Here is a 72,089-nt window from a genome sequence, read left to right on the forward strand (position 1 = left end):
CCACAAAGGCTTAATACTTCATTAAACATAAAAATAGAAGAAAAGAAGGTGAAGATGTTGAAGGGAGTGTAGTTTGTGAAATGGGATCCTCAAATAATGTTTTGTTTAAGTTAGATCACCTTAGCATGTTTGTGGTTTTGGTTTCTACCTATGATGATCATGTGACTCTGTTATGCGAAACAAATATTAACTTCTCTTCTTTCTTTGGGATTTCTTTTCTCCTTAAGCAACATATCATTTTTCTTTTTCTCTCTCCTCTCAATATATTCTCTCTTTTTCTCCTCTCTCCCCTTCCTTTCTCTTCTTTTTTTTTCTTCGTTATCTATTTTTTTTCATCTTTCTCCCTTTCTTCTTTTTTCCTTTTTCTCTTTCTGTCTTTTTTTCTTGATATTCTCTTGTATCCTTTAATCTGGGTCTTCTCAATCTTCTTAGTCTTCTCAAAAGATATATTACAAAATAATCTCATGTTTAAGTCAATTTAAGTCTTAGTTAATGCTAGCATAAATGCTTGTAAAAAAGGTTTCAACTACCTTAATTAGGATATTATTACCCATAATGAAATCAAAACCCAATTATCCAATCATCATTATATAAGTTAATCAGGATTAGTAATCTAATTAGGATATTTGCTAGCTGGTCTACCATGATTATCTATTCTCGTTACACGTAACTACTGAAGGTGCGGTGAAATGTGTTCGGTTCCGAGCTGAGACCCAATATTTGATTGTACCTTACTGGCCCAATCCCAAATATCTAATGCATACATGGACGAGGGATTAACAAAACGTTTTTAAACCATAGTTTATGAATTTATTGAAATTAATTATTTGATAGTTCAGTAAGTAGTATTATTGGTAACCATGTACCCGAAGAAGTATCATTCATGTTATTGCTATAAATTAATGCATCGTACAAGACATCCATAGCAATTTTTTTTTTTGGATTTTCAAGAAATATAAATAAACAATTATTTTTAAACAAATTAAATTATTCATAACTTCAAATTAATTTCCATTCACATAATTTAAAAAAAAATTATTTTTAACTTTCGCATATATTAATTTTAAATTTTTTATTTCTTAGAAGTCTTGTTCCAAACCTAGTCTAATTATGTAAAGATGCTAGCTTAGACAATATATACTCAATAGGAGTTTTGAGTCTTGTTGTGCCCCACGCCAAAATGCATAAGAAATTAACATAATTACTACCGTCTTCATTCCAACACATTAATCTCATCATGTTGTTTTGCTCATGGAGTGTGTGTGTGTTTTGATGAATTTCTTTTCGTTTTTTTCTATAAGAAAGTAGATTAAGAAATTTAATAAGAAGAAGTCATGGGAAACATATAAGAGAATATGACATTAATTTAAGACTTAATGTTTGTGAATTTTTAAGTCAAACTATTTATCATTATGGCTGATGTAAAAATTTCAATTTATTTTGTACTTATGACATTTTGGCAATAATTGATGGCTATTTTCTGTTTGTGAAAATGACGTGTCACTTATTCAGATGTTGAGTGAGCTATTCATATAATAAAATTGATTTGGTTTATTGTGATTTGGGACCTAAAATACTATTGAATCTCAAATTCATGCACTGATCCAGTTTTGAATTTATTGAAAATGTATTTGAAACGACGAAGAAAGCCCTTCCTATATGCCGACATGCTTCAGATTCAAACAATTTGCATTTATATAAGGAAAGAAGATCTAAGATTTGTCTGATCATAAACAAATACAATTCCTAGTTTTTAAAGTAATAGTACGATTAATCATATTTAATTACCAAAAATATTCAAACTTATAGTTCAAATAGACCAATTTTATTATTAGATAAATGAAAAACTAAGTAGTTATTATCACCATAAGATATTCTCGTTAGATATAAGACCACTATTATCAATCTATATAGCTTAGTTTGATCAAAGTCCCACGTTTATTAAAAATAAAACTAATCTAAAATAAAACTAATCTAAAATATATATAAATCTCGCTTTTATGTAAAATTTATGAGATTAAATTAAGTTTAAAATCCACTTCTTACAATTCACTAAATAAACTTTTAATTATAATTTGATAAGTTATCTTATTAACTTAAAAGTGTTTAATACAAATAAAAGATTTCGTTAAATATAGAGTGATATAATTACATTAGTTTTATTATATAAATTAAACTTTTACTTTTAGATAAAACTAAATTATTACATAATTATAATTTTATATTTTTAACAAATAATTAATAATTTTTTTCGTCAAAAAGTTTAGTGCTGCTCTTTATTTTTGGAAAGCTGTATATGTTAATTTATTTTACTTAAACTAGTTAGTCTAATGAACATTAATTAAATTTAACTTCTTCTTTTTTAAAAAATAATTCCTTTATCTTCCAAATAGTTTAAATACTTGTTCATATCAAAATACTTATGCATTTTTTAGACAACAAATAAAAACACTAAAAAGTCAATAAAACTTTGATTATTTTTTAACAAATTTAAAATTATAATTGCATAGTTATATATATTTTTATATGAATACTAATTTTACTTATATAATAATACTTATATATATTTATCAATTTACATCATTTTATATTTATCAACTATTTTATTAAATAATTCTATTAAATATTTCTACTTTAATATTATCAATAAGAAGCTAACTTTCTTATCAAATGCACCAAAAATCTCTAGAAAATAATTTGTTAAACTCCCATCCCACAAATTAAATTATAGTTTTTTTCTTCTGAAATTTAAAAGAAGGAGTTAATTAATATCTCAAAATAATATCTACATTCAAATAAAAATTAAAAACGATATTATCTAGTATATGTCACAAAGACCCAACAAAACATATAATATCTTATTTTAAAATCTTTCTAATAAATTTGTTCTAATTTCAACATTTAAAATATATATACGTACAAATGTATATATATATATATATATATATAATTAAAACTAATAACCAATGTAAACAATGACAAGAGTTAAACTAACTTGAATCAAATTAAAGAACATGACTCACATGGGAAGATTCATTATTTGCTGTTCAATTATTTTGTTACAGCTTAGAGTGCAAGGAACCGGGCCGGTTTTAAGGACCTTGGATTTAATTCATATACTTGTAGATGTACAGTAATGTAAAGTTATGAGTAGCAATTCCTCCAAAATTTTATATGGATTCAAATATAAGTTCAAATAATTATTCTTACACGTAATTAATAGCCAGTAGGAATTATTTAAATATTAGTAATCTTAATTTAAAATATTTTTCATTGAATAAATGAAGAATGTTTTAGAAATGATATATCGTTAATTAAGACGAAATTAGTTTATTATAGCTATATTTATGTCTATAATACAAAATTTTTATTTTCTTATCTTTTAGTTTAGAAAATGTACAAGCTGCTTAGTGGATCTAGCTCTTAGCGAGGCAGTTTGTATTAAAGAAAAATAAAATAAAACTATTATTATAGATATAAAGATGGTAAGATATATTTCTTTTATACACAAATAATTGAATTAAATGAAACATCTGGATGCTCTAACCCATATACAAGAAAAAGGATAAAATAAAATAGAGACGTTTTGAATCTAAACATCCCTAAAACTTCCATTTTTAAGTTTGAACACCCTCTACCACAATAAATAAATAAATAAATATATATATATATATATATATATATATATATATATATATATATATATATATATATATTTCACCCATATCATAAAAATATTCTAGTGCGGACGAAACAAAAATCTCTATAAAGAGGATTATAGTTGTTTTGATTTTTAGCTCAAAGAGTCTACATATCATTTTTTTTTTCATTCTTATACAAATTTGGATCCCTTGTAGATTTTACCGTTAACTCAGGATAGCATGCTACCATTGAGGAAAACATAGATCCATGTCTAGTTCTTAATTTAATATAAGCTTTTTTTTTAGTGTTGTTATCGGCTACATTTCAACCTTTGTCTAATATATTTGCAAAGTTTATAGTAAAAATATGAACAACATTTCTTTTTTTGAGGTTGTTATTCATCAAATTATATCTTCATAAAAAGGATATATCTAGACTAAAGTGTCTGAGGTTAGAGAGTATCATTTGAATAAAAAAAAAATTGAATATGTTTTTAGTCCCTGAACTATTATGTGATTTTAGATTTAGTTTCTCTTTCAAATTTTGGTACACTTTGATTCTTGTCCTTAAAGAAACTGTAATTTCTCGTCCTCCAAAACCAACACCATTCAAATTAGGCTGAGCTGCCTAACGTTTGGCCACGTCTGATGACATGTTTCATGGCTAACGTTTGACATGTTTGATGACATGTGGTCAGTGAGTAATTTACTTCAAACAACATTAGGGTTCCTTAGTTAGGTAAATTGGGTTTTTTTTAAGCGAAAGAAAATTAGGGTTTGTAACTTACTTTTATCTTGAAGGTAAATCCAAAATCGCGATTACGGTTGATGAGTTAGTTTTCTCTTCGATCAATTTGGTTTAGCGCTTGGTGTGGTTGCATTGGTTGTTGCAATTGGTGTGAAAGAAATGTGATTCCAAAGGAAGGTAATTTTTTACTTTTGATTCTTGTTTACAGTTGGTTTTATTTTGATGTAAATTGTTCATGTTACAATGTAGGTTTAGAAATGATTTTTGACATTTCTTTGCATCACACAGGGAAGTTCGTTAACAATAACAAACTACAATTTGTTGGAGGAGAAATACACGTTATAAAAGGAGTTGATCTCGATCAGTGGTATTATTTTGAAGTATTGAGATTTGTTAAAGAATTTAAATATGATGCAGAGTTCAAGCTACTGTGGAAGGGGTCGAAATAAAGACTCATGAACAATCTGATAATACTGAGTAATGACAGGGAAACAATGTTCTTGACTAACTACGCAAAGGGAAATAAGGACGAGGTTGAAATCTATGTGCAACATATTCGTAGTGAGGCAGTTGAAGTCAAGTTTATTGGTTTTGATGAAGAGACAGATAAAGTAGAAATATAGGACATGGAGGATAGGTGACAAAGAATAGGTTAATATGAGATGAAGAGACTTATGTTGGTGAAGAAGAAGGTTATGTTGGTGACGAAAATATATATAAGAATAATTTAAAAAAATTATACGAGATATCTAATATATACTTAGCTAATTTAAGTGAGGTAATTACAAAATCATATTTGAAAAGAGTAATTATGCTCTATTTTTATAAAATAAAAAACATGTTTAAATATTAAAAATAAAATTGTTCAGTTTAAATTTTAAAGCTGGTTAGAAAAATATATACCTTTTTTGTTACATGACAAACATGCAGTTTTGGATAAATGTATTCACATTTTTAATGCATAATATAATTTCAAAAACATTTAAATTTATAACTTTTATTATTTTTATAAGTTTATTATTTTTGAGTAATTAATTGAAACATGTGAAAAATATCATAACTTAAAAAATATGAATTTTGTATTGTTAAAAAATTGTTCGGCATTTACTATTAAAAAAAGAAGAAACTATTCGATTATTTTAGCATAAAAGAAATTAATCAATTACTTATATATATATATATATATATATATATATATATATATATATATTATTTATTAAAAGATAAAATTATTCAATTAAAAGATGACACCAAAATGAAAGTTATCAAATATAAATATAAATTATTATTATTATTTGTATTTCTATAATGTTTATAATATTAGTCATAAATTTAAATTATTTTCAAATATTAAATTAATTTATAATGCTTTTAAACTATATAATTTTTTTAAAATCGTGAAAATATACTAAATACAATCTTAATAAGAGTCGTATATTATTACATTATATTATACTAGATTATATTATATTACATTTATTAATTATAAAAAATATTAACAAAACCTTCACAGAAATAATTACGTGCACCGTCTTTCTGGTAAGGAAAAAATATAATAAATAGAACTTTTTTATCAACGTCCATGAACTATAAATCAAATAACATATTAAAGCTAATAAAAACAATTAAAGTGCAATTATATATCTTTGTATAAAATTTGCAATCATATATCTTTCTATAAAATTAAAGTGCATGAAGATATGCAGCCCCCGTGACACAGCTACCACAGGATAAAACACTGCACTCAGGTTCCTTTTAATTATTAATTTGACTTATTATAGGTTTTTGAGTCACATTCAATTAAAAAAATTATTTTTTTAAATGTAGATTAAATTAAATAGGGTTTATTTAATCCACATCGAATTAAGTTAAAGATAAATTCACCCATAACTATCAAGAACCTTTATTATGTTTTTACAAAAACTTTTTCAATATAATTATATTTTATTTATTATTTTTAATTATGTGATTAGCAATTTTATATTTTTAAAAATTAAAATATTTTTCAATAATATTTGAATAATTTGATTATTTAATTTATTTGTTTATCTAATTATATAAATTGATAATTTAATTTTTAACTATTATCTTCACAATAAAATTTCTTAAAATAAGTAAACACTTTAATTGTATGTTTACAAATAAATGAATTAAGTCAGTAAACTTTGATTGTATAACAATAAAATATATAAAAAAAATTAAGACTCCTTAAATAAATTAATCTACCTAACTTACCAACCAGTGAATTGAATTACAATATATTTTACTCACTAAAATATGAGTCAAATTGAACGGCCACATTTTTAAATCACTTTGACACCCTTAATCCTAGGTAAGAGACACAATATTATTCATAAGGAATTTAAGGGCTTCATTTCAGTAAATGAGGGTGATATTTTTGAGGTCTGTTAATTCATCAGTTCATTTCAGTAAATGAGGGGTGAAATTTGAGTTTTCTTTTAATTCTAGTTTACTTTGGAAAAAAAATAGAGGTAATTCTCTAACATTTATTCACGAAATTATAATTGCAAATGAAATAAATGAGAATCACAGATATAGGTAATCAATCCTAACCTTTATCAAATTGAATTCTAATTTAAATTTAAAAAAATCATTTTTTCAAAATGTGCAAGAGATTATTTTTAACTAAGTTATTTTAAGTGCAAAATAAACTAATCAACCTAGCACAGTAATCATGCCTCTTTGGCCTCCAAGCATAAAAGATAAGCTATTAAGCCAATCAAGGGAACATACCTAAGATACTTTACTACAGCAACCTTGTTTTCTTGGACATTCTGGAGGTTGTCACCAATCAACCAAGGCTGGAAAATCATGTAAAGAGATATGTCCCATATGAAGGCATAAGCCAGCCGTTCTGATCCAAGATAACCCACCAAGTAGTCCCATCTATCTGCTATGCCCCCAAAATTTGCATCCATTCGCCCATAAAGAGCCCACAATAGTGATACAAGACATGCACACCCACCAATGACTCCAACAAGTGGAGCACCATTCGTCATCACCGACTCAAATTGAGAAAGTTTTCTTGGAGCAGTCTCATCAACAGGATCATTCAAGCGGATAGCCATGTATGGGATCAGAAATGCTGGCATCATAGAAAGGAGTTATGATAGGTAATGTAATTACATAAAATCTAAAGGAAGAATAAGTCGAAATAAAATCATTCATCTGTTTCGGATAAAGGAGCATTGCTGTTCTAGTGGAGGTATCAAAAAGACTTGTCAAGCAAGAGAGGTTTGTCAGACATACTGTTTGTCAGGAACATTTGCAGGCCATAGAGGACATCTAGCGACCCTTTATATCTATCTTTCTTTTGATCTGTGAACAGCAATGGGCCAAACAAAAACGTCCAACCAATCACAAAATTGAAGAGTCCTTCGGACATCTGAAATAAGAAAATTATCCAAAATTAGGGAGATTGCTACATCAAATGGTTGTATTTGGTGCCGGTTAATTTGTGCAATGACACTTACAGGATGAAGAACTGGCGCATCAATCAGACGAATTCCAACTACTCTGCCAAAATGGTCAATGTGGAAATCATTGAAATGCAAAGATAACCCTAATAGTTTTCTTAAAAAAAAAACACAAAAAGCAGTATATAGTCCATGTTATTCTTAAAAGAAGCAGATCAAGCTTCAGATCTGTTTGACTTTGAATAAAATAACTTGTTTCAATGCAGTAATGGATTCAAAATCTTTGAGAAGCAGGGGATTTAAGACAATGTTAAAATAACTTGTTTCATTGTTTCCAGAATAATGAATATGTCCGAAAACAAGTTATTTTATTCACACTCTCACAATGGGGAAAAACTGTATTATTATTCTGGAAACAATGAATATGTCCGAAAACATCCAAGGGACCAACCTCCCTTCACACAGGATGAAACAAGTCCTGTCTACTATTAAAGATCGAAACAACGTCTGTCTCAAGACACCTTCCCCCTTATAAAGCTAACCCCCCAAGAGACACTACACAGCCTAACAACCCCCAACACCTCCTAACAGACTATGTTTTGTTTTTATTCCCTTTTCTCCTAACGTAGACCCTCATGGTCCTATCAAAAACAATATATGAAAAAGAATGGGTAAAATGTGGCTATGACGTGGTGTGACACGTTGTGGAAACAGTCACTTAAAAATTGAAACAAAAATAACACAAAGGTTAAGTCTACAACTTTATAATAAAAAAAAAACAGGCTATTTTTCCAGCATTAATTTCATTTCCTGCTACTTTTCCATTTTATTTGGCACATACGACATATGTTACGTACCTGAGTACGAGAACTTGCCGCTCACACCCTTTCAAACTTCCCAAGGCAATAAACAATGGTATTTGAATGAATAAAACTCTTTATTAACTGGAAATATTGGTATCACAATAAACAACCAATAACTGAGAGCAGGGTCTCCGTCAGTTACCTGAGAGCCTAACCTCTCCTACAAAACTCCTTAATCAAAAACTGCCTAAACCCTAGGTTCCTCCTTTATTAATACTAATTACTCCTTCCCAAAAAGGTAAAGAATAATAGTAATTATGCCTATTTATTATAATTATCTGGTAAGAATATTTCTATCCTTATTTACTATATTTACTTCTATAATATCCTGAGGTACGTCCTTTGAGATTCCCGCCTATCCTACTGTTGTCAGTTAGAGCGCTCGTTGTTGCTTCCACTCGCTTAGGACGCTCGTCATCGCTCCACTCGCTCAGCCCTCTTTTTCTCTTCCCCCTATCGTTCGGTCATCGTGCTCCCCCCTTTCCACCGTTCGGTCATCGTGCTCCCCACTTTCAACCGTTCGGCCCTCGTGCTCCCCCCTTTCAACCGTTCGGCCACTGTCCTCTACCGTACGAACCCCTTCTCTCTCTCTCCTATATCTTCTTCTCTCGTAAACTCGCCAGCCCCTAACAACATACATCTATCTCGAAGCTCATGTGTGTGTGAATCTTTTTTCTTCAAAACACACACATGCCATGCTCATGTCCCACGATCTTTATGCTTCACAGTTTATTAGACATCTTTTGCTTTCTTCTCTTTTCTTGTAAGAAAAACTAGAAACACGATAGAAGTAATTAGCAATCACTTCCGCAAGAACCTAAATACAGGATAAGATTGTATACAATAGTTTTCTGCTGGGTATCTGGAGGCACATAATATACAAGGCAAGTCACAGCCTTGGGAATTATCCATACTACATGGCAATATAAAGGTTCCAAACATAAATTTTCATAGATGAAAGGATGAAACAAGTTTCTTCTCTTTTATATATGAAAAGTGACCAAAATATAGTTTTATTGACCAATATAATTGAAAAATGTAAACATGAGAACGTCATCAGTTAATCTCATTTGTCATTGCAATGCTTGTAAATTAATTCAAATTAAAGAATCTCCATTATAAAAAGTTGAAAATAAAAGGAATCAACTCAAACATTATTTGTTACCTAGGTACAATGAGCAACAGGGTACGTACCAAAGTTCATGAAAGGCAATATGAAAAAGAAATTTAGAGAAAGCCCCACAATAGAGTTCCATGTGTCAGAACTTATGGCCCATACAGGATCTCCCTGTCACAATACGAGGAGTCTTTGAGATTTCAAACTTTAAATAATTTATACAATATTAGCAAATAGAAAAAAAATATATACAACATAACTATTCAAAATGTTCCAAATTGCCAAAGCAAAGGAAGAAGCAAAGGAGAAAGTTTTGTTGCCAAAGCTATGGAAACAACTTTCTTTACAATCACTTTAAATTATTAGTTGTACGAAATTAAAGAGGTATAAGGGTACTCAAATCAGAGTTATAAAATTATACTGATACTGCTGTGAAAGATGTGATACATAAATCAAAAACACTAATTCCCTTAATCCTAATAAAGGGAGAAAACAAATAACGAAATAAAAAAAATGATGGAAGCCGAAACTCAGGTATGATTCTCTCCCTGATACAAACAAAAACTCCCTACACTGCTGAGTTTGTTTCAACTTGTGTTCCTCCATTTCCTATTTTATAGCATCGCTTACATAGTTCTAGTAGCCTGGTTACAGAAAAAAAAAAATATAAGACTTGAGGGTCATGTACCTTAAAGCATTCATTCAAGATAGCACACCCAACAAGCACTAAAGATAACAATAATACGCGGCACCACAGAAGGAGCAAATGTTTTGCAGTACCGGCTCCCTTTAGAGTAATCCCTTTTACTTTAACAGTTTCTTATTATTATCTTATATCTAGAAACAAACTTAAAAAGTTAATTTTTCATGCATTCTCACTGTAACAAACTTACCATCCAATGGTCAGTCAATCATAAATCAGTAACAAACAAACATCCATGGGAATCTTTACTACAGTGTAAAAAACAATGTTTAAATTCAAATAGCAATACATGGCAGATGTTCTAATATACTAGCTTTGTTCACATTTAAAAAGAAAATCACACTTTTCGATTTAAAAACTATAAGTAAACGTTAAGTACTTTTACCTTTAATGATACTTTTCTTAAAAGATCATAATTTTAATAAATATCTAACTTTTGGTTTTACCATCATAATATGTAGCAAAAAGGGTATTTTAAGAACAAAATTAAGAGATTAGCAAAATTTGCTTTCTTTAATCAAAACACAGTTAACTCTTTTTTTCTTATAAATAAGAACCGAAACAGAGGTAGTACTAGAAAATTTTCAAATTATTTAATGCCTGTTTCAATATTCAATAATTTCATATTTGATTCCAATTTCATGTTGAAAGTTAAAGTACCAAGTTACTTCCACCTTTTCAATTTTTTGATCCATTTTAGAGCTGAGGATCAATTTGAGTGGTTATCTTAAGACGCACTTGGGAATCAATGAAGACCAAAATCAATTTAAGTTTATAAACATCCTCCTCATATGGCAAATTGAAAATTTGAACAAGGTAAAAAGGGTACGTACAGGGGCATAAGGAAGCAGGAAGAGCCATAGAATGTAGACACCTTCTGCAACCCAAAGCGTAATTTGAAGCACTCTTCTGAGATTGTCTTCACCCTCTTCCGAAGAGAGTATAGATTTCCGGCGAGAAGAAAAGCACAATTGCGTTACCGAAACGCCGCGTTTGGCTTTGATAACGACCGGGGAAAAGCAACGGGTGGAATTGTCGGCTTGGTGAAGCGGTCTTCTGTTGGGCAATTTGGGAAGATGGAGTGGAGATTTTCGGGGCAACGGTTTGAGCGAAAGGAATGGGGGCAGGAACGATGGAGACGACGTCGCTGTGATCGTCACCATAGCTTCAGAGGCTTGGGCATTGAGTGGTTCGCTTCACTGTTCACAATTTATAGAGTAGACGCCAACCTGTAAAGATATCAATTTCTATTATCTAAAGTTAAAATAAAGTTAGGTTAATTACATTAAATAACTACGAACACACTACAAATTTTATAAATCAATTTTTCACATACTCTATCATTATATTTCATCATTCCGTTATTTGTTAATTGTTCCACGGAATATTTTGCATTTTTAATTAGGTTAATTAATTTTTAAATTAATAATAAATTTAAATCTTTTTAATTGAATTTTTATTAATATTTTTTGTTTTATTAGATTTTCATAAATAATATGATGATCAATAAAAAGAAGAATTAGATTAAATAAAAATTGTAAATACTTGATGCTTTTGTTAGGTCGAAAACTATCATTGTTCCATGAGCTTTCAAAGTTCTTTTTTATTTTTTATTTGATAGTCTATATTTAATTGTTCAGTTTTTTCATGGTTATCGGTCTATTGAGATACTTATAAAAAATATCCTGATGCTTAAATAAGTATTCAGTTTTACTTATTCTAACAAATGTAGGTGATGAAAAAGTATTAATTACCTTACCTAAATCCTATATTTATAGTATCCTTGATGGACTTTTACCTTTTAGGACGCCTAATCACATCATAACTTGTTTATGAAGGTAATTCCTGGATTATGCTCTTAACCTTGATGTCCCTGGGCTTCTTGACTATAACATTTGGTACCGCCAATAACATCTCTTCAATCAGGTGAACACTTGTCTTCGTGTGCTTACACCGATATATTGAGGGTCAATAATTGAAAGTTCTTTGTTTAAGGTTTGATAGTTCAGTTGTGATCATGCTTGAGGGCTGTAACAAACATTGGTTCTCCAAGCCTGATTATAAGGCATACGTTCGTACAAGGGTTTGCAAAAAAAAGACTACTAGCCCCTTAGGTTCGAGAAGGCCCAACCACCAAGGGGTTCATTCAAAGGGTCATGCACTCAAGTCAACCTTGTTATGTCAAAGTGATGTGAAGCGTCACGACACATCCATTGTTGGATGATGTTTGATCCTACGGTTAGGGTTTGATGATTGTTGACCTGCCTTGACCTTGGTCCCTCTATAAATAATGGTGTGCTCCCTTGTGTTTGCTTTCTTTATTCCTTCTTTAGAGTTGTGTTCTATCATTTGAATAATAAGGTAATAATGTTAGGATTTATTATCATTTAATCATTTAAGAAGTTTTTAGGAAATGAAGGTTAAGGGTATGTGGATATTGCATTGACTATGTCTGTCTCAAAGTCATGTTCCAATAGGAGAAATACCATATGAAGTGCACCATCAAGTGGTGGAACTAAGGCTTCACTCAATGGTAGGATTGGCAATGAAGACGTCGTACTACAATTGGTCAATATTTTTCTCCACTAAAATCATGGAAAATCAATATATAATGTAAGAATACACCACAAAAATTTCTAGAATTTTAGAAATAGTATAAGTATCCAAAAAAATGTAAAGTATAGAAAAATTGGTGAAAAATAAAAATAAAATGAAAAACATACCTTAAACTATATATTTTGAAAATTCCAAAAGAAAAAAACACCTTCAACGATGGACAACGTGTCGTCACCCTGTTTCCAACAACTTTCATTTATGGAGTGTCTCTATTTGAGGTCTATGCCAAAAGTTACGACAATTTGAAGTTTACAAAACTCAAGATTAAACTAAAAGTGCAAAAGCACAATCTTTAGGACACACAACAATGACTAGTGAATGAAAACACCAACCTTAATGAAAAATGTAATCGGGAAGAATGAAAGCTTCAACCCAAACAAGCACCATAATGACAAAATAAAGTGAAATGAGTTGAAAAATTTTCTCCTACGAGTTTAGCATTGTTGTTGCACTTTGGTGGGAAGTTTCGCACAAATATAAAAGACAAAGATGGGGATACTAACTTTAAAAGGAAAATTGACCTTAGACCTACTTACAACATATGTCAATTAGTCATTTAATATTGGCCTTAGGACTAAAAAGCGTGACTAATTGATGTCTGTTACAAGTAAGTTAGATGTCAATTTGGATAAAATATTTATAAAAATGTTACCATGCATTTTAATTTGAAATTTACTACTTATGACGTGGATATTGTGATATTATAAACTTTTTTTGCACTAATGATACCTTTGACTTGATTTTATAAGTTTTTTCATAAGTCTTTCGTTAAGAACAGTTTAATCTTGACCCATTTATATTAAATGTAATAATTAACATGTTTAACGTATTTAGATGATCAGTTGAATATGATAAAAATGATGAACCTATTTCTCCTAAAGACTATCAATTATTCCGTTATACTCGTACAGTACACTTTTCAAATATTTTTAGCGAGTCATTAAAATGAAACAAAACCATTTTACAAAAATTAGAAAATAAAAAATAAAACTAAAATCAAAACGACTAAGTACCTTTTATTTTTTTTTCAATCCCGTGCGAGAGCGGTAATTTTTTCCTCGATTTCCAAAACGACGTCGTAGTTCGTGGACCAGGGCCATTTCAATTCTTCCTTTCGTCTGCACCCCCTTGTTTGCTTTTGGCGGAGAAGGGAAAAGGAAAATCCTGAATTTTCCCGCCAATTTTTCTTCGATCCGAACAATGGCACCGAAATCCGATAGCGCCGAAGGTACCATCTCCGCCGCACACCTTTCATTTCACAGTTCTTACCTCAAATCCTAACATCTCTCACTTTTTCATTTCACAGCTATCGTGTTGAACTTCGTCAACGAGGTAAGCAACAACACCTTTCCTAATCTGGTGCTTCGCAACTCATCTCACGCGATACGCCTTCATTATAGCAAGAAAAATTAAAACTAAACTAAAATCACCTCATTTGTAATGGTGGTTTCAATTTTGATTTTTACTTTTTTGAAATTTGATCAGCAAAACAAGCCGGTGAATACGCAGAACGTGGCGGATGCATTGCAGAAGTTCAACCTGAAGAAAGCGGCGATTCAGAAAGCGTTGGACAACCTCGCTGATGGGGGACGCATTTCGTTCAAGGAGTACGGTAAGCAGAAGATATATCTCGCGCGGCAAGATCAGTTCCAAATTCCCAACAATGAAGAACTTAACCAGATGAAGGAACAGAATGCTGACATGCAAAAACAGCTAGAAGATCAGAAAAAGGTTATCAGTGAGGTTGAAGCAGGTATAGTATATGTACTCTACTATAGTCATGGACCCTATTTGTTAGGAAGCAACATTTTATGTAGTTTGGACATGTTTAGATAAACTTAAAAATTAGAAAACAAAAAATTAAGTAAGCACCTTCACAAACTAAATTAGTTTATCTATAAACTTAAAAAAAAAAGCTTTTTTAGGCAACTTAACATGTGAGAGTTTTTGCAAATTAACTTAAACTTACTATTGTTTAAGGTTTATTGAGGAACCGATTTTATATTTTTCTTCTTAGTTGTAAGTGTTTACCAGAATTTATCTAGACAGGTTCTTAGTGTATTCACTTAGTTAACAGATTGGAAACATTGAAAGACGATCAGATGACTGGTATACTTTAATAAATTGGACTTGAAACATGTATCTGAGATTTGGTTTTGATTGGTGTCGAGTTGCCTGATTTCCATCTAAAGGATTCGATTGGGCGACTGTAACAATTATGTGAATTATTGAGTATACTAAATCTGGGTGATTTGGTTTTGTCAATTAATTCACGCAATCATGCAGTTAGTGAAGCGGAGTTGTTAAACGAAGATTAGACAACTCATTTTGTCTTTGGTAAATTAGACTTAAAATAGAAATTCAATATTGAGTAGTTCTTCTTGAAGTAATTCTAATTCACTGATTGTGTGTATGCGTCAAATTTTTTACTGTGGCAAATTCGGACACAATGTGGATGCCTAGGATGTAATGTTATTATGTAGAATGATAAGGGTTTTGTGTCGTTAAGAAAGCACTTTCAGTTTTTTATTTTTTGGCTACAAACTTAAATGAAGTAATTACAGAATATTTTTCACATTGATTTCGTTGTGTTTCTTAGTTTAAATTACAAAAATAAATAAATAAAGATAATTTGACATTTTGTAATTATATGTGAAATAGAAAATAAATAGAAAACTCTTTTTTTGTGACTAAACAAACAAGTCCTTAGAGTACCGCTGTGGAATGATCTTAATATGACTGCTGCATTGCTTAATAATTATGTTATAGAAACATTTCATTCTGGATTCTAGTTTTCTTAGATTTGGAACAATTGAGAATTTGAAATTGTGGACATAACTCTTGATCTTGCAATCTATGAATGTAACTTCGTGGTGCAGAAATTAAGTCGTTGCAATCAAATTTGACACTGGAACAGATCTTTGAAAGAGAAGTGAACCTTAGATTGGAGGTAGCTGTTGTGGACGCTTGTGTTTTTTTTTTAATTTCTTGAAAGGGAATTGTTGGTGATTGTTCTAGCTGTTTCAACTAAGATGTTTTGAATTTTATGTTCTGTTTCAGGTTCAAGAAATGGAGGAGAAATTGACTAAGTTACGTGGAGGTGTTACTCTGGTGAAGCCAGAGGAGCGCAAGGCAGTTGAGGGTATGTTGTCAGAGATGATAGGTCACTGGAGAAAGCGTAAAAGAATGTTCAAGGATTTATGGGATACCCTTACTGAGAACTCACCTAAGGATCCCAAAGAATTTAAGGTTTCTTTCTTGGCCTGTCACATCCTTAGATCTTATTCGTTATTGTTAATGTTTCTGTCATCATGTTGATACTTGTATGTACTTCGCAGGAGGAGCTTGGAATAGAATATGATGAAGATGTTGGGGTGAGTTTGCAGTCGTATAATGACCTGATTCAAAATGGTAAGAAGCGGCCCAGGGGGCAGTGATGTATTTATTGAAATCAACAAATAAGAAATACAGATTATTTGGTGTTCTGACCACAGTATATATTACTGCAAAATACAGACAGCTTATGCATTGAGTTTTTACAATTCTGATCTAGTTTGGTTTTATTCACTTTACAAGCCTAGCTCATCACTAGAGCATCGTCTCAATGCAATATATTATTATTACTATCTCTTTTGGCCCGGCATTGGTCCTCTTTACTTTGACTACTATTCTGGTACTCATGATTCAAGGGCATAAAACATTATCTTTATTGTTGAACTTCATATCTACTGAATAATGAAATTGGCTGGGAAACAAAACTAACTCTAAGCAGAAAGCACTCGTAATCCATTTTTGAGAAGAAACTGCGTGCTCCCTTCTTAAAAATCTTACCCAGGGTTTTCCTGGTATACTCGAGTATGATAGTTATTAGAAAAATCCTACTATCATGAGTTGAACATCCCTTCGATAAATTTTAGTATTATGTTTCAAATTGTCAATCTGAGCTAGGAAATACCATTAGATGGTTAATAAATGGTTTATTCTAAAGTTAATGACATTCCAGGTTTTTTCTGCAGTCATATTTCTGTGTGATCACATATCAACCTGCTTCCTATGTCCTCCTACTTTTATGTTGTAATTGCAATAAAGAAGAGAGGGAATGCCCAACAGTAATTTTACATCGAATTAATTAAATTAAAAATTTAAACAATGAAAAACATATTGACATTCTGATTACAAATCCATGAAACAAAATTTAAAGAACCAATCCATAGCACACTTAGCTAAGCTACCAGAAAAACTTCAACCTGAGGCCCTACATGCAATCATAGACAGTAATTTTGCATTCATCTAGACCTCACTGAAATTGGCCTCTTATGCAAATCCAACTGAGGCACACCCTGCATCTTGGATTCTGACACTGTATTTAATACTAGTTTCCTGGAACCTGAATTGACATCTATACCAGCACCATAACTTGAAGATGCCTTCTTGGAAGATTCATTTTTATTCTGATTGTTATCAGTCTCATCATCACTATCATCAAAAACTACTTCCTCTTCAAAAGGATCACCCTCAATTTCAGCATCCACTGAGTCATTAGCCCCCATCAAAACCTTATCTGTTGAATTTCTACTTATAACGTCTTTTGACCCTTTTAACTCATCTGTATCCTTGTTAAAATCTTCTCCTTGTGTTTCACCGAAGATTTCCTTTCCCATTTGACGTTTCGCATTATCATGTCCATCCTCCACTTTTCTTGTTCGAGGGCCTGGACTATCATAATCATCAGGATCATGTGACTCAGATCGGGAGAGTTCCACTGCTGCTCTTGCAGCAGCAGCAGCATATGCTGCTGACTCGAATGCTGCCTGTGCTGCATCAGCTACGTCCTTGTACTTTTTTTTGCCCTTAAAGGAATCAGTTAACTCCTCATTTTTTCCTCTACTAGGCAAAATGCTTTCATTCTCTTCCTCTTTCTCAGGTCCACGCTGGTTTTCCAATTCTACAGCGGATTGTTCCTGAAATGTTATCACCAGATGCCATAAGTAGCTGTTTTTCAAATGTATATACAACTAGAAACTGTAAATATTGCTGGCTTAGATTTTATACCTCAACTGAAACAGCAGTTACTTCAAGCTGCAGAACAATACCATTCTCAGAAGCAATGTCTTTGAGTACCTTCATTCTGCTTTCCAGGATTGGCATCCTTGTTGACAGCTTTTGTATCATCTATGAAAAACGAGATAAAGAGATTGTAAAATAGTGTCCAGAGAAAAACTAATTAAAATCAGAACATTCTATCTTCTACATAAATCCTGGTTCCTAAGAGGCAAAACAAAATAGCGGGAAGGCAACAGTATCAGACATAAAATAACAAAGATTGCTGATTTTCATGTCATATACATACCTGAGGATGGACGCCACAGTTGTTCCTCAACTCAATAGAACGAGCAGCAAAGTCCTTGCCAAACCGCGAGGTCAAAACGGCACGAATCTCTTGAATCTCCGGAAAATCTCCACACCTTGATGCTGCATAGAGCAACCCCGACGCTGCCTCTTTCAGTTCCTCGGGACATTCCCTACAACAAGAAGACCAAACCCATTATTTCAAGAGAAAATTAAAACCAATCCCTTCACCGAACAAATTACCCTTAAACCAACCTTTCTTGTTCAATGAGGTGGACCCTTTCGATCAAGAGGTTGCAGTATCCTTCAATCCTGTCATACACATCCAGCATGTTCTGATCCTTGATCACATGCTCAACCTAAAAGAAAAACAACCCAGTTTTAAGTTAGCTAGATGATATCATATATGTCAGTGGATTGATGTTGTAAACAACTTTACACTGATAATGCAAAGAGATTAAATTGAAAAAAGTTGTCTTTGATAGAGAAGATATATAAGATGTGTAACATCTTACTCTAAGTGAAGCACGTTCAAGGTGACCCAGTTGGAGGAGTTCAAGGACATCAGAACGTGCATGTCTAAGGCGAGCCTGGCGCTGGTTCTTGAGAACAGCGAGACGTGAGATGGCAAGGTTAGCAATAGCCTTGAACTTTGCAGCCTTGAAGGTTCTACCAAGGAGAGCATCTAGCTTCTTACCCATAGATAAGAACAAAACAACACACCCAATTAAGTGTGTTGATGATACCAATGACAGTGTCAACAGCAATGGCAGGTAACAAAGAAGCTTGCTCAAAATGAGAACCTCTCCGTGATGTCAAAGAAAGAGAGAGAGAAATGGAGGCTTTATATGGTGATTTTGAGAACAAGTGTGCCAGTTGGCATTTCACTGATATTTTCCTTGCAAAAAGATTTTACTTTTGTTATTAAGAAATGATAGCATACACATTTTTATATTTGTGAAATGATACTATGATATATCTTTTTTATATTCGTTTAACACTAGATTACCTATTCATTAATGTTTAGTTTTATTTTTTAAGATATATATAAGAAATAATATCAATTTAAAATATATAAATAAATATAAATCTTATTTCATAAGTAGGTTTTGTTAGATTAAATTTAAAGTTTATTTTTTAATATGATACATAATAAAATAGTTATAAAAGTGTAAATTTTTTATTTTTTTAAGAAAGAAAAAATAAAATGTAAAAGAGAATAATGTCAAATGTAAAATGTTTTTGTGTGTGAAAGTATTATTTTTCATTAGTGGGTGTCGTTGATTGCAATAGTTTTCTTAGAAGAGAAGAGTCTTCAACGCGGTTGGCGTGTCAAGTGTTGCAGGAAGATGGACAGCGGCTTTTCAGTTGCCACCTTCTCAGAAAATATGTGAAGAAATCACAGAAAGGAAGGCCAAAACATAAATCATTGTTTTGGTGAGACTATTTGGTTAGATGCATCAGACGGAAATCCAATAGTCATAATCATTCTTCTTGTCAATTTACACATTTATTACTTTTTCTTCTTTATGCATACGTTTTTTTTAAAATAAAATTATGAAAACTAATAACTTTTTATGTTATTTATTTATTGATTTTATTCCGTTTATTCTTCTTATTAAAAAAACGTTTAATTAAATTTCTCAATTTTTTTAAAATTTAAAGAATTTCACTGAACGTTTTATGAATAACGGAGAGTAAATTGATTAAAAAATGACTAATCCAACTTAAAATATAGTCGTGAATGTATGATATTAAGTTTTGTGCGAAACCGCGTAAGTTCAATGAATATTTTTTTTTTGTTTATAAAATTATGCTTTATTTTTTATATATATTTATGGAAAAGTTATATGAGTGAGAAAGGTTATGAAAAAGTTGAAAAGGTCGTATTATTTCATTTTCATGTTTTTATGACAAATTGACCTAAAGTGACTTTAAAATTTTTTATTCGATTTTTGATTAAATTAACACTTTACATTATCAACAAGAAGTTCTTAATTTTCAGCTTAAAAGCATAAATTATATACTTGGTTTTCAAGAGATACTTAAATAGTATACGACCATTTGTTTTAATTTTAAAAACCCTTCATCTAAGTTAAAAATGAGAGGTGTTAAATTTTACTTCTTTGTAGTGTAAATAAATCTTGACGGGTACCCAAAAATAAGAAAACTTTATGGTAATAAGTAATTATGAATGAATCTCTTCATGGCATTTTTTCATTTTCTACAGCTTTGAATATGACTAGTAGTAACATATATCTTGAATACTCTCATTAAAGAAATAAACCGAAATCCAAAGTTTTTTAGCATTCGAACATCACAATCATCCATTTTTTTAGCTTCATCTAAAATATCTATCAACTTTTTAAAAATCATAAATTTAATAATAGTAGAAATTCAAAACTAATCAACTTATCATACCAATAATCACTAAAGTCATAACAAAGTAGTGTAGTGTAACATCCCAATAAATAGTAATTACCATTAATTAGAATTAATTACAATTAACAGTAAACAGTCTTTACAACTAACAGCGATCAAAAGCCGAACGGCTGGAATAGTAGCGTTACAATAATCAAGTCCAAAAACAGCGAACGCTAACAACGAACGGTTTACAAAATAAATAACCGAACGTCCCCAAAGACTAAACCGATAACCCAAAGACTAAAACCTAACGAGCGTACTAAGGCTCGGCTTTAACCTCCACTTCAACAAGGTTGGCGTCCTCCAAATTTTCTTCTTCCAGCATTTCTTCAAGTGGCGCCTCCCCATCTGCTCACATCCACAACGGATGATCATTGCATTGACAAGACGGACGTACATAACCAATAGACAACACAAGGAAATTGCAAGGGTAAGCTTAGGTAATTTAATTCGTACAACTCACATACAATTTAACATCAGAAATTAACACTCAAGACATACATCAATAAATCAGGATAGAATAAATTAACCAACACTCATAACTGACGACTGTCCAGACTGTATGAATCCATGTAACCGCAGGCGTTCGTGCACTCGGGTGATGTAGTAACTGGAACCATCCATCAGCTGCCACCCGAGGTTAACCCTATCAGCCTCAAAGTACTCAATAGGGCTAGGGCCTCCTGCCATTCCCACACATGACCTACTCCCCTCTACATGAGGATGAGCACTCACGGAATATCAGGATGATCAGCCATCAGCGATTTTACCATGGTCATACTATACAACTTATCACATTCAGATCATATAAACGTTCCTCCTTGGAACGTTCGTTAAAAATCCACTTTCAATATTCCTCTTAAAATAACGTTCACACACCTTAACCATTTCTATTATTCACATTTTCATTCTGTGTTCCACTTTCATAAATTAACGAACGTTCATCCTTTTCGAAATAAGGACGAACGTTATTTCAGTACAGAGAAATAATCGTTTCTGAACAACAGAAACGAACCTCAGTCCTCTGACGGACGTTATAAATACATGACTTAATTAAAGGGAATTGACTTTAGAAGTTCGGAATAATACTTAGAATAATTTAAGTATAAAGATTTTAGATTGAATCCAAAGGATAGATACAATACAATTCCTTTAGATAAATAAACCAAGCGTGATTAAATTTCAAGAGGGAATACCGCCAGTCAATGACCGAACGTCAACTAATAATTTGAACGAACGCTATTTAAAATCAGGACGAACGCTATTTAAGATTTGGACGAACGCTATTTAAAATCAAATAATTATTCAATTTGTATGAGCGCTTGATAGAAGACCTTGCGCGATTTAGAACTGACGCTCGTATAAGACCGAGCGCTATTTCGGACGAACGCTTGGTAGAATACCGTGCGCCGTTTAGGACAAACGTTCGACATAAGACCGAACGCTATCAAAGACGAACGCTCGACAGAGAGTCGAACACTATCAAGGACGAACGCTCGACATAAGGTCAAACGCCATCAAAGACGAACGCTCGACAGAGGGTCGAACACTATCAAGGACGAACGCTCGACATAAGGTCGAACGCTCAATTAGCATTTCAAATGGGATGCTCGTTCTAAGACAGAATCCTTTCCAAATGAAAGGATTTAACTCTAAATCAATTTTAGAGAAACCGAACGGTATATGACCGTACAAGGACGAGCGTATTTTATCAAGCAGAGAATATGATAATTTTCCAGATTTTTCAGTTTACAATAACTTTACAGTTTTCATACGATTCATAACTTATAATTTCTCTCCACCATAAATCTCATACATTACAACATTCATATTATCATCCCAAACCATACAGAAACTCAATCATATTCCAAATCATATATTTCATTCTCAGCATACAGTTCAAACAATATTCTTCACATACATCCAGTGCAACCATGCTCGTTCATGCATACTTAAATATCATACAGTTCATACATCCAGTACAGTTTCATGCTTTCACACACATCATACAGGTATAAATTAAATTACTAAAGCTTCCCTTACCTGGTCTAGCAGTGCACTTCCAATTGCTAGGGTTTCACTCGTACTCTCACAGCTTTCTATCCAAGGAGTTACTCAACAACTTTCACTAAATCTAACATACCAAAAATCGTAAATAGATCAAACCTCTAACCCATGCATGCAACCAGAATTTGGTTCGCAGAAACAAAAGGGGAGAACGTTCAGGGGCGAGAACTTACCAGTCACAAATCCTAAGGTGTTCGGTTCAAATGAAAGCTCACGACACCGTGAACGATCCTACGGTTCTGAAACGAGAACAAAGATGTTGATGGTGAGTTATCTTAGAGAGAAGACGAAGGAGTTTTAGAGAGAAGTTGGAGAATTTTAATTCAGATTTTCTGGGAAGAAGATGAATCATGCAAGGAATGGAGAAGAGGTTTCCAGAAAATATTTTTCTCTTCCCACGCAGGACGAACGTCCATTCTCTGCATGCCACTTGTTTTTCACTAACGTTTTTGGACGTTCCCTCAGTGACACATGGCCGGCGCATGCAGAGTGGAAGTGAGTGGGTTTTGACGTGGCACAGTGCATTAAATGGGGTTCAGAGTGTGTGATTTGGTGTGTTAAATATCTAGGGTCTCACATGTAGCATAACACTCATTCCAGCACAATTATAGTCTTTAAATTAATATATTACTTGATGAATGATTGAATCCTAGTTTCTTTTGACATGCTGAGATTATAGAATGAGGTTTTTTGTTTTTATCTCCCCCTCAATAAATAAAATACTATGTATTTATTTTGGTAAAAATAGTCAACATTTAATTAGATATATTAATATAGTGATTACACATTTTACTCTAAAAAATCATAACTGTTTCCAGTGTAGGGTCGAGGATCTCCATAAAACAGTCATTCACACTTTGTTCCAAATTCACTTGGGTAATCTTACTAGTCTTAGATCAAATCCTTTCTTGTTCGGGTTCCTGACCATTCGGGATGTATCTACTAAAGATACTTCGACGTTCAAGTCAGTGATTGATCCAATTGATAGTCAGAGCAAAGTTTTAAATTTAAAATAAATAAATCCACCTACCTTCCTGTTCTTTGACCTATATTTATAAATTTCGATATGGGTCTGATATTAGTAAAACCTTAATTATGACTTAATCCTTCCTAATAAATGTTTATCCGTAATCTCGACTTAACAAGATATTTGAATATGGTTAGTTGTCAGGGTATATGTCTGTTCGGCCTTCTCTCCTTTTGGACCGTTCGGTTGATGGATCGTTTATCTGACTTATATTTGTTGGTTTTTGAGCCGACTAAATCTTTCGAATGATTTCACCTGGTCGCTACAACAGATGTCATACGATACAATAACAATAATATATATTGTACAAACCGATATTTGGTTTACTTAATGTGAAGATTCATTCTATCCATAACAATTATAATACCGAAATAAAAATTGTTTTAATTTTAATAAACTTAAAAAAAACGTTTGATAAGATGATTAAAGGAGCAGTAATATTTAGTGATAAATGTACTACTAAATGAAAATATAAGGAAGTCAATTTCTTGAGAAGGAGAGTTTTCCTTCCTACATAAACCTTATTGGCAAACTCAAGTAAACACGCCAAAAGGAGAGACCATGAATTGGTTGGAAAGTACGAAATTAGACTAAGTAGTCATACGGAGGAGCCTTCATTGTCAATATTTTGTACTCTGTCAAGAAACCAACATACATTCTTCTTTTCTTTTCTTTTTTAACTTTGACACAACAAAATGGGCTTCTAGATGTTTCTTTTACTTCTTTTTTTAATTAATGTTCTTTTAAAATAGAGATATGTGGATTCTTTTTCATTTTTGGTACTATTGGCATCTATTAAAATTGCTATATATTTTTGTTTCATTCAGTGAGTATTTAAGTGAAAAATGAATTATAATATATTTTTTAACGAAATTAATTTTCAGTCAAATAACAAGTAATATAGATATGGATTCTTTAAGGATGATTAACAATTATTATCTTTCAATGCATGATTATATTAACAATTATTTGAATAATAAAATTAAATTAGCATGTGTTTTTATATTTAAAGAAGTTATTACTACACTAGCATTAACAACTTACTAATTACAATACTATCAATATTGAAAACATTTGATCATGCGAAACATCTAATATTTGATTAGTGTAGAGTTTTAGAAGAAAAACCAAAACTAAGGAAAGAATAAAACACATCGAATCCATACGTAAATTTTTTTAATACATTGTCTTGTAGCTTAAAAGGAGTTTCATAAGTGTAATGTTGCTCAACTCATAGTTTCTTCATCAACCATTTTCATTTTATTCCATCAATTTTTTAATAATCACGAATAAATATGTTTTTTTAATTAATAAACTCTTTTAAATATCTTCTTTTTCGTGTGTATATATATATATATATATAAATATATATATATATATAGAGTTTCTCTTTTATTTTACAGAATTATCAGAGGAGGAGACCTTTTTTTAAAAGACGTTTAGATAAATTCAGAGAGATTCTAGAAATTTTTCTCACATTAAACAAAACATTTTTAAAGGATTAGAAATGGAGTTTCTTCCATATTGGAACTTCTTTCTATCCATTATGAAAAACTAAATCTCGTAAGTGTTGGAGTGAGATGTAACTGCTTTGAACTCTTTTGTACTCGGTACTATCTATATTTATGTATGTTTACTTATGATTCAAAGTTGGTTAATTGATTTATGCTTAACATTTGATGAACTGATCACTTATCTTACTTCACTGGCTTAAGATTTAATGGGAACTAGTCTTAAGTTTGGTTCAATCAATTATCCTGTGTGCTTCTAGATGTTAGGAATATATCTAAGGTTGTAATTGGAGATAGAGTCTTGATCTTAATGTAGGTGATCCATTCAAGCAGTCACTAAGGAATCATACTGAAAAGTGATGATTTTAGGTTCTAAGTGCCAAGAATGGACCTAGAGTTGCACTTAAGAGAATTCCCAAGACTTCATCATTGGTATCATCATATGTACTTATAGATTCGCTACAAGAGAAGGAAAAAATGGTGAAGTCGAACTCCAACAATTATCCACTATGGGCTAGAGATTTCCATAGTGAATAATTGTCTTTGTCCAACTTGACAGATTATAAAAGCTAGGTCATTTTTCTAATTGGCAACATATGACATGATGGTTGTGATTATGGATTAAGAGTTGTTTGCTTAGATGTTCTGATACCAAGATAGAAAATGGTATTGAATGTCATAATTTGCATTGATCATGTATTGTTTAAATATAAACAGTAATATACAATTAAGATCTTATAATTATGGTGATATAGATAAATACTTTCCTAGATAAGATGCTGATAGTAATTACTGTAATATTACACCATAAAAATAAAATTAATATTGTAAATTTCTAAAATAAAAAAATCATAAATAATAAAATATTTAACAAAATATTTGATTCTATCTAACTTATAATTGCATTCATTTTTCAGTGGTAAAAGAGATTTTTCAAACTTATTGCAGTGCATGCTTGAATGATGTGTTGGTACGATGTGGTAAGTATATATCCTAACCGGAAACATACAAGAGAATTGAGTAATACACATGCTGTGAGAGTTTGTAAATTTTGATCCTAAATCTTATATTTAATTGAGATTCTCATTTCTTTCACGCTTGAAACATTTGAATGCTTCTAACTTTGACGGATGAAAGTTTTTCCTTGGTCATCACAAGCTTTGAACAATGTGCTAACAGTGTGTGCACTGATTTCCTTGGTTCAGTCTCAGTTTGCTTGTTTTTACGCAAGTTTGCTGCTTCCATACCTTGGTCCTGTTTGTAGCCATTGAAGTACAAGAGCATGATTTTTTGGACAACTGAGTTGTTTACAGTTGACAACTGAGTTGAAAGGTAGAGAAGACTCAGTTTAACTGTTTCTTTGAATCTTGGTGTAATTAGCAAATCCTAGGCTGGACTATTTCACACTCACTTGTAAAATGGGCTCAGCTTAGGAGGGCCCAAAAAGGCAAAGATACCAACAAATCAGCAAGTACTTTCTCTGGATATGTGATGAGGTGCTTTCCATTAAAGAAAAATTATGGTATTTTCTATGCTCATTTCACTGTTCTATTGCCTTAAGTAGTTTATATATTCTAGTTAGTCTTTAATAGTTTAGAATATTGTTTCTTAATTTAGTTTATCTTTGTCGGTTTGGGTTGTTTAATTTACAAATCTTAACTATTTTTTACTTTCTGTTTTAGCATCATGTTATATATGTTTTGAATCATTATGCATTGTACATATTAATGTCTCTGGTTTTAGCGTTGCTCGGCAGATGTAGTTTATCATGTTGTTTTGTTTTATCTTCTAATATGACTTTAATCTTGGTTCAACAAACTCTGGTTGGTGCGAGTTTTTACATTTTTAGATTACCATTTTTTCTATGTTTGTTATGTTCTGTTTTCTTGAGTTAAAGCATTATTCCATTGCATCAACCAGAGCATTTGATATTGAATCATTTCTTCATTTTAACACTTTTTCTAGCTTAGTTAGGCACCCATTTCATTTAGTTTGTACTACAATTTTGCATCAAATTACATAGTATATGGCCATTTAATTTTCAATCTCCCTAAAATTCTTGTTTTCCAAAATATTAAGGTTTTTTTTAATTAAGAGATAAATTTCACAAAAGTGACTTGTAAGATTTATATTTACCTGTATATTTTTGAATTGATCTTATCTTTAATTGATGTTAAATCTAATTTCTTATTTTTATTGCATTTTACTTAGTGTTTTCATTAAAACCGTCCAAAAAGAGTCAATTTACTCATTGCATGTATATGTCTTGGACTGATATTTGTAATTTGTTTTATTTGGGAAACTTTAGGCCACAAAAACACCTTATTACCACTTATTGTAACAAAAATAAAATTAAATAAATCCAAGAATTGTACATGCAAATGGTGTCTTTGTTTTTTCATTATCCTATTTTAGTTCCTTCAAATTCAACAACTTCAATTTCCAAGTACAGTTTGAGATGCAACCACATTTGCAATTAACCTATTATATACACTGTCTCATGCATGGCATGGTTGCTATTATTCTCTGTTCTATCTGCTTTCTATTCTCCTTCGTTTTCAACTTCTGCTTCCATTTCTTGAACTTCAAGGATTTCAACTCTTCTGTTCATCTTCTTCTTTATCTTTATTGCAACATCAGCTGGTTCAAATCTGCCAAACACACATACCCTACGCTGCTGCTTCTCTATCAAATGGTTCTCTATTACTTCAATATCAAATAACAAACAAAGTGGTTGTTAAAAATTTTCAACACTTGCTGAGTGAATATATTATTTATTGATAATAACAAAAACAATGATCATTAATATTGGAAATCCCACGTTTATAAATAAGATCAATTTATACTATATAAGTGGGTGCAAACCTTATCTTACAAGCAATTTTGTTTTGGTTTAAATTAGGTTTAAAGTTCATTTCTTAACGTGGTATCAGAGTCAGGTTAGAGTCTATCTTAGTAAGATTTCTGTGAATATATTATTCCACCCGTTATCAGTATGAGGTTGAGTTAGTTTTAAAGTTAACTACATAACATAGTATTAGAGCCTATCTTAGCGAAATTTGTGTGAAAGTATGTTGTAAGTCTCACATCGACTATAAATAAAATCAATTTATAGTATATAGATCAGTAGAAACCTCACCTTACAAACCGGTTTTATAAAATTAAGTTAGACTTCTTAACAATTAATTTACAACATTCATCTAAGTCATTTACCTTTCATCCGTAGAATGATTCTCCTTAATTTTCTGCAACAAGAATTGCAGTCGACGTTGATTCTCATGATCATGCAACAATACTGCATTTGTACAAACGGAACCTACAACATTAAGAAACCAAGAAAAACACTTGACCTAAAAGAAGCAGATTTTTTTGTGGGTTAAAAGAAAAACTTGCCTTTTCCGACATAGGATGAGAATTGATGGAACCCACGATTGATTTTTACTTTGGATGAGCCAAAGGCAAATGGAAAAGGAGTTTGTAGAGTGATAAAGAATATGGAATATGAAATTATGAAAATGATGGTGATCTTGGATCAACTTATATTCATATTCATTCTCATTTTTATTCATGGAATCTGATTCCACATGAGTTGGACGAAGCTATATAAGGTAGTTGTTTGTCTTATAACTCCTTTTATCCGTCACTTTGCCTTTACACTTAATTCATTTGAAAACAACATGGCAAGGAGAAGCATCTCTTCGTGCACATGCTTCCCATAGCCTTCAATAATGCTAATAAAATCTGTAAAGAATCTCTTTATTTCTTTCTTAAGTTATTTGATAAACAGCATTAAAGCAACACCTCACATATAAACCATACTTTTCTTGCCTTATTTGTAGAAAGTTGCTATCTATGACTTTAACAAGTCATATATTTAGATGTACAAATAATATTGTTGACTTTTCACTAAGTAAATTTAATGGAAGAGATTATATTATAAAAATCATCCAAATATAAAAGTTATAAAAACTTAAATCTAAAAGGCTTATATTTTTTAAAATTGACAAATGGTTTATTTTTTATTTTAAATCTGAGATAATATTATTAGAATTAATCAATGTATTCAAGATATGATCTGTTTTGATGTCTGAAACTCCTCTCATGATTTTGTCTTTACACTTCCTTCCTTCAACCTCTAATTCACTTTTTAATAAAATTATAACGAAATTTTAAGATTCACCTTTTAATAAAATTATAACTGAAATTTTAAGATTTTAAAACAGATAATACTCCAATACAATACATCCTAATAATATTAGAAACTATTTATAAACATTATGTTTTTTTAATCCACTAAAATTTCTTTTCATACCAAAATCATAACCACACTATGAACACCAACAATACATTGGTTCTAACGAAAGGAATTCAAGAAATTAGTAATAAAGTCACATGCACATGAAAAAGGATGATGATTGATTCTAAAAGAAAAAATGATTCTGAGCTTTAAGTGACCTAATTTCAATCCACGAGACAGAAAAAAGTATTAGAATAAAAAGTTCAATAAGGTCCTATTCGAATAAAAAAATTAGTAATAATTTCTTTAAATTCAATAAAGAAATCGGAAATCAGATTGAGTCATGAATAATACAGTTCATCTGTCAAACTCATGAATGATGAATCCAGAAATTTTGGTCTGTACATAGTGAAATGAATGTAGAAAAATATTATGAATATTTGTTCAAGCACGGGAAGAGCGAAAGATCCGTTTGATGATGGCAATTTTGGGGAGTGAATTCTTGTTGATCTGAGTAATTTGTCGAGTGCTAACTTTCTCCATAGATGCTGATTTGAAAGTAAGTGTCACTTTCTTTTCCAAAACATTAATCACTACGGACTCTGTCTCTGCTCAAGATCAACAAAACCTACCAAATGTTAGCAACAGACTTATTCCATTACAAATCTGTCACAAAGTTCGTCATATACAAGACATTATCATCTTATTTAACTGGTTTTTTTGAAACAAAACAACCTTACAATTTTACTGTATTAGACGACCCCAGACGTAGACTTAGTATGTGGGCCGTACTTGAGAACTCAATCCGGACGATCATGACATGTAAATTTGCAGAGATGATTAAGGTAAAACATCGATTAGAGGTATAGACTCAAGATTGGGCCGTGATTAAAGTCTTGTTAATTCTAGGTTCATGACCAAAACTATAAATACAAGTCAAAGGTAAGAAATAGACAGATTCATTAATTGCGCATTTATTTCAGTATTAAAAGAACCGATTGAACCTTTTACTGACTTAAGCATCGAAACACTTTTGACAGGTACCCTCCCAGGCGTACAGGACGGACGAACACCGATTTACGAAAAGATGGATCACAAGGAGAGACCGAACGAACGTGACCGAGTATCCTCAGATTTAGATGACTCGACCCAAACAGAAACATTTATCAATTTGGACTCTCTAAGTTTTTTGTGTTGTCTGTTTCTAAAATACATTAATGAACACCGATTTTAATATTTTAATACTAAATTACTAATTAAGTCTATCTTAAATCATCTGAACTAAGTCTACGTATTTCTTCTCTTTTCTAGTTGTTTTTGTGCTATCACTCTGCACTCGTGTAGACTAATTTAGATATCTTAAAATATATTTTAAAAAATTAATATATGAAGAAGAGAATATTTTGAAGGTTAAAAGAGCAACAACATTAAAAGTCCAACCAACCACCAACATTGCAGGGCTTCGAACCTTATCTGTCCCTAAGGGGCTTATGGATACTAATTAATAAGCAAAGTTATTATGAACGGTTTTGTCTTTCGCCATTACGGCAGTTTTTGGAAGAATCTAAATTCCTTTTTTACTTCACTCAAATTCACCCTAAAAGAATTGAGTTGAGCATTACTGACAAACAACATTTTGTTGATTTAAAATAATAGAAATATATGAAAATCAAACTCTACTATTTAAAAATAATGATACTTTGACAATATTTTTTTACAATATTTAACATCATCCGTCCAAAATTACTTTACAGTCAATAATAATAATCATAAACACCAACGTAAATCAATCACAGAATGACACGTAGATGATGTTAAAATATTGTAAAAAAATTGTTATCAAATACCATTGTCCATTATTTAATCTTTAGGAGAATTAGAATTACGCTAGACTAAACCATAAGCATGTGATGGTTTTGTTGTTTCTCATGTCTTGATGGAAGTGACTTTATGACTTAGTTGTCGAATACATAGAAGATGTCAAATACGCAATTAACAATAACATGGGTAGTTGAGAGAACCAAGAGTTTCCACAAGAATCAACAACACAAGATTCCAAAGGTGGAGTTAATAAGAACAATAAATGCAGTAGAAATTAAATTACCCTCACATCCTTCCAAAACATGTAGCAGACTATTCCTGGGTGGAAACCTAGAAGGACCACCTCTTATTATGTCTCCCTTTCTCTCTCTTCTCTGGCTTCCCCAAGGGAATCTAGTTCTACTGTTCTTCCTAAGAAACTTTTCTCTTGGAACCAATATCAATCAAAAATTTCTTTTGCTTTGCAGACCCTTCAAAATCAACCTAAACTTTTCTCTTGCCAAACATCTACAGCTAAAGTGAACATAACAAAACAAACAATCAAACAAACAAGCTTACCATTCATCTTTGCAATGATGTCAGTAACCCTTCTCTGGCACTTTTCACATTGCATGTCTGCAGAGAGAACAACCTCTTGAACCTGTTTGAACCATATCAAACCATCACCTTAAAATTCAAGAAATCCAAGGCCAAAAGCCAAAACATGACCAAGCTAACTCACAAACCTGAGGCATGGACAAGGACTCCATAGAAGCTAGACTAGTTCTACTCCCACCAAGAGGAAAACCCTTTGATTTTTTTACACCAACTACTTTCTCAAGCTCCCTTTTAGCACCATCTTCCAAATCCATACCTGTGATTAGGTGTGCAACAGATTCATACAGGACCTTATAAATATATAAATATATATTTAACAGGTTTGCAGCATCAATCTGATTCTGTGGAGAGAGAAATTTGGAGAAAACGATCTATGAACAGCTTGTGTTGCAGTGATGGAGCTACCCCATCTCAATGGTTAAGTAGTTGGTTGAAAAAGAAAAAAATGTACAGAGAGCATAATGGCACAGTATGGTAAAGTGAAAAAGGTTCTATGCCAAATTGACAGAGATTGTTCTTTCACTAACGTGCTGAAGCAGCCCCACATACTGCTTAATTGTTTTTTTCTTCACAATAATTATTTCTTCAAGCTTGCTTATTAAACCAGGTTGTAGCCTAATTCAATGAATCAATTAAACTAATGGTGTTTAAAGGGGCTCTTTGCTCAGCAGCATCAAGAAAGCGACTAAGCAAGCTCCAACCATCATGATTACACTAATCAAGATTATCAAAAGTTTTGTTTGTGAAAGGTCTATCATAGATGGTCCGATAACGGATAAAACAGATTATCACATAAATTTTGTTAAGAAAGATTCTAACTATGCCTTTAATATTATATTAGAAAGTGAACTTTAAACTTAACTCAATCGCACAAAATTAGTTTATATGATGAGGTTTGTATTTTACTTATATATTATAATTTAATTTAATTTTTAATAAATAATAATAGAGTTAATATATGTGTCGAAGATTTTATCATATATATATATATATATATATAATCAATCAAGTTTGAATCGCATTGACACACTAGTATTAATGTCTTATTATTTTTAAGACATGTAATTATTTTACTTCTAATTTTGTTCAACATGTCAATCTTCTAGACTTAGTTCCTAACGTCCTTTGTCGTATCTACTCATTCTTATTGTATTAAAATGCATTTCTTTTATGTGGTCCTTGCTATTAAAAGTTAATTTGGATATTATTTTTCTAAGGAACTTTAAGGAGAGGAAATAAGAAAAAATATATTTATTTTTCATGTAGGATATTAAAGACCAAGAAGTTTGTCATGATGATTAGGCAAGGTAGTGATTAGAAGAAGCTCTTTCTAGAAGAACAAGAGTGCACTTAGAAGCTATTCAACCATTTTGACATTTTTTTTTGTAACATTAAAACTAACTGGTAAGGAAGGACAAAGATAAAATTATTTTATATAAATATTCTTATAATGAATACATACAAAAATAAACACATAGATTGCAAAAGACAATATATAAACTCAAACAAGAAAAAACAAATTACAAAGATAATCAACAACGAATTATGCAAAAATAATCAACAACAAATTATGCAAAATACAGTACATAAACTCAAACAAGAAAAAACAAATTACAAAAATAATCAACAACAAATTACACAATCCAACAAAAAATAAATAGTTACAACTATAACAAAATAATAGACTTATATAATAGTCACAACTATATATAATGGACCATCTATATATAATAGTTAGACTTATATAATAGAATTGGTACAACTATAACAAAATAATGGAACATCTAACTATTTAACAGCAATTATCTACTAATTTCCATAAATATATGCAAAGAACTATCTAATAAACACCGTAAATATATGCAAATACATCCAAAACACCGTAACACCAACTAAAGGTTGTCATTAGACAATTCACCAAATGAAAAAGAAGCAACACAAAATTTAATATTTTAAAGTCTAAATTATTTATGAACAAATTAAATTGTAAAACCTCTACATAAATTTTCTAAATTTTTATGTTTCACTTTTATATATAAGCTAATTTTAACCTAAAGAGAAGTGAAGTTGATTTTATTCTTCAATTATTTTTCCCTTCTAAGAGCACTTTTTAATAAAGAAAGTGGTCCAAATAGCCTCAAACATCATTAACCAAGACTTTGAAATATATAACAATTACATATATGGTGTGTTTGTAAAAAAGAAATCCTTTATAATCACTTATAAGAGAGAGAAATATAGAAGAAAAAGTAAATCAATATCTCCATTACCTAAAATTAAGTTATGTATAAATTAGAAATTAAACTTCAAAAAGCTAAAGAATAATTTGAATTTTAATAGAAAAGTTGGATTAGTTTTTCCTTTTCATTTTTCTTTAATAAAAATATTTATAAAGAAATGATTCCAAACATACTCCGAATTAGTTTTGACAACCAACATGAACTTATTTTCAAATTATTACTTTATAAGGTAGTAAAATCATGTAAGAGGTAATTTATGAATTAAATATTTGTGATTTTAGTAAAATTCATTTGAAAGGAGAGTTATTGAAAACACATAGAAGGGAGGCCCTTCTTAGGATAGCCCTTATCCAAAAGTTTACGTGCTTAGTGGCAAGCGTTGGATCCACGACTTACCTAAAGTCAAACAAGTGGCTCCTCCCTGTGGACCAAAAACGTAAAATATAAATAAAAACATAAAGTATAAATAAATAAATAAATAAATAAAAGGGTTCCCTCCTCCTTATCCCATTTCGCTTCATCGGTCTATTCGAGATGGTTCTTTTAATGTAGTCGTGCACGGCACAAAAAAGCTGAACAACTGTTCATTAGTTTGCACGAGTTTTCTAATTTCTAATTGTATTTCTACTAGGCGGCGGCTATTACTAATTTTACATAATTTTGACCCACAAATGCGCTGGTCCTATTCATCTTCATAAATATCCTCGCTATCACTGTCATTACTTTTACTTAAACTCTTCTTTCCTTCTTCCACTCTCTGATGCTAAATTCAACCAAATTGACTAGTTTTTACTTCATACATGTGGATCAATGAACCATTTAAAATTAGTAAAATATTTTACTTCTTTGCTCAGTTATACTAGTTACAATTTAGTAAATATTTAAAATAATTAAAATGAAAATAATTTCATTAACTTCATAAATCGAAAACATAATATTCAGCTCAAAATAAATATAAAAGAACAAGCAAATTTCAATTCTTATAGCAGAAAGTTACACAGATTACATTGGATCATTTTATCTATCCTATAAGTCATCCTCAGTTATTCCACTACGTTACACTTTTCCTACGCCAAAACTTGTATGCATCATCCTCGCCTCCTTGGGCTGCTTCTATTCGGATTCAAACACCCAACTGGAATGAAGCTTCGATGCCACAAACTACACAAACAAACTAATGAAAGGTGGGGAAGTAAAAGGACTAACCTAAGGTATATTTTCTATGTTAACATGGATGAAGAAACCCTAGATGAAAATCTCGGCTTGATAGGCATCGAAAGGATGCCCCTAAGATATGAATCAATGGAGTCACCTACACATAACCATGCTAGTTAAAGAAGGCACAACTGAAGAAGTGAAAATGGAAGGATCCCCTCCTCCATACTTGCAGTCATCATGATCAACTTTCAATGATGCTGGGATCACAAACCTGTCAGGAGCATTTGATTTCATAACCTTTGGCGACCTTTTCCGATGGCTTTCGGTGAACCGTGGCTTCCGATAAGTGGTACTACCATGTCTCCTCTTTCTGGTGGTCATCCACCTTAACTGCAATAGCAAATCATCCTTCAAAAGGTCTACGGGCTTTTTTGGTCTATCCCTATCAGAATTCAAGCAAGTATCTGATGGCTTATGTTGTATTCCATCTCTAGTTGATGCTGCGATTGATTTGCTTTCATTGGATTTGGACGAGTTTTGTGGTGTTTTCAAGCTTGATAAAACAGACGCCACCAGATCAGGCCTTTCCCTCACATTCACCCACTCATTCCCTACCCAATCTTGAGCCTGTCTTAAGTTACCAGAACCAAATACTGACACCACATTTTCCCCTGCAAAGACATTATAATAATGATCAATCATAATTACACATAGTAATGAAGTAAAACAACCTAATATTATGTGGACATCAAATATTTACAAAAGCCGACACCTATATTTAAGATGAAAAACATCGTAAGAGTAAAGTGCCATACCTGGGAAATAAACATGATAATTAGCTTCCGAGTCTCTTTGAACAACAAATCCTTCCCACCATCCATCATGCCACCAGGCATCAACAACGGAACCAACATCACCAACCCAGGATAATTCCCGTTTGTTGGACAATGGAACTGGCCGGACTATCGTCCTCCCATGCATTCGAAGACCCAGACTATCAGGCACTGAAATTCTGGAAGCTAGTACCCATTCCTTAACCAAAGAACAAAAAAAAACGATTATATTATACTCCCCATATATGCACAAATGTTTTTCCGGTACCCAGAACAAAGACAGATAGTTTCAACGTACCTCAAGCTTCTTGGTTTCATCAACCGCATCTTGAATGTCTCGATATTGCACCTTCACTTTGCATTTGTGTCTCTTGACGACAGAAGCTGTAAACCAGCATCCTCTCATCCCACTGTCTTGAGAGAGAACCTCGACTTGGGAACCTAGAAGTAAATGCTGAGAAGAATGGTCATTCGTCCCTTTAATCGTTGCTGTCATGTTTCTGTGCCCGACCAGCTTCAAGGCATTGTTTCCAGAACTGATTTTGGTATTATTCTTAATGTTCTTCAGATTTTCCAATTTAAGGGCAGTTAAATCAATTGCATCTTTGGCATCATCTTTGGCAAGGCGTAGCCTCTTCTTAGGTCTGATCGAAATAGTTGACATATGATTCTCGTCCAGTTCAAGAACATCATCTGATTGCCCAGAACTCCCACTACACTTTGAGTCCAATTGGGTATACATGTACCTTAGTATTTCCTGTTTCCAATAACCCTTAATTTGTGTTATATCAAAGGGTTTCACATCATCATTATCAAACTGGTGGATGCACACGAATGGTTCCAAGTGGGTTCGTCGGGCCTCATTCCGAAACTTTTCGTAGTGTTGTGGACTGAGGACGAAAGCCAATCCATCTATGCATTCAATACTCAGATCTTGAAGATAAAGAGAAAAGAAAACCTCTCTGTCACTAAAACTGTGAGGCAAAACAATACCAACCTCATCAATTTTGTGAAACCAGCGCACCACAACCATCTTGTTGCCTCTGGAATCCTCATATAGGTCTTCCAAGTAGGCAACTAGACGCTTGTTCTCTTCTGCCAGAACAAATACAAAATCATGAACCTGAAAACATTTAAAAACACCGCAAAAATTTGCCAGAGTCAGATTACAAGTCATGCATGGCTAACAAAAAAGGATAAATAAGAAAGGCAAACAAGAGCGCAACACTCACGGATATCTGAAAACCATTCCTCTTATAGGCCTGATAGTGCTTTCTTCTTTTCCTACACGTCCATGGAAACCCTATCCATGAAAACTCCTTTGAACAATTTTGCATTTTCTGCAATTGAGTATCCTGAATTACACGAAAAAATAATCAGAAAAGAACCGAAAACGAAGATTAAAGGCAGAAAAACAACCACAAATAAACATAAGGAAACAGAGGGGTCGTTATATCAGCATATGGTCAATACCTTCAAGACTCCACTTTCAGATTCACAGCCATGTTTTCCCACCATAACCGCATCTCCAGAAGGCAAATCTGAAGGATTTAATGCAAATACAACAAAATCAATTTCAATCACCAAAAGAAAATATACAATATAAGAAAACCAGTAAAACTAACCAAAGAAACTTTTCTAATGGTAGGATATTCAAACCATAGAAAACCAAAAAATAAAAAATAAAAGAAAATTCAACAGGGTAGAACAAATAAATAAATTAACCACGCAATTTCAGATCCAGGTCGAGGAAATCTCGCCCTGGTAACACCTTCCAGAACCTCAGATCCCAAAACCAAACCAATCCATACCAGACCGAAAAACCAATAAGAAACCTAAAATCAAAGAACATGAGAGAAATTAAAAAGAAAATAAGTTTTTTTTCTCTCAGCTCATAAAATCGAAAGAGCCCAGAAGTGTAGCTCACTCAAACCAGAGTCCTACATCAGAACCCCTAAATTTGTGAGAGACCACCAAACGCAACCAAAAACTACAAAAAATTGTGAAGAACACGAGCTTCTTTACCATCTTATTTCGTAAATTAAACGAAAACGAAAAACCGAAACTTGTTTTAAATTTCAATTAAAAAGGAGAAGGTGAAGAAGATTAGGAAGCGTGAGAAGGACAGCGAACCTGAAACAATCGAGTCCAGCCAATCCACAACCTCTCTTCGCGATTTAAGCTTGACGTAAGGCCCCAACGACGGGTTTCGAATCGCGTAGCGATAGGACATGTGTCTTAGGGTTTTTTCTTTTCCGACGACGGCCAGATCCGCCGCACCGCCGCGTCGTTTCAGCAGGTAGTGAACCTCCCTCCTCCCCTTGTCGCTCGATACCAGCACCTCCTCCCAGCTCACGTACACGCTCTTCTCGCACGACGTCGTTCCGGCCAAAGACGCCACTCTCTCCATCCAAACGACAGAACCCTCTGCGTTTCACCCTCACCCAAAACGCACACTTCAGAAAAAAAAAAACGAAGGCTGGCTCGGGAAAAATAACACAAACGAAATAAAAACGAAGAGGGAAGAAGAAAAAGAAGAAGATGGGGGAAGAGAGAGAGGGTTTGAATTGCGATTTATAAAAACGTTGTATGTTCGAGGGGTCTAGGGTTTCGAGATCTGGGAGATGGATCCGACGGTCCAGATTCGTTCTGACGCAGGAAAGGCGAAGGAAGTTACGCGGAAGTCCGGAGTTACGAAAAGGCCCCTGAGAGTTTTGTAGAACTGTGGTTCTGCCATTAGTTTTATTTTTATTGTTTAATTTTAATTTAATGACATGTTGGAAAATGGAGGGAAGGTAAGAGAACTCGGTCTTTCTGAGTGCCAGCTGGAGGTGATACCAAAGTGAAAATGATGTTAATGGATGTCTTCTTATATTGTTATAATTTAACACAAAAGAAGTTTTTCAATTCTTTGTTCGAATTAAAAAATAACATTTTTTTTCTTATTTAATTTCAATTTTGATATATTATTTAATGTGTGTATATATATATATATAGTCAAATAAATATATTTAAAAAGTACGGTTAAATCAAAACTTATTTAGAATCTAAAAGTAATTAAATTACATTAACGAATACATTTGTTGATTCATTATATAATCAAATTTCAGTAATTTAATTATATGATACGATATATTAATATCATTAATATCCTCTTATACCAAATATAATGGTTAATATAGTTTTACAAAATGATATATAATTAATCTAGTTTTACAATGCAATAATGTTATTATTTTTGTTGATTTATTTTATATGTGGTAAGTTTTTATTATTATAATATTCTATATTATATAACAAATTTCCTAAGAACACAAACCTTATAAATAAAATTTATTTTTCTAAGAAATTATGTGCATTTTTTCATATTTACTTATACCACACACTTATATAAATTTATAAATTTAAACTTTCATAGTGACTTGATTTAAATTTCAAAAGGTATTTTTCAAATAAATATTTTTGTGTGTTTTAATTCTCATAAACATTGTCACCTATAAAAAAAAGCACTCTAAATCCTAATAAGAGAAAATAAATTAACTTTATTTATATATATACCACTGGAAAATAGAGACTAACTTAATTTTATTTAGGTAGAATAAAGGTTTTATAAAATTCTCTTTTGAAATATTTAGTATAATTATATAGGCGTAGTTTTCAATCTTGATGTATCTAATTAAGATTGAATTAGTTATTCCTTGTTGTGATACTCGAATACTGACGAGGGCGAGGAGTGATCGTCGGTGCAAGAGGCACGAAGTACAAGGGGCACAAACAAGGAGCGGCTCCTAGCAGGCTTTCAGTGGAAAGGACACATGGATGAATCGAACATACATCGGAATGAGAGGGATCTAGAGACTGTATAGGTATGGAACTATACAGTTGAAGGATATCTTAAAGGGATTGATTTGGCTACTCATATCACTAAAATGCATTTGTTTTTCGGTAGCCTAACCCATAAGAACTCCATAGTTAAGTGTGTTTAGCCTGAAGTAATTTAGGGATGGGTGACAATATTCCCTATAAGTTGCCGGGGCGTTACACTTGTGATACATTTTTATTTGTTTCAATGTGTTTTTTTTTCTCATCAATAAATCAACTTTTTTTCAAGCTTTAAATCTTGTTTTTTATCTTCAAGTTTAGTGTATTTTGTATTTTAGTTTTGTTCATATTTTTTACCTCTATTTTCTTTCTTTAAAAGTATAAAATAAATCAATACGAAGCAATTTTATTGGAAGAAAATAAGCAAGAATTCAAGGGAAAATGTTTTGGAATAAGAAAATATCAATTTGAAACAAATACTCGTGTTGGTTGTCTCTAGGATCACACCAATGTTTAAAATTTAGAGTGTTGTCAAAAATAGTAGGGTTGAGCACCACCAGGATAGAGTTGAGTGATGGTTTGACAAAGATCCCCTTGTGTGTTTTAACTGACGGAGCTTGAACTAATATGACACTAAGTGGTAACGTTGTTAACATGTCAAAATGAGTTATTTAAACATGTTTCTCGCGAGGTTTTGGGGATTTTTTTCCTCCCACACTTCACTTTCGACCTAGGGCAACTGAGAGGGACCATTGAAAATTGTTTCAGGTGCTAGGAAGATCTCCTACTCCTCCTTTGGGTCTTCAATCTTCATCCATTATGTTTTTCCCTTCTTAGGGTTATGAGGAAGAGAGCTACGAGTTGGAGGTGTTGACACGAAAGGGAGGTGCCATTGAGGTATCGAGCAGCTGCCAAGAACCTTGGGAGAAGGCTTGCATATTATCTTTGGTTTCCATTTCTTTTCTATTTCTTTAATGTGTAAAACCCTAAGTTCTCCACCTTGGAGTGTTATTCTTATTTGTTGATATTAAAGTAAAACATAGAACTCTTGTATAATTTTGTGCTATTAATTATATATGTTTTTTCAATTGATGTTAATATTCAATTTACATGCTTAATGTTTGATATGGATGGTTTCCATGTTTGATTTGTCGTTCTTAATGTATTAAAAAATATTATTTGAAATTGAATGTCTAATGTATGCTTTTATCTAGGAATAGAACATTATTCATTAATAAAATTAAGACTCTTTAACTTAATAGATGATTACTTATTGAGGATTCAATAAATTAAAACTTGATGAGTTATTATAGGTTCAAAGTCATTAGGAATAAGATTTGAATATGATTGTGAGTTGATTTTGACTTGAATATGAAATTGAGATGATGCATGAGAGTAAAGTCAATGAATTGTAGTCTTAACAAATTTTAAATATTCTATGTTACATTTCCTTACACATCAATTGTTTGATAAAAATACCAAAAAGAGTTTATTATGTATTTTTTGAACTTTATAATCTAATTGAGTTAGAATGGGATTGAGGTATTACATAAGTCCCTTGAAAACAAATCATATGTATGAGGTTGTTTTGTAGTCAAGTTGTAATTATGAGTTTTGATATTAAATATATAATCGTGATCATTCATTATTCAAACTATTTTCAATTTTTTTTTTGCATATCTTTACGAATAAATGTTAGAAATTAATGATAAGATATTTCCTTATTATATTTTTCATGGAGTTTTACGTAATGATGATCACGTACAAGATATTATTCAATTAATGTATATAAAAGTATACACTAAATTTATAATTTTTTGAAAAGGTAGAGATTAGTAGTTAATATGGTAGATCCTTCGAAGGGAATAATTTAGGATTTTTTTTTTCAAATAACTCTGTTGATTTTGACTTCTTAGGTAGGAAGGTGAGTTTAATTATTTAGGTGACTCTATTTTGAGGAATATACGCATCTATTTTTTTTAATGATTTTAGATTAATTTTCTTTATTTATGTGACATGAGACGAGGAAATTTTATGTGATACCTTTATAAATATGATAAACTTCACATGTATACATAAATTAATCTATAAAGTAAATATAAACCACCATTGTTTTACAATTTTTTTGTAACCACTTTTAAATATGTGCTTACATTCGTTATATATATATATATATATATATATATATATATATATATATATATATATATATATATATATATATTATGTTGGTTTGAATAACATACTATAACTGGTATGATGTTGATTTTAATTAAGAAAATATTATGAAAAATATTATTGGAAGAAATTTTGCAATTATGAAATTAAAATTTATAAAGTTGAAGAAGATTTAGAATACAAATATAAATTTTTGGAATTGAGATTATTGGTGATATGATTTTTATCTAATTAAGTTTTGTTCAACAGAAAAATAATTGTGTCTTTGTACTCTATGTTTAGCATTGTATTTTAATTTTGTAACACTAGGTTACCAAAAGTATGAACTTTGATAACCTAATCATGATGTGAACTTTAGTTTTGTGCATATTAAGTTATGTTTAGTTAATTCTAAGGGTGTCTAAAGTTTGACAAATTTATTGTGATATTATTTATTTTACTTTTGAATATTTTATTAAAAAAATTTAAAATGTTAAAGTTGTAACCATTATGTGGTATGCATGATATTATGAATATTATGAAATTTTTTGTTTTTGTCAGTTTAGTATATTGTGCTTGAGTCCGGGCTGGATGTTTGAACCGAATTCAAGCAATGACATTTATTTTGATTGGTATCGATTATTCTGTTAATTATAATTATGATGTAAAATGACTTGAAATTTATTTTTGTATTGAATGAAAGTTATTGAGGTATTATAAGTAATTATTAGTGATATTTTTTTTATAAATACATATATTATATAATTAGAAGGTACTACTAAGTTATTGATGAATCATATGATTATTAAAATAAAAATTTAATATTATTATAGATCTTATTAAAGTATTGAGTCCAGTAAGCAAATGTATCAAATGGAGAGCCAATGAGAATTTCAAGATAAAGTGAAAGTTGAAAAGTTATTTATATTTGAGAGGGTAAATAGTGAGATAAACAAAATATTATAACAAGGGTTAGTTTCTTTGTTCAAATTTAATATTCGTCTTCTATAAGTAGAAAATTAATATATAATTATTATTTGTGAAATGAAAATGAATATTCTTTGGTGGACTAGAATGTGATATATTTTTATGTTGTTTAATTAAATAGCTAGTTTACTCTTGTTTTGTTTTGTTGTGTTTTGATAGCTTTTATCATCATGTTTTAATTTGAAAGTATATAATTTTACAAAAGCATATGTGTTGAAAGAAAACTATAGAGCTTTTACTATATCTTTATTTAAATTAGTTTGTATTGTTTTGCTTATGTATATTTGGGTACGTGATATAAGCATTCATAAATGTTATATTGAAAGGATAATACGTAGTTAAGTGGGTTTTTACTATAACTAAAACTTAGTTTTAAAGTTTTACAAATTTTGTTAATAATAAACAACATTGACAATATAATAAAATGATTCATATTTTAATGTGTGTGGGGTATGTGCGTATGTGGTTTAGTATAAATCCTATATAAAGAGGCTTAGGACAATATATTGGACACTTTATTTTGATTAATTTTAATAATTGTGTATTGCATTTATATTGTTTAGGATGGTTATTTATTGTAATTATCTTTCTTTCTTTTTGTTATTTGTGTTTATTTATCTAACCTTTTAGTGTAGATTTTATAAATATTAGTTTATTAAAAATTAATTTGAGTTTGTTGAAAGATGACTTTGAATTAAAAGTAATCTTTTCGACTACTATTTTATCCATATTAAAGCTTTCATAAAAATTTAATATTAATTTAATAGCTTTAACAAATATTATCAAATTTAGTATAGTTGTCGAGAAACTACAGTTAGAATTTTTAATGTTTTAATTCTTATTTGACTTTGTTAATTTAAATTTTTTGTTTAATTTATTAGTAACACTCTCTTTTTTTAATTTTGTTTTTTTAGTTTATTTTTAGGAGTTTTGTTAGAAAATTAGTAAAATTAATTGAGAGACACTTTAACTAAAGAAAGACAATGTTTTTAAGTCTTTCTAAGTGTTTACACCTTTTTTTTTCTTAGAGTCTTCTCAATGACGTTTCAATTTATTTCTTTTAAAAAAAAACTTTTACAAAATAATATAATATAAAAAAATACAATAATACCAAATACCATCTTCATATTAAAATAGTTATTTTCTTTAGGCTGGTTTGAATGAAATTTTCAGTGAATACTTTTAGAAACCGAAAATTAGAACAGTTAATATTAACTTTTTATAAGTTAAAATAAACTAATTTATTCAAAATCTTGTATATAATTTTCTAAATTTATATTTTTAATTAATATAATTTAATTTTAACTTCTGAAAATGTTATATTTTTATACTTTTTTTTTCTATAAGTCATTGGAAAATCAATTAATTAAATTATATTTTTATTTACAATAAAATATTAATTCAACTAATTAATGTTAAATCGTCTGTCCCTTAAACCATATCTGTGTATATGGTATATAGATCCAATGAAAGTAAAATTTGTAAAAAATATATTTATTATGGATATCATTATTTGCAAGTTATATATACAGTATGTATATATGTATATATGTATATATACTAAATATTTTTGTTCAAATAAACAAACTTTAACTAAATTAATATATTTTTATATATGAATTAAATAAAACTAAATTTTGCAATACCTCGTACATTATAAACATAGTTTGGATTCTCTGCTAGTTTTTTCTATGCTATTTCTTTCTTTTGCCTTCAAAATATACTAATTATGAACACGGATGATTTTGATATTTTAAAATATTACTAAAAATATTTTTAAAGTATCATAGTGTATTTTTAATGTTCAATTTTAAAACACATTATACGTTGTCTAAACCCTGTATTGAAACATAATATAGTGAACAATAATTTATGGCATGTTATATATTTTGAAATGGAGTTATCTTCCATAAATTATTTTTGATTGTTTGAAATTTTAGAAATGTAAATATAAATTAAATATTATTTTCATATTATTGTACCTAGTATAACATGTATATCATATAAGAGAGTTGAAAATAATGTAAATATTTTGATATTAACTTTTTTCTTAAATATATTTTTACTATTTAAACTTTAAAGAAAAATTAAAATTCGTCTTTTATTCGAAATTTTGACATAATTTGTTCTTCAAACTTTAAAAATGAATAAATTATAATTATTTTAATCTAATTGTATTAAACTTCGTGTCAATTGAAATTTTGAATTAATATTTAAATTGTTTATACGATACATTTGAACTTAAATAATAATCTTAAATATTATTTAACACTATATTTAAGTAAAAAAAATATGTATTTATTTATTTTTAAAATTGTGAAATTAAAATATATTAAAAATTTAAATAGGAATAAATTTTAATTTCAAAGTTTAAAAACAAAATTATATTTAGTCCATTTTTTTATACTAAAACTTTTATGTATAATTTTATAAGTTGAATGTTATTTCAGATAATTTACATGTAGATACATACATGTATCTCTCTAAGCATGTGTATAATAGAGGCATATGAATTTACGCATATGCTAATCATGTATTTAAGGTTAGTCTTAAAACAGGATAAAATTCCACAGTCGTAGGATTTTGATAGAACCATCAATAATTGCTCTTTAGTTTTCACACCTGACTGTTCCTAATATTTCAACATCCCGAAAACGCAATTCAAATGCAGTGTAACCTTAGTCAAATTTAGTCAATTCACACACGTTGGTTCTATTATGTGAAAACAAAAACTTTATTTTTGCGATATTAATAATAAAAAATTAAAGGGTATTTAATTTACAAAAGTGAGGTAATATTTTTTAGGAGGTCCACAACGTTGCATCCCAAGAATATTTACTTATTAAATTACAAATTGACTCCGATATATATTTTTTAATGATTGAAAATTGGTTCTAATTTTTATTTATTTGCAACTTAGTCTTTTAATATTTTTAATAATATCAATTTAGTTTCTTGTCAATTTGTTATGATTGCAATTAAACCCCTAATTAACTAATTATGTTGATTTTTGCAAATACTTCAAAATTTTAGTGAAAAATATTCATTCAATATATAATTATTAAATTTATAGCGATCCTTGCTTTGTTATTTGATTTTAATATGAATTTAAACTAATATTTTTATATTTAGTTGGTAATTTTGGTAAAAAAATTCATCACTAGTAAGAATCATACAAACTATTATAAAATATTAGAAAAATTAAAATCAAGATAAATTGTAAAGACTAAAAAATGACATTTTAAAAGTGATTGTTGTTTTAAAAATAATGAGATTAAGTTATTTTAATATTAAAATATTTTAATATAAATAATTTTCTTATGAAAAAGTTTTATTGTTTTAAAAATTACTTTAATGTAAGGTTTATTATGTAAGATAGGAACTAACATTTTTGCAAATGACTTTAATATTTAAAACTATAAATTAAAACTTTTAAATAGAATTTAATGTTTTAACCATCAGATGTCAATTTGAAAGTAGAGCTATTTTAAAGTAGAGTGAAATTTTAAAGATGAGTTTTATATTTTAAATTAGGTAATGACATTTTAAAGTATAAAGGAGTAAAATTCGATAAGTAATATCTTCCTTATTAAAAGGTAAGAAATAAAGAAATGAGAAAGTCACTAAAGGAAGTACCTTGAAAAAATTAAGGAAGGTTCTTGTATTATATATGTTTGAGGACATCTCAACACATATCTAAGATGTCCTCATGGTCTGAACCATGTGAGGAAGTGACATGGCTAGGTATACACCAATCATTTCTTTTTACAGCAAATTAATTATCCTATGGCCGAGCACTAGTGATCGACTCTGAAACTCTAAGAATGTATGCACAAGGGAGTCAACTCAGTCTCCTTTACAACATTTAGCTCACTATCCCTCAACCCTATATGTATGCATTTGCGCATATTGATGAGGGGACTCTCCAAACCACCCAAGTCAGTAGCCTTGCCTTCAGAACTAGAACTTTCAAATTGGGCAAGGAGCTCATCCCTCGGCTTTTTTCCATCCTCGTAGATGCCTCACACTTTTAGAGGCACAATCCTTTTTGTGATGCTTTGGGTGTATCACCAATGGGTCCTTCAAGTTAGGCACTTAGGCCTTTCCGACCTTCTTTGCCTCTTAAAGATGAAAAAAGTGAAAAAGTACCTATTAGAGAACTTTCAAAAGGGAAAAAACAAGTCTACTTAGAGCTTTTTTATAAATTAAATTATATTTATGTAAAACTTATTTGAGAGTAATATTGTTTGAATTTGTAGGGGTTACTAGCAGTTGCTAGTAGTTATTCCTCAACAATTTCTTATGTTCATCACACAAGAAACCTAACACTTTGACAATTAATAGTACACTAATAGTGTAAGTTTTTTAATAGTTTATTTGTTGCGTACACATAATTTAATTTTATTAAATCCATATTAGGCATAAATTTCAATGTACATTTTTTTATAGAGTGGTTAAGGGTTATTCAAGGTTATAGGGAACACATATCATCTGTAAAAAGAAGTTGAAGTTCATTGCACAAATTATAAGTAGTTAATATTTCATACTATTGAAATAAAATTATCAAATTTATAATATTCTATAAATTTAACTTGTAGTGCTCGCATCAACCAAGGAGTTTTGAGTGCAAATATTATGTGATGAGACACGCGTAGAAAGTCATATCCGCAAATGTTGTTTACTCAAGGAATTTGGTAATGTTAACACTTTATTACTAACATATTAAGTATTTATTTCTATAAGTTAACTCAAACTCTTCATTGTGTGGATTTTTGGTAATGCGTCTCCAATGGAGCAAGAGGTTCTAAAGGAAGTTTGTGAGTAGTGAGCTTTGTTCCTTTTAAGTGTGTAAGAAAGATGATGTCAGGTATTTTATGAATTTTTGTGTAAATTATAGATGCTTAGTCATTATTTGAACATGGTGAGAGTATTGCATTATTAGATTGTTACATGTATACTTCACTATTTTGGAATGTATTTTATGCAAGTTTATATGTGGTAGGTAGCACATACAAACCTGTCATTAAAAATAACGAGACTTTTTATGTTAGTTAAAGCTCGAACTAGTATAAAAAGTTATCTTTTATATCAGTTAGTGTTCTATTCGATACAGAAAGTAACTCTTTTTATTTCAGTTAGTGTTCTAGTTAGTATAGAAAATTATGTTTTTAAATAAGTTAATACTTTAGTCGGTATAAAATGTAAAACTTTTTATATCAATTGGTTCAAAACTGATATAAAAAATCCGAGTCAAATATTATATATCCTTTTCCCAGCAAACATTCTATACTTTTTGAACTAATATAAAAAGCGAACTTTTCTAAAACTGATACTAATATAAAAAGCAGACTTTTTCTAAAACTGATATTAAAAGTTGAATATTTTTTATATCTCTTACTTTTATATAAATTTTATAACCAATATAAAAAATCTTTTTCAATTGTTATAATAAAAACTCTTCTATATTATTATTTGTATATATTGATTCCACCATTAAAGGTGGCTATGCAATAGATTTCAACTTACATATTTGTAAGTTCCATCATTTTATAACTCAGACTTTTTAACAATGATAGAAAATTTTCAATTCAAATCAAATTTATGCTAAATTATTAATATATTTAATATTTTAAAAATAATGTTATGAAGTAGATTGTATTTGACATGTGGGTCTACTACCTCTTTATCAACCCAACTTAAAATGGAATGGATCAAGATTTTATCACTGTTGACATATTCACTTTTCCTTGACTTGATGGATGAAAATGGATAATTTAATAATTTTTGTGAATAGGATTGTAACCATTTTATTGAAATTTATAAACACCAAATTGATGTAAAGTGTAATTTTGAAGAACAAAAATAAAGTATATTTGACATGACATCTTACATAATTAATTTGATGGTGAGGTGTGGAAGATAGTATGAATCTAAGGAGAGATTTTTGTTTCCTATGTTGAGTTGTCTTTAGCGTTCAGTTATGCATGTCAGAGCATGTTGTCTTCTTCTTGACCGTTTCACTTTATTAATGTCAGTTTTTGTTTGATATTATTTCGATGTAATGACAAACCGCTGATTGAGGTTGCAATAGTCAAATAGCATTCGATCATTGCATTATTGATGCTTATGTATGTACACTAAACATATGTATTCAATTTCTCATCCTCAACTCATTCCATAATAACTCACCTTAATAAATTTATTCGTTGTGAAATATTTTTCTATTCGGTTCCAAACACTCAACTTATATTTGGAACAAACTTTTAAGATACTTCGAGATCATAATATTTGAAAAAATATATCTTTTTACTAAATAATTTGGATATAATTAATAATGGATTATTTTAGAAAAAGTTTAAGTAATAACATTTTTATAATATATTTGTATATACTTATTCATGATTAAAAAACTATAAATATATTATAAATTATATGCGCTTAATTTCTTTTTATTACTTATTATATTATTATTTAAGCATTAAAAGATCTTCTACAACTTTTTTTAGTTTTTCTTTAAAATTTGGAATCCTTTTTTTATATTTGACTTTTTAGAATCTCATATTCTCTTTAAAAACAATATGTCCAACGATAAATTCAACATTTTTTATGATCAAAGCATAATTTTTTATACTTTTTTATCCTCTATTTTACTTTTTATTAATTATTTTCTTTATATATAGAAAAGTTATTTTTAATAATCATATTGTCTTTAAAATGATTGTTATAGAAATGTTTTAGGGTTATTATGTACCTACTTCGGATTTTGGTTTGATTTTTTTGACACAAAATAGTGTATCTTTTTTGAAATATTTGATGGGTTTTTTTATATTTTGGTTATTATATTGGTGATATTGATTATAAAAAATGAAGTAAAGTTAACTTGGTAATAATGTAGGGGTTTCGAGAGGAAGAAACCCTATCTATTGTGAATTTATTTAGTGTATGCATTGAGGTAGAAATTATGAGGTGGAGATTATCTTGATACTTTAATAACCATTCAGATTCATATAGAGGATAATGTTTTATGTGGTGAGAGTAGTATGAGACCCTAGTCTAAAGGTGATTCCAAGGTCCTTAAAACGGGAAGATGACTAATATTGTGTGTAGTAAGATGAAATTCATTAACAATGGTTCTGTAGAATAATATAGTCCACCATAAGTATGACAAATGTATGAGTTTTTAAACGATATGAAACCTTGAGTTATATAATTTTGAAATAGAAAATATTATACAATAGAATATGTGTAAATGTTATAATATTATTGTAACACCCCAAAATATAAAACATCTCACACCCAATTTATTTCATTAATAAAGAAAACATCGTACAATATTACAATCCTCCATTTAGGAGTAACATAGTTCACACTGGAAATACATTATATTTTCACACATAAATAAAACACTCTTAATTTTTTTTTTTCTTCTTAAAATATTTTTCATTTTTCTGCTGCTTCCTCCTTCACTTGAATTGGTTCAGACGTCGTTCCCTCATCTGCTCCCGTATAACAAAAACATTATACGATCATCGCAAAAATAAGATTTTTCCGGCAGAAACAAACAAGTAAGGGTGAGTTAACATGCAACACATCATTTATAAAACATGCATAATTGCTTTGATATAAACATCATATAATATTTATGTCAAACATTCTCATACCATCATACCACAATTCCTATTAGACACTCTTCCCACAATACCCAATAAACACCACAATACCCAATAGACACTCATCCGGATGATACATTGATGAGCGGTCGCGAGAGGTTATGCACTTGTGATGACTCCTACTTTTTCTTACGAATATACTTCCAAAATACTCCATACCATTCACAAGGTTAATCCTCAACACTATGTCCAAAACCGGCACATAGACCAGGATCTCCTGCCCCTCTCACCACATAATTCATCCTTCTCTACTTGAGACTGGATGATTATTAGAGTATCAGGATAACCTCCAACTACGGGACCCTCAACATCAACATATACACTAATACCATACCAATATAGAATCTCTCCATGAGACTCATATCATGCTCATATTCCTCAACTCATATCATACCATTATAAAATTTCCCCAATAATACTCATATCATGTTCAGATGCATAATTTCCTATCAACATCATAAAATACATTCATCACAGAAATCATACAAGATAAATATATTACAAACAAATTAACAATAATAAAATATTACTATAAATAGTCACCGGAGAAGAATCAAAAGTTTGACAACCAATAAAATAATCTTAATAAAAATTCTTGGGGAAACAAGAAGTTGAATCTGGCAGAGCCGGTTAGACAACTTCTAATCCTTCCAGGAAGATGCAATAAAAATTAAATAGAACAGTAAAATTTCTGGGGAAACAAGAAGTTGAATCTGGCAGAGCCGGTTAGACAACTTCTAATCCTTCCAGGAAGATGCAATAAAAATTAAATAGAACAGTAAAATTTCTGGGGAAACAAGAAATTGAATCTGGCAGAGCCGGTTAGACAACTTCTAATCCTTCCAGGAAGATGCAATAAAAATTAAATAGAACAGTAAAAGTTCTGGGAAAACAAGAAGTTGAATCTGGCAGAGCCGGTTAGACAACTTCTCATCCTTCCAAAAATATAATATAAATAAAATAAGAAAACAATAAAAGGTATGGGGAATACAAGAAGTTGAATCTGGCAGAGCCGGTTAGACAACTTCTAATCCATCCAAAAATACAAAAATAAACAACTAATCATACAAATGGCATAACATAATCACATCACATTTTACAACTATCACACTTGGATCTAAATACAAAAGCATGTTCTCATTCAAAATTCAAGATCATACAGAAACAAAATACTTTATATTCAAGATTTAAGATCAAACAAAAACAACATATACAAGACTCAAGATAATACAAAACAAAAACTTAAACGTAACTCCCCTTACCTCTATTTCAGACTTAGTTTCCTTCTCTTTCGAAAACTTCCAGAATTTCCCCTCTTCAACTAGAATTTCCTCCAACTCTCTTCTCTCACAATTTCTCTAGAATTTTGGTGCAAATTTTCAGCCTCCCCCCCTTGGCTATTTATAACCAAAAATTTTTACTATTCATTTTTACTATTCACTTTTACTATTCATTTTTACTATTCAAAATTTATTTTTTATTCACCATTTTTATCTCTGAATGATTAATTCTACGTGGAGTGTTCTCTTCCACAATTTATTTTAATATTTTTATTAACTATTCACTATTCACTATTTACTATTTACTATTATTTTTTTTTACTTTTAAAATAAATTCTCAAATTTTTAAACTCCTCTGAAATTTTTATTATTGTTACTATATTTTTATTAACTTTATAAAAATTAAAAAAAACAACTATTTATTAAATTTAAATATTTTTCATGGGTCTTACAATTATAATTATATATTTTGATTGATTGTACTATATATTTTACATCTTGAATTAATTGTTTATGAATATTTATCATGAAATATTCTATTTTAGTAATATTATGTATTAAAATGGAATGTCATAAATTATAATTAAATTTTTTACATTCACTTTTTTTTGTTAATCTATACTCCTTTACTTTTTTCTACTTTTATCATTTTCACCTTATCACTTATTTATTTATTTATTTTGTGATTCAATTACGATAGTTTCGAAATTCTATGATTTATTAAATTTCGTCTTTCTTATCATGCGTATTTTTCTCTCTCCGTACATTAATTAATATTATTAAAAAATTATTATCTTGTAATTTAGAAAGGAACAAATAAAAATGAATAACAATTTATTAAAAAATTCCAGTTTAAAAAGGAATAAATGGAGTGACTATTATCTTATAGTTGGATGATGCAATTTAAGAAAATAATTCATTTAGTTGGTGAATTTAAAATTATCTAGAGTAAAATGATTTGTTTGATTGAAAAAATAAAATAATTTTTTTTTAGAATTATTTTAAATGACTACAATAGAAAATTTTAAATTTATTAAAACAAAATAAAATTCCCCAACTAATAACATTTTATTTATATATATACATACATTAAAAAAATAAACTTTTCAATGTTATTTGAATATTAAAATTGGACTAATATTTTCTAAAAGTTTAATTTTAAAACATTATAAAATATTTAAAAAAGAATTATTTAAAAAATTTATTTAATTAAAAAATAACGTATAAATATTTTAATTATTTTATCTAAATAAAATATCTAAAAGGTAAAAATAATTCAATTACAAATAATTTAATTATTATACATTTCGATCTCGTAAAAATGTAAAAATTTTGTATTGAAACACAATGTTAGGGTAGTCTACATACCTGTTACCCCTTTGTTTGCTTGTTTATGCAAATGAAAAAGAGAAAACGCCCAATCTTATTTATTTTTAATGAAATGTGCTAAACTGAGAAACGGAGGACAATTTTCTATGTAAACTACCGTGTAAAAATTAAATAATCAATTCCATCATATATATTTTATTAATATTTATATTACATAACCGATCAATTTTGTATATAATTAATTATATTATAAATATTGTATTAATATTTACATTAATTATGCAATTATATCTCTAATATACTTAATTATATTTATTAATTATATCTTCAATGTACTTAATTGTATTAATTAGATATTAAATATTAATGAAATATTTACAGTTTATTTATTATAATAAATAATAATAAATAAAAGTGAAAAATTAAATAAATTTATTTCACATGTAATGTAATGATCCAATTATAGTAAATGGTTAAGCATACACTTCAAACATAAACATTATAGACATATGTAGAGTTCTCAACATTATAGATATCTAAAATAATATTTAAAATATAAGACTAGTTTATCTCTTATTAGAAAATTATTAATTTTTGTATTGTTTATCTCTTACACATGTATTATTCTTTACTCTTGTCAAATGTATAGCTATTGTAGGTGGATATTATAACCATAATCAAACACACAACTTAAGTTAGAGTAAATTTAAATTATACTAATAAATTTAAAACATCGCTCACATATTGAATAAAATCTCTCCATAACACACATATTGAATAGAATTAGAAATGTTACATCTATTATTATTCACCCACTCACTCCTACTTCTTAGGAGTTATAGTTATACCATAATCAGACTACATTTTGATCAAAGAGTGTGACAGAGTATTTATAATATCTACTAAATATGGTTTTGTTTCATACCACACACGAGATATAAAAACTTCATTAGACTCTAACAACTAAGTAATCCTATGTATGAGTCCAATATTAGTAGACTGAGAATAATTTGATCATTAAATTTGTTGACAATACACTTTTCATGTTATCAAATTATTGTTCATACCATATAAATTATTACATTCACATTTTCGCCATATCTCGCTCAACAAGTCTAGACTGGATTAAGACATGCAAAGTGATTACCTACCTAATGAAAATATAGGTTTATTGTCTCGGTAGGTCCCTTTTTTCGTCGAGAATCTCAAATAGGTCCCCTAGTTATTCAGTGTCTCAATTGAGTCATTGTTTTTGAAAAATTGAAACAAATGGAGGTTTGCCGTCAAATTGGACAAACGTCGTTTAAGAAGCTGTTACGTGGCATGCTGACAGTATTTTCGCCTAAGCTAAACCTTATCGTCTCGGCGAGATATACATTGGAACCTTTTCGTTTAAGCTAAAACTAAGTTGTCTGGGCGAGATTTAGGCTAAAACTTGGGGTGTCCACTAGAACATTTTCGCTTATGCGAAACTTTGCTCGTCTAGGTGACAATGTCCTGCAACTACGGTTGAGCGCCATTAGAGCTTTTTCGCTTAGGAAAAACTTGGGTCGCTTGGTCGAATCATTTTAAAACTCTTGCCTCGTCAATCTAGCTTAAGCGAAATGTTTTAGCTTAAGCGAGACCACGTGACCCTATGTTAAAACTTAGAAAAGGAAAGACTGATTCATAACCACTTTCTTTCCAACATAGTGCTTTCTTTCCTGAAATTATAAGGCGCGAGGTATGAAGAGATAAAACACTGATACTTTATCACAAAAAGAAAAGTGGTTTGCTTCCACAAGAATATGATCCCTTCTTGATTAGGATTCCTACCTTTTTATATACCATTAACATCATTGTTTGTATTGAGGTAAGGTAGCTCATTTTCATGGATTATACAATAGAGTATACTTTAATGAAATTCGAACTTGAAACAGTTACCAAGAGAGCCAAAGAGTAGACTGAATATAACATAATTTCATTCATTCAAGATAGTCAAATACATTGTTATTTGATTTTTCATTCACAAACTCATCTTAACATCATTTATTGCATCCTAACAAAACAAATATGTCAGCAAAACTTGTGTTTTAGTTTTCTGCATATCTCGCCCAGGCGAGAAAGTTTAGCTTAGGCAAAAATACTATCATCATACCATGTAAGGGCCTCTTAAGCGAGGTTTGCCCAATTTGATGACAATCCTCTATTTGTTTCAATTTTTTAAAAATAAGAATCTAATTGACACATTGAATAATTAAGGACCTATTTGAGATTCTAGACGAGGATCTACCGAATCATTAACTGAAAATATATCACTAATATTCTCTGTTTTTTTTACATTAATTTTAAAAGTAAACTCTTTATTTTCTTGAAATACAACGGAATGGGAGTGAGTAACCTTTTTAGTTCTTTCAAATATTATCTATGCAAATCTATATTCTTAAATCACGTAATTAATAATTCACGGATCTGATCTCATTTAAACCAATTCATTTTATTTGAGTTTATATACTTAAAAATCTAGATTAAACCGAAACCAATCCGTTTCATTTAGAAATTAATCACGATATATTATTTTGAAAACTATGATCACAACCCATTGATATTAAATGGCATTTTATTTTACTAAATTATTATTATTATTTATATAATATATGAAATTAAAAAAAATAAAATAAAATTATTAATAATAACACTTTTATTTTGTTATTTCTTCATACTTCAAATTTTTTGGGTTACTATGTTTCAAGAACAAGTTATCTTAAATGGGTACGAGTAGACCTATATAATTTTAAACTTCATAAAGCTAATCAAACGAAATTTGATCCTTCTAATTTTGGTTTTACTTTTTAAAAAAAAATAATAGCGACATAAATTCCATACATCATCAAATGCTATATAATTAACATCAGAATATTTATTTTGTTCTAATCCGGGGAAACTCTAATCAGAGTGTTACGAAAATTACCTTTATCATTATCTATTACCATTTATTTAGAGAAAAATTATAATTTAGATCTCCTCACCATCTTTATCTTTAATTATCTTGGACTTTATGAAGTTATCTTTCAAACTCAATTTCTCTGAAATAATATTATTAAAATTTATTATCAAATATCAATTTTTTTTTTAAATCTAGAACTTTTTCAAGATTTTATTTTTAAAAAATATTTAAAAAAATAAAAAGAAAAAATGTATAAAAATTTCTCTTAACATTGACTCAAGTAATGGAGATAATAATTGAATAAATCCTAAATCCTAAATTTCATATATTTCAAATAAATAATTAGTGTTGTAAACATTAGGCCTAAAAAATCCATTTAAATCTTATAGATTGAAATCTTTAATTTATATAAAGTTAGTTTAACACACATCGAATCATATCCAATTATATAAGTCAAATTAGTTTTTTTGGGATACATAATCTATAGAGCCATTAGAAGAATAATTTATTAATAGTCCAATCACACATATCAGATTGGATTCTTAATTTAAGTCCATTTCTAAAAATATTGTAATAATAAATATATACACACAAATGATGAAATCCAACTAAAACCGTTTTATGAAAAGATTACATAAACTGAAAATTCCTTTTATCAGAAATGTTTCATTAATTTGAACTGAGTTTAGGGCCAAACATGCTATAGTGGATGAAATAAAGGTAATGCTCAACTTGTTACAAAAAAGGGTCAAAAATGGCGGGAAAAGTAAGAAATAATGAGAATTGAGAAAATTAGAATGCAAGATGGGACCACCACTATGCAACTTGATACCATGTTTTAAAGTTGAATGGACTTTTTCGTCAAAGATTTTATCACTCACTGCTGTAGCAAATGTTCAAAATTTCAATTACATTGAACTCATGTTATAATATTATTTTAACAATTAAAATATATAAAATAACATTAAAAAAACACAAATTTTAATATTGATATAATAATCTTTTAAAATAAAAATATCACATACTTATTAAAAATATAGTTTACTTCATATCTTATGTGACACTATCAAAATTTGAGTATGACGATATAATTAATATATTTAAATTTAAAATATTACATTACTTTTTTTTTTAATTTGACACTGTATATGTTAGTAGACTAACAAGTAATTATAATATAATAGAATTAATACTTTCGAAAAAATAAAAAAACTGGAATTAATATTTTTTATTCTTCAAAATCAAAACTGAATTATTTTAATAAAAGACATTATTTTTATTCGTAAAAAAAAAGATTAGAAAAGAGATTAAAAGAATGCTTCTCAATTCATAAAAAAAATATACTTTTTATTTTTAAAAATAGGTAAATTTAATCAATATTTTTATTTAGTAGTACTTTAGAATTTAATTAGTATTTGATATTTTACAAAATTAATTATATATATTTTAAGTAATATAGAAGATTAATAAAATTTAATATAATGAATTGAATATTCTTTAATACATATATAAATTTAATTTTCTTATAAACGAAAACAAAAGTAATAATTATTATGAAATATTAAATGTAAAAAATATCTACTTAAATCGGTGATAGCAGGATTGACTGTTTATTATTTATTATTTATAACTAAGAAAAGGTCACAGCATGTAACATTGTTAAAATGTCGGAAAATTGAAATTTGAAGAATAAAGAGAAGACAAAAAATTAGAAATAATATAAATTTGAAAATAAAACAATAATTGTAAGAAAGACAGTGACGTCTTTAGGCCATAGTGTACAGAAAATGGATCAAAAAGACAGCTAAGCCGACCGAACCACGTATTATTGAACCTGAAAACGCGGGAGATTTCAAACCGGCTACCGTTTTGTTCTTGCCATTATCATTGGGTTCCTTGCTCAAGTGGGACAGTTCCTGCACCGGCTTTTACCGGTGCCCGCGACCATTCTGTCTTAAATTGTCTGCATTGCATTTATTATTGAGCCTTCACGTGACAGTCACATCTGCACTCTGAATTTCTTGAAGGAAAAGAAGTTTGTTTAATTTTTAGTACCTTTTTTAAATTATAATTTTCATATTTTTAATATGTTTTTGTCTTTAATTATCACACTATTTTAATTTTAGTCTCTACTTAAAATTTTTTATAATTTTTTAATTTTCATAGTTTTGAAACTTTTTATACTAATCTTTAAAATCAAATAAAGTTAACTTTTAATAGATGTAATCAGTCTATGTGTGATGTTATTTTTTTTGACTACTTTTAATTGACGTGGTAATAAAAGTATAATGGTCGGTCGGTTTGGTGGATGGTCGGTCATTTGGTCTGGTGGTCGATCGGCCTGGTAGGTTCTATTACAATCAACAGCGGATTATATAAAAGACCAAACAGTGTTGGGGAAAGACCAAACGTTTATGGTGACGGGTGGAGTTCAATATATGAAAGACCGAACGGTATTGGACAAAGACTGAACGATTATGATGACGGGTGGAGTGCAATATATGAAAGACTGAATGGTGTTGGGAAAAGACCGAATGGTTATGGGCCAAGACCACCATGCCGACCATCATGCCGACCACCAGACCGAGTGACCAACCACCCACCAGGCCGACCGACTACCACACCTTTACTGTCACGTCAATTAAAAGTAGTCAGGTGACATGACACGTGGGTTGATGTTAGTCACGTCAAACAAATGTTAACGTCATCAAATTTTAAGGACTAATAGTAAGAGTTTCAAAACTATGAAAACTAAAAATCATCAAAATTTTGAGTAGAGACTAAAACTAAAATCGTGTAATACTTAAGGGACGAAAAACATATTTAACCTTTTAATCTATTTTCTTATATATGTGATTTTTGTTTTCTCTTTTTTATTTATATATTTAAATTTATAATTTTATTCTAATTTGTATTTCTTTTACATATTTTGTTTAATTAAATTAAACCATATACTTAGTATATTTATTTAAAAATAAAATTACAAAGCATGAGTGAATTACAATTTACGTTTTTAAAAATGAACCTTTTCCAATTGTTTTAAGAGAATTTTTGTAGCACTTATTTTAATTGGTTATTTCGTTATTAATTGCGTTAAGTTATATCTACCGTTTTAATTAACTGCTATGTTAGAGATTTCTCTCTCTCTCAATTTCAGTTTATAAATTTGATCTAAAATAAAAAATCTAAAAATAAAAAATGAAATAAGCATTTTCATTCCTGAAATGTAAGTGGTATGTTATGTTCGGGGAATGAAATTTTGGGGCAGGTGATCCAATTGATATGTCAATTCATTAAAATGTTGTAAATTGGGTTGAAACTTTTAATTTGTCAATTTATTTTGATTCGTCTTGCCTAATTAGTCAAATGGCACGTTAAAAGTGAGACGGGAAGGAACATATTGATCCATTGACCATATTATTTTTAAAATTATATATATTGAAATAAAAAATAATACAAAAACATTAGTTTTTCTATATTAAAATAAAAAATATTAGATTATTAATATTTATAAGTTAAATTTTAATTATTATTTATGACGGAGTAATTTGATATATAAATATGATAACTATTTTAATTTATTCAATTACAAACGTTAATAAATCAATTAAAATTTTAAAAATATTTATATAATTAAATATGATTTTAATATTATATTGTATGATCATTTGGTTAGTTTTTACGGTCCATACAGTCAGGAACATCCATTAAACTAGAGATCAGTCCGTTGGATCGAGTGGTCATCTTTAAAAATGATTAATAAAGATAATGATTATCTTAAGATAAAACATGATCATTAGTAATTGAGTTGTAACTAGACCAATACTAATTTGAATCTCATTCTGAAATTTGTAAATACAGGTTTGAGATAATGAGATAAGTTAGTTACATTTAAAATGTATTTATGATTGACTTTGTTAAATCTTTGCTGACTTTAATATTGTAGTACCTTATATGTATAATTTCTAAATACGACAGAGAGAAGCGAAAAGTAAATAATGACATGAACGAGCAAATAAACGTACAAAACTTGAAAAACTTATAACCTCAACTCGATAACCAAAATAAATATTATATATATATATATATATATAATTAGAAAATAGATAAAGATTTTCAAATTATTTTAACATGACAAACTGATTTAACCCATCTTATTTTTGCCAGGTTAGTAAAGTGAGTCAAAATATGACAGGCCCATTTTTTTCACCTCTATTAATAAATTTTGTTAAGTAATAAATAATAATAATATTTAATGTTATCCAATATTAAGTAATGTATACGAATTTAATGTTGTTAACTACATGTCAAAGAGAAGCATATTATTGTTCAATGTTAAAGATATATTCTATGATGTAATCATAAGACATGTAAACATGATAGATACATGCTACTTCCAATTTTCGAGAAGAGAAAAAGAAACCTGAAAAGGAAAGTGTACATGACTTAATAAAATTACTACAAATTTTCATTCAATTACTTATATTGTGGAAGAATTAATTAAACATTAACCAATTAATATTGAAGTTAATAAATATGCATAAGCCTTCAAGATAGTTAAGGATAAAACCTCAATTAGATCTTGCTCTTCACGCAAAAGCTAGAACTCAACTAAATGTATGTGCAATACGTTTTTTCTCTTACATGTATGGAACTTATTATCTTTATCTTCATTCATTTTAGTAATAAGTTGAACTTTAAAGTTTACTTTGATATGAACTACAATGTCATATTTTACGAGCAAATAACCAAAAATTAGTTACCATTTTATATGGATTTTGAGTGTATTTTGTTAATAATTTACTGTAATTAACCCTTTTAATGCCTTATTTAATTTTAATTCATCCTCACGTACAAGCTTTAACATATTACTTAAGAAATCCAACATAAGTATTACTTAACTAAAATTTTATTTATATTACTTGTCAAATAACAAAATAATTACGAAATATTTGTGAATATCAACCTAACACTAGTGCAAAAACAATGTATAACGTCACGCGTTCAACATCCAACCACTCAATAGCCAACGTTAAAAATGACCGGTGGCATTTTTGTAAATAAATATAATTATTAAACGTCGTTTAGAATTATAATTCGACCTAAAAGGATATAAAACGTCGAATGCCCCAGCGTTAGACATCAAAATTAGTGAATTCAATAAAAATTTGAGCGGGAGATTGAAAATTCATTCACTTTATCTTAGCGCGCGAGACCCTCTTCTTTGTTCAAACTTTTCTCGAACGAAGTTTGACGACCATCACATTAAATATTTCTTTCATTTGATACAAATGCATGTTAATTTACTACTTTAGGTATGATTTTTGTTTGTTTTGACCGATTATTTTCGTGTTGTTGTCCTTCATAGGCGCATTCTGCTTTCTCTCTCACGTGTGACAACACTTTATTCCGATGATCCAAGGTTAGTTTTCGTTTTCGTTTTGAAGAACTTATTTATTGAACTTGTTTCTTGTTATTTTTTGTTGAACTTGTTTGTTGTTATTGTTTGGGTGAACTTGTTTGTTGTTGTTGTTTGATTGAACTTGTTTGTTATTTGATTGGACTTGTTTATTGTTTGTCATTGTTGTTTGTTGTTGATACTATATTACACGTTCATAGTTCAGGCTTTACAAAATACCAAAAACTGAAATTTGTTGTTTTTATGCTTTTCAGATCTCGTAAAGTTGTAAAAAAGGATCACAATTAATTTAAAAAAATAAACAAAAATTGATTAACGTTGTTTATTGATAAAATTCGACGTCAATTTAACGTCTCCCGATATGACGTCATTCTCAAATTCGACGTAAAAGATCCAAAATATTCGATGTTGTACGCTGTTTCTGTACTAGTGTAATGTAGTACAATGTTGGACAACATTTAACATTGGCATTACTTATGTGATAACTAAGTTACTAACTATAACTTACTAACAAATTATTAAATAACCAACATGTCAACTACAATAAAATATAGAAGTTTACCTTGAAAACTTTGTCAAACACTTAAATATTAACACCTATATATTTAAAGAATCAAAATTATAATCTTAATAATTTGTATTTATTTATTTTTTTGATGTTTTTAACTTAGATGATAAAACATGACAACAAATAGTGATAAATATGTGTTAGTATGACACTTTATGTAAATCATAAAAAATATATAAAGTCTTAACAATACATTCCATGCAAAGTGGAAATGAAGACATGTAAAAGAGAATTCTGATTTATGGAGGAATATATTAGAATCTAGACATGGGATTTAGAGAGAACTAAATCAACGTAATCAACCCAAACATGAATATATGCAGTGGAAGGATTTGAAAAACATATAGCCATCTTCGATAAAGATCCGTTATTCTGATAGAGTTGACCTCTTGAGAGTAGGTAGCTTCTAGTACAAAGATTTGTACTATTATGCATCTTGAAAAAAATAACATTGCTTTAGAAGTGAGAGCTTGTACAACTATGATAGGAGATAAAGCTTTAAAGAACATTTCAGGAATGTCTTCCTATTTCTCAACGTCTTTCTGTTCCATGTTCTAGGCTTTTGAATAAAATTTGGTGTTGTCATTATGTACATAGAAAAGGCGAGCAAAAACATACAAGCAAACATAGGTATAATACGTTCATGCATTTAATATTCTTATGTTAAGAGCGCATTTAGGCATGATTTATAGTACAAACATTTAGCGTGAGTTCGTGCTTTTGAAAGTAGGATTTCATTTGATAAAATATTCAACATTTACTACTTTTTCTAGACACATTTTTGTCAATCTTTTGTTACTGACACGTCATTGTTTATCTTGCTTGCGTTTAACATAGATGTTCTAGTATATACTTCTCTTAGATGCTTTGCTTACTAAATGATATTTCGTTAAGTGTTGTATATTAAACTTTAAAACTTGAGTTGCTAGACAGTCTAGTCTCACTAGACGATCTTGTCTTAACACACTTAATACAGTTGTATATATAGTAAATTAGGTCTCAACTAAGGTTGTTTTAAAAACACCTTTTGAGTTAATGAAAGGATGGAAACCTAATTTATGACATGTACGTGTTTTGGGATGTCCGTTTGAAGTAAGGATATATAACCCACAAGAGAAGAAACTAGACCCATGAACTATTAGTGAGTATTTTATGGGATATGCTAAAAAGTCCAAAGAGTATAGATTCTATTATCCAACTCATAACACTCTTATTGTGGAATCAAGAAATGCAAATTTCCTTGAAAATGATTTGATTAATAGGAGTGATTTAGTTCACTATAAAGTTCAAACCTCTGAATCAAATGATAGATTGGTAGTTATTCACGATCCTCCTTTAAAATGACTTGATTAGTGAGAGTGATTTAATTCAAGATGTTTATTTTGAAAAGGATTAATATAAAGTTTAAATCTCTCAAGCAAATGATAGATTGATAGTTATTCACACCCCTCCCGTTCAAAAGCGTATTAGACAACCAATAATTCAAGTTCCACAAATTGTTAAGAATGATAATATAGATCAAGTTGTTGACGGGGAACAACAAGTAAATATTGAACAACCTATTGAACAATCGATTGAACAATAAGTTTCTCATCAAGATGTTGAGACAACATTAAGAAGATTTGGTAGAATCAAAAGACCAAAAATTTCTGGTGATTATGAAGTGTATTTGCAAGAATCAAATTATAACACTGAAGTCGAAAATGATCCTGAAAAGTTTTCACAATCCACGAGTTTTAAGGAATCAAATTTGTGGTATAATGTTATGAAAGGTAAGATGAATTCTATGACATTTAATCAACTCTAGGATCTTGTTGAGTTGCCTAATGGTGTAAAACCCATTGGATGTAGATGGGTATTCAAAACTAAGAAGGACTCGCAAGGTAACATTGAAATACATAAAGCAAGACTTGTTGCCAAAGGATTCTTTCAAAGAGAAGGAATTGATTGTAAGGAGACATTTTCTTTTGTATCTAAGAAGGATTCTTTACGAATAATCATGACAATAGTAGCTCATTTTGACTTTGAGTTACATTAAATGGATGTGAAAACAACATTCCTTAATGGTGATCTAGAGGAAGAGATTTACATGAAACAACCTGAAGGTTTTTTCTCTAGAAATAATGAGCACTTGACATGTAAGCTTAATAAGTCCATCTATGGATTAAAACATGATTCATGCCAATGATATTTAAAATTTCATGAAGTTATGTTTTCTTTTAGTTTTGAAGAAAGCATCATGGATCAATGTATATACCAGAAAGTTAGTGGGAGAAAAATTTGCTTTCTTATTTTATATGTGGATGACATTTTGGTTGCAACCAATGACAAGGATATGTTATATGAGGTGAAACAATTTCTCTCAAATAACTTTGATATGAAGAATATGGGTGTGACATCTTATGTCATATGCATTAAGATCCATAGAGAAAAATCTCAAGGTATTTTGGGTTTGTCTCAAGAGACATATATCAACAAAGTTTTAGAGAGGTTTAACATGAAAAATTGTTCACCAAGTGTAGCTCTCATTGTAAAAGGGTGACAAACTTGAATTAAGTCAATGCCCAATAAATGATCTTGAGCGGGAACAAATGAAAAATATTTTATATGCTTCAATTGTCGGAAGTCTTATGTATGCTCAAGTTTATACTATATATGATATTGCATTTGTAGTTTAAGTTTTGAGAAGATATCAGAGTAATCCAGTTGTTCGCCATTGGAAAGATAAAAAGAAAGTAATGAGATAATGCTTATGTATAAATGAAATGATAATTTGGAAGTTGTCGCAACCGGAATCGCGACGGGACGACGATCCGAAAAAACAAACGGATTTTGAAAAAAAGATTTGGAGTCGCCACCATAGTTTATTCTGGAAAACTACGGAAAAACCATAAAATGATAAGGCATGGTCTGCAAAAATGAGATTCTAAGTTCGGGAGTCGGTTACGTGTAGGGAAGATATTAGCACCCTACAACGCCTGCCCTAAGGCAGTACCTTTAACTAAATATGCGAATATGATGTGGTTTTCAAAATATGTAACTATCCCCTAAAATAAAATTATAAAGAAACAAAAATGTATTTTTTTAGTTTTTTGGGCCCGACAAGGATTGACCTTGCTCCTACGTATTCTCATTAAGAATGAGAAATCAGGGTTCCGTAGTTCTTTTAGAAACTGCTTGAAAATATTGTTTGAAAAATTGTTTAGAAAATTTGTTTGGAAAATGATTATGGATAAATTTGGATTTTAGGGAAATGAACCTGACAAGGGCTGGCCTTGCTCCTACGTATCTCCACTTTTGATGGAGAATCAAGGATCACGTAGTTCTGGCTAGCAATATTGATTATTGTTTGAAAATGTGGATGTTTTTAGTTTTTGAAGACTTTTATATTTTTTTGGTATTTTTTGATGTAATATTTAGATTTTTTTTGCGTAATGAGCACTAGGCTGATGCGTACGATCGCACTAGGCTGATGCGTACGATCGCACGAGCACTCACACGGCTTTTTCCTTATTTTTTACTGTTTTGCGTAATGAGCACTAGGCTGATGCGTACGATCGCACGAGCACTCACACGGCTTTGTTTGTTTATTTTATATATATTTTTTATTTTTTCACTTTTTAATTTTATATTTTTTTTATTTTTTACGAACAAACCCGACAAAATACAATATACAAGAGTGTAGTTATCACACAAAGGGCTACATACAGTAAAAGAAATAAAGAAATAAAAAACTTTAAAAATAAAGTGTGACCAATAAAAATAGGGGTGCAGAGATAAAAACCAGGGGTGCAGAGAATAAAATTGAACTCCTTCGTTTGGACCAATACTCTTTCTTCAACTTTTGATATGCCAGGGGCGTAAATAGGAACACTTGGGTGCATCCCGAAATGGTGTATTTGGGCCCAATAATTTTTGAACCTCTGGACTAGATGCAGTATAATTTTGAAATCAGGTTTTGCTGTTTCGTTTCTGGCACTGACCTTGGTTTACTGTTTGGCTCATATCTTTTTCCACAGAACTCTAATTGCAATGAAACTTTTTGGGTTAGATTCTAGACTCAAAGGGCTTTCATTTGAATACTCACACATAATTTTTGGACCTCTGGACTAGATGCAGTATAATTTCGAAATCAGGTGTGGCTGTTTCGTTTCTGGCACTGACCTTAGTTTACTGTTTGGCTCATATCTTTTTCCACAGAACTCTAATTGCAATGAAACTTTTTGGGTTAGATTCTAGACTCAAAGGGCTTTCATTTGAATACTCACACATAATTTTTGGACCTCTGGACTAGATGCAGTATAATTTCGAAATCAGGCTTGGCTGTTTCGTTTCTGGCACTGACCTTGGTTTACTGTTTGGCTCATATCTTTTTCCACAGAACTCTAATTGCAATGAAACTTTTTGGGTTAGATTCTAGACTCAAAGGGCTTTCATTTGAATACTCACACATAATTTTTTGACCTCTGGACTAGCTGCAGATCAGTTTTGAAGAGACGAGTGGGGAAAGGATTTTATTGTTTGGTCATGATGATGGACATCAATTTTGTGGGTGAAATATGTTGATACTGGTTTGCTGAAGGGGTGTAAGGAATACGGAGAATACGGAATAGGAACGAGATTGAAGGTAATTGGGTTTCATGTGAGCAAGAATCCAGATCTATGAACTTGGTTTTGGAGGAATGAAGAGATTGAAAGGAGAAAGAAACTCTCCCTCTACTCTGGAACGTCTTCCCCCTCTGATCACACCCCCCGTTTGCTTGCTGTCCAGCTTCTTTTAAAGCCAATATCCCCACTTCTTGTGCTTCCTCTACGGTGCAAAAATTAAACCAAACACGGGCCCTCCACTTTCCCTTCATTTCAGTAGAATGAGTGCACTTTTAAAAGAGACAAAAACATTGCTTTCCATCAAAATAATGGGGCGGCTGGTGCAGCAATTATTGTGCTTAAAAATATTTCAAGACTTGCTTCTTGGGTGCAAAGTTGATTCCCATGGCCCCCTGCTGCCATTTCCTCTCCAAGCTGCTGTCTCTATTCTCTTCAAGCACACACTTACTAACGTTGCAGTGCTGCTGGACCGTGATCATGATGAATCTTCCAGTGCTCTTTCCACCAAAAATATTTTACCTTCCCTTACCAAACGCACTATCGCCTCCACTCAATCTGCATTCAAACTTTATTAACCATATTCAGATTAGTGGGTGCAAGAGTGTTGATGAAATGGTGTCTCATTGCATATTAAGTGTACTGCTCATGATGATGTTAAAGACAATGGGTTGGTAGAATAATCTCTAAGTGGAAAGGTTGGTTGGTGATGTGGAGAATGGGGTGTGATAAGAAAAGATGGGTGGTGAGGAAGTAAAAAAAGTGAGATTATTTTGGGCCATTGGATTAAGTGTTTAAAAGAAAACTTGGGGGTGCAAAAAGTAAAATAAATAGTATTTTTCATTTTGGTGTTTTTATGTTTTTTTTTATTTTTTGTGAAATCTTATTTACCCGGACGAAATTTGGTATTGACAGAAGTGATAGACTACTCTGATTCAGACTTTGCTAGTTGTGTTGATACTAGAAAATCTACATCTAGCTATGTTTCATGCTAGCTTGTGGAGTTTTATCTTGGAAGTGATAGACTACTCTGCTACTTCTGCTATGGAGGTTGAGTTCGTTTCATGTCTTGAGGCTACTTCACATGGATTATGGTTGAAGAGTTTTATATCCAGGCTTAGAGTTATGGACTCAATTGCTAGGTCGTCGAAGTTGTATTGTGATAACTCTACTACTTTTATGGCTAAAAATAATAAAAGTGGAAGTCGAAGTAAGCACATCGATATTAAATATCTAGCCATAAAAAAAGGTGTTAAAGAAAAGAAAGTGGTCATTGAACATGTTAGCACTTAGTTGATGATTGCTGATCCTTTAACTAAAAGCATGCTACCAAAGAATTTTAAGAATCATGTAATGCGAATGAGACTTGGTTTCATGATATGTCAATCATACTTTCATTTTGATAAAATTCTTATCTAGTTTAATGTTCTCTCATTCATTTTGTGTACAAAACTACTTATTTTGAGAAAATTCATTTAATTGTGACCTAGAATATATATATATATATATATATATATATATATATATATATATATATATATATATATATATATATATATATATATATATATATATATATATATATATATATATATATATATATATATGGTTTATTCATTAGAGTTAAGAGCTTATGATGTGAGACTTAATATATTGTGATACATAGGAGATAATATTAATTATCAAAGGAATTATCATCAGGATTCATATATTTGGTTTTTTATTACGTTTGATGGTTGGATAATGGACCAAATGAGAAAATGTTGGTATTTACACATTTTTTACCAGAACGGTTATCACTAAGTGATTGCCTCTGATCTTTCCAGTCATATCCTCTCCCTTAATTATCTATTCGGTAGTGAGCATCTTTCTTGAATGTAGTTATTTTTTTTAAATTATTCAAACCAATTTCAAACGTGTGGATAAGTGTATGATTTTTGCAACAAATTCTTCCAATGTTCAAACTTTGTGATGGTTTTGGAATTCTAAAAATTAGATATTTTTCTCTGTTGTGATCATTGAGCCTATTCTTCACTTCAAAATATATCACTATCATGTTTATAAGAACAATGGTTCATAAACCAATAACTAAACAAAAAGTTATAACCATGACTAGAAATTAGACTTTCTGTTTCTGCCTTTCATATAATCTATAAATGTGTTCATACTAATTGTTTGACATATTTAGATTACTTGAGCCTATAGTTTTTCAGTCCAGTTTCTTTTTCAATTTTTATATTTTCAGGCCTAGCTAAATTAGTAGGTTCTTCATATTAGGTCAGCACTAGGTTTCATATTTGACAGGTTCAACACTAGGCGTTTTATCATTAGCATTATTGTTATTCATTTGCATCTCAGTAAGCTTTTCATGAGCTTCACCCTTTCTGTAAATTCAGATTTAATTGAGATAGACTTCTCAGCATTGAGATACGGTTGGGGTTGAGACTGAGCATCCTGAAATAAGAGATTCACAAGTTGCAATATAATTTGAAGAATGGATATTTAAAGGATTAATCCACACTTCCCGAATGTCTTTCCGAAAAGTATATCTGTACTTCCAAATTTCGTTTTCTGGAACTCACAGCATATCTATTCCGAAACTTTTATTCCGAAATAAAAATTCAATAATGCAGTACGGAAATTTATTTTCCAAAAATCTTTTGTAGGGTTACCTTTCGAATTAATGTTTTCCAAATAATATTTTACTGTTTCAGAAATAAAAATCTGGAAATCCATTTCTCATTTCTCAAAACAATCAAGGATAAAAGTGAAATTTAAAAAAACTTAATTAATCACTAAGTCTCAAGTTGAAAATTTTCAACTAGGTTCTCATTTTGCTTTTACTTTTAATTAAGTCTAACTTTTAAAAAAAAATATTTATTTTGTTTTTTCTATTATTATTATTATTTTGTAAATGTAACATGTTAATGTTATTATCGGATATATTATTATCATCTGATTCAAGTTATATATATATATATATTATTAATCCATATATTTTTGTAATATTAAAAGTAATTTTTTTAAATAAAATTCAATAATGTCAATATATTGGTTTAAAAATAATTTAAAAAATATTTAATAAAATAGTTAATTTTTATATAAATACTATAACATTAATATAAATAATAAATTTGATTTTAATCTAAAAAAATGTTTCTTTATATTAAAAAGAATTAAAACATAATTAAGTTAAAAAAAATATCGAATTGAATTGAATACATGATAATAATACATCATATAGACCTAACATGGATAACAAAAAATTTACAAAATAAAATAAATAAATAAATATATATATATATATATATATATATATATATATATATATATATATATATATATATATATATAAGTATAATCTGGTATGTGTAGTTTAAACGTCATTAATATATTATTAACTTTGATATATTATTAATAAAAATTATCTAATTGAGTTAATTTTTAAAAAATTGAATTTAATTGAAATAAAAATGAAAATAAAAATTTGCTTAAAATTTTCAAACAAAATTGAAACTAAATGACCAATTAAACTTAAAATGTGATGGTCTGCTGATTGGGTGCAAGAAACAATTGGTTCAAACTACTAATAAGAAATAATGTATAATGTATGTGGACAAACTGATCAGGAAATTGTCTAAGAAAAAAAAATTCCACACTAAACAATTATTGAAGGCCGCTTGTATTCTTTTAAATATATTTAATAAATAATTTCTATGTTTAATTTTTCTTTTTTCAAATATTTGAGGATATATAACCAACTTATTGAATCTTTTTGATTGCTGTCATGTATTCATATTTCATACATTATCCTATTTTTATTATGTTTAATAAAGTAGTTCGTCCTAGCACCTTTATAAATTTTAATATTGGACATTTTATGCTTCATCAATTTATCTATTTATTACGAATAATCTCATCTGATATATATAAATACTTATTTTTGTACTCGGACAAAAATTTTCCATTAATTACAACATAACTAAATTCAGTTTGACGGTACCTGTTGGATCCTTAACCTAATTTTGACAAAAAAATAAAAATAAAAATAAAAAATAAAAGAGAACCCAGCATTTTAGGGTTGTTATTGAATTTACTCTACCGAATAAAGTAAAGTTTACATACACGAATGGAAGCCTCTCTTCTAAGCCAGTGAAAACTGACCACTGCAAAATAAAAAACCATGTTAGATATTTCACATTATTATTTTTCTCGTATTACATTAAAACACTGCTGACATACTTCTCCCAATGAATACTCATAAAAGAAAAATAAAATTAAGTTTATTTCATAAATATAATTTAATTTATACTAATTAAAATAAACTTTGGAGAAGTTAGATTGAAAGTTTTAAGTCAGAATACATAAGTTATTTAAATGAGGATTCAAGCATATTTCTGACATGAAAAGATCCTTCCACTTAACAGATAAATGGAATAATATATAAATATATTTAAAGTACACAGGTATACGTGCTGAAAGTTTTGAGATAGAAACCAAAAATAAATAAATAAATAAATAAATAAATAAATAAATAAATAAATAAATAAAAGCAGGAAGGAAGTATGAAATAGAAAATGGACATTGCAACATGTCAATACTCGGAAGTTATACGACACAATTAGAATTACTTTTCTAAATTGAATCGTGGATGGAATAATAAATAGGCAAAATTAGAACTTTCAATACGTGAAAAAACAAGTCGCGTAGAGGTTATGTCTTGTGCAAACCTCAGTAATAATTTTCCATAATATTTCTGAAGAGCTCCCTAGGTGCTGCAAATTCAAAATAGAATCAAACAAATGAAAGGGTTTCAAAATTAATTGGATAGATTGAGGAAAAGACCAGGATGAAACTCAGTTCACTAAACTTTAACATTCTGCTTACCTGGCAATCCAGTGAAATTCTCATATTGTCCATAAGCTTGCCCCATAAAC

At 29.7% G+C, this 72,089-nt stretch overlaps 7 protein-coding genes across 10 annotated transcripts in view; 1 reads left to right on the forward strand and 6 right to left on the reverse strand.

Annotated features, from left to right (window-relative positions):
• Positions 1 to 6,964: 6,964 nt before the first annotated feature.
• Positions 6,965 to 11,727, reverse strand: LOC108334716 (uncharacterized). The gene is made up of 5 exons (XM_017570637.2): positions 11,343 to 11,727; positions 9,884 to 9,977; positions 7,884 to 7,921; positions 7,660 to 7,795; positions 6,965 to 7,495 (listed from the first exon to the last, which is right to left on the reverse strand). Exons 1-5 carry the CDS (start codon positions 11,670 to 11,672, stop codon positions 7,083 to 7,085), a joined length of 1,011 nt encoding a protein of 336 aa, XP_017426126.1. The 5' UTR covers positions 11,673 to 11,727; the 3' UTR covers positions 6,965 to 7,082.
• A 2,481-nt stretch (positions 11,728 to 14,208) lies between these two features.
• LOC108334576 (homologous-pairing protein 2 homolog) lies at positions 14,209 to 16,751 on the forward strand. The gene is made up of 6 exons (XM_017570437.2): positions 14,209 to 14,353; positions 14,432 to 14,457; positions 14,611 to 14,878; positions 16,005 to 16,075; positions 16,186 to 16,374; positions 16,464 to 16,751. Exons 1-6 carry the CDS (start codon positions 14,326 to 14,328, stop codon positions 16,560 to 16,562), a joined length of 681 nt encoding a protein of 226 aa, XP_017425926.1. The 5' UTR covers positions 14,209 to 14,325; the 3' UTR covers positions 16,563 to 16,751.
• Positions 16,752 to 17,238: 487 nt separating this feature from the next.
• On the reverse strand, positions 17,239 to 19,306 carry LOC108334575 (uncharacterized). The gene is made up of 5 exons (XM_017570436.2): positions 18,990 to 19,306; positions 18,730 to 18,833; positions 18,476 to 18,647; positions 18,178 to 18,297; positions 17,239 to 18,086 (listed from the first exon to the last, which is right to left on the reverse strand). Exons 1-5 carry the CDS (start codon positions 19,173 to 19,175, stop codon positions 17,412 to 17,414), a joined length of 1,257 nt encoding a protein of 418 aa, XP_017425925.1. The 5' UTR covers positions 19,176 to 19,306; the 3' UTR covers positions 17,239 to 17,411.
• An 8,541-nt stretch (positions 19,307 to 27,847) lies between these two features.
• LOC108335565 (uncharacterized) lies at positions 27,848 to 29,077 on the reverse strand. The gene is made up of 3 exons (XM_017571600.2): positions 28,897 to 29,077; positions 28,717 to 28,798; positions 27,848 to 28,209 (listed from the first exon to the last, which is right to left on the reverse strand). The coding sequence occupies exons 1-3, from the start codon at positions 28,906 to 28,908 to the stop codon at positions 28,046 to 28,048; spliced, it is 258 nt and encodes an 85-aa protein (XP_017427089.1). The 5' UTR covers positions 28,909 to 29,077; the 3' UTR covers positions 27,848 to 28,045.
• A 940-nt stretch (positions 29,078 to 30,017) lies between these two features.
• Positions 30,018 to 32,701, reverse strand: LOC108335229 (uncharacterized). 2 transcript variants are annotated; one of them, XM_017571198.2, is made up of 3 exons: positions 32,287 to 32,701; positions 32,120 to 32,201; positions 30,018 to 30,368 (listed from the first exon to the last, which is right to left on the reverse strand). In XM_017571198.2, exons 1-3 carry the CDS (start codon positions 32,410 to 32,412, stop codon positions 30,334 to 30,336), a joined length of 243 nt encoding a protein of 80 aa, XP_017426687.1. In that variant the 5' UTR covers positions 32,413 to 32,701; the 3' UTR covers positions 30,018 to 30,333. The 2 variants fall into 2 exon arrangements, with proteins under 2 accessions (XP_017426687.1, XP_017426686.1); XM_017571197.2 differs by having other exon boundaries at positions 30,018 to 30,348; positions 32,287 to 32,651.
• A 2,652-nt stretch (positions 32,702 to 35,353) lies between these two features.
• LOC108335875 (uncharacterized) lies at positions 35,354 to 38,941 on the reverse strand. The gene is made up of 6 exons (XM_017572064.2): positions 38,523 to 38,941; positions 37,863 to 37,930; positions 37,622 to 37,744; positions 36,688 to 37,512; positions 36,372 to 36,588; positions 35,354 to 36,227 (listed from the first exon to the last, which is right to left on the reverse strand). Exons 1-6 carry the CDS (start codon positions 38,797 to 38,799, stop codon positions 35,707 to 35,709), a joined length of 2,031 nt encoding a protein of 676 aa, XP_017427553.1. The 5' UTR covers positions 38,800 to 38,941; the 3' UTR covers positions 35,354 to 35,706.
• A 32,132-nt stretch (positions 38,942 to 71,073) lies between these two features.
• The window catches only part of LOC108335874 (bifunctional 3-dehydroquinate dehydratase/shikimate dehydrogenase, chloroplastic), an 11,191-nt gene continuing 10,175 nt past the window's right edge, over positions 71,074 to 72,089 (reverse strand). For 2 of the 3 annotated variants that reach the window (XM_052869213.1, XM_052869214.1), the window contains exons 10-12: positions 72,040 to 72,089; positions 71,883 to 71,920; positions 71,074 to 71,318 (exon numbers count right to left, since the gene is read on the reverse strand). The exon at positions 72,040 to 72,089 is cut by the window's right edge and continues 113 nt beyond it. In XM_052869213.1, coding sequence (XP_052725173.1) covers positions 71,172 to 71,318; positions 71,883 to 71,920; positions 72,040 to 72,089 — 235 coding nt within the window. In that variant the 3' untranslated portion in view covers positions 71,074 to 71,171. Of the gene's footprint in view, positions 71,319 to 71,882; positions 71,928 to 72,039 lie in introns of all 3 variants that reach the window. The other variant, XM_017572063.2, reaches the window with a different exon arrangement.

Source organism: Vigna angularis, chromosome 10 (genome assembly GCF_016808095.1).
Source record: "Vigna angularis cultivar LongXiaoDou No.4 chromosome 10, ASM1680809v1, whole genome shotgun sequence".
In the NCBI taxonomy this organism is placed as follows: Eukaryota; Viridiplantae; Streptophyta; class Magnoliopsida; order Fabales; family Fabaceae; genus Vigna; species Vigna angularis.

What these genes read in the sequence shown, in the direction of transcription:
- LOC108334716 (XM_017570637.2), bottom strand. Translation starts at nt 11,672, where the DNA reads ATGGTGACGATCACAGCGACGTCGTCTCCATCGTTCCTGCCCCCATTC. An exon ending in ATGCGCCAGTTCTTCATCCT is followed by an intron (nt 7,796 to 7,883) that starts GTAAGTGTCATT and finishes TTCTTATTTCAG; the next exon opens with ATGTCCGAAGGACTCTTCAA. An exon ending in GCAAATGTTCCTGACAAACA is followed by an intron (nt 7,496 to 7,659) that starts GTATGTCTGACA and finishes CTATGATGCCAG; the next exon opens with CATTTCTGATCCCATACATG.
- LOC108335565 (XM_017571600.2), bottom strand. An exon ending in AATCATTCTACGGATGAAAG is followed by an intron (nt 28,210 to 28,716) that starts GTAAATGACTTA and finishes TTGATATTGAAG; the next exon opens with TAATAGAGAACCATTTGATA.
- LOC108335875 (XM_017572064.2), bottom strand. Translation starts at nt 38,799, where the DNA reads ATGGAGAGAGTGGCGTCTTTGGCCGGAACGACGTCGTGCGAGAAGAGC. An exon ending in GGAATGGTTTTCAGATATCC is followed by an intron (nt 37,513 to 37,621) that starts GTGAGTGTTGCG and finishes AAATGTTTTCAG; the next exon opens with GTTCATGATTTTGTATTTGT. An exon ending in TTATCATGTTTATTTCCCAG is followed by an intron (nt 36,228 to 36,371) that starts GTATGGCACTTT and finishes ATGTCTTTGCAG; the next exon opens with GGGAAAATGTGGTGTCAGTA.
- LOC108335229 (XM_017571197.2), bottom strand. Translation starts at nt 32,412, where the DNA reads ATGGATTTGGAAGATGGTGCTAAAAGGGAGCTTGAGAAAGTAGTTGGT. An exon ending in AGTCCTTGTCCATGCCTCAG is followed by an intron (nt 32,202 to 32,286) that starts GTTTGTGAGTTA and finishes TGGTTCAAACAG; the next exon opens with GTTCAAGAGGTTGTTCTCTC. An exon ending in CATCATTGCAAAGATGAATG is followed by an intron (nt 30,349 to 32,119) that starts GTAAGCTTGTTT and finishes GATCTTGAGCAG; the next exon opens with AGACAGAGTCCGTAGTGATT.
- LOC108334575 (XM_017570436.2), bottom strand. Translation starts at nt 19,175, where the DNA reads ATGGGTAAGAAGCTAGATGCTCTCCTTGGTAGAACCTTCAAGGCTGCA. An exon ending in TTGAACGTGCTTCACTTAGA is followed by an intron (nt 18,834 to 18,989) that starts GTAAGATGTTAC and finishes TTTTTCTTTTAG; the next exon opens with GTTGAGCATGTGATCAAGGA. An exon ending in TAACTGCTGTTTCAGTTGAG is followed by an intron (nt 18,087 to 18,177) that starts GTATAAAATCTA and finishes ATAACATTTCAG; the next exon opens with GAACAATCCGCTGTAGAATT.
- LOC108334576 (XM_017570437.2), top strand. Translation starts at nt 14,326, where the DNA reads ATGGCACCGAAATCCGATAGCGCCGAAG. An exon ending in GAAATCCGATAGCGCCGAAG is followed by an intron (nt 14,354 to 14,431) that starts GTACCATCTCCG and finishes TTCATTTCACAG; the next exon opens with CTATCGTGTTGAACTTCGTC. An exon ending in AAGTGAACCTTAGATTGGAG is followed by an intron (nt 16,076 to 16,185) that starts GTAGCTGTTGTG and finishes GTTCTGTTTCAG; the next exon opens with GTTCAAGAAATGGAGGAGAA.